The following is a 72,089-nucleotide window of genomic DNA, read 5'->3' on the forward strand; positions in this document are numbered from 1 at the left end:
GCTTGAACTCTAGGAACATAGGATCCAAGAATCCTAGGACGCGCGGTGAGATTGTGAAACCTACACATAACCTCTCCTCCCTTACCTAAAGAAAACTTTCCCCCGCTTATCACGTCAAAAAGGGACACCAAGCCCCAATTTAACATTCTTATAAACATTGACCCAGGAAGACGACAGCATGGCACCCAACAGAAGACAATCAAGGACTCCAGAACCCGCCGCACACGACGCCCTAACCCAAACGCTACAACAACTAACACAAGTCGCCCAAGCACTAAGCGACGTGGCTCTCCGCGACAACAGACCCCCACCTCCTCCATCCAACGCAAACGCAGACTTCGCCCGACAAGTCTCTAACCATCGACCACCCACGTTCTCAGGAGAAGAGGATCCCGTAATCCTGGAGGAATGGATCCGAACCCTCGACAAAATTCTCGGGTTGGTAGAATGCCCAGAAGAACGCCACGTGGAGATAGCCTCATTCTACTTCGGACACGAGGCCGATCTTTGGTGGATCCACGAGGGTCCCACTCACCAACAAGAACCGGGGTTCAACTGGGAACAACTCAAAACACGACTACGAGAGCGATTCTATCCAACACACGTAAGAGCATCCATGTACGAAGAGTTTCTCCATCTGAAACAAGGGACAGCTACCGTCATGGAATACCACAAACGATTCCTTGAACTAGCACGCTTCGCACCGGAACTAGTCCCCACCGAGGTAACTAAAATAGAGAGATTCGTGCTGGGCCTCAACTTTTAAGCCCGAAAAGCACTAGTGGCAAGCAGACCTCGGACTCTCAACGAGGCTTACTCCAGTGCCTCTAATCTCTACCGAATCCAACTACTCCAACGCGGGGTTCAGGAGCAAATACGAAAAATGAACCCCGGAGGAGGGACACCACCAGTAAAGAGGACAAGGAACGACGCCAACACAAGACCAAGTAACCTGACCAACCAAAGGTCACCTCTGCGGAACAACGACGCTAGCGCCAGAAGCTTTCCTTGCCCGAAATGCAACAAGAACCATAGAGGCAAGGACTGCATGGGCAATCCCTTGCGATGCTTCAACTGCGGAGATGAAGGACACAAGGCCTTCCTTTGCACCCAACCCCAAAGACCACGCACTACCACCATGGGACAACATGGGGGCACCGCTCATCGAGGAAACTACGACGCTCCCGGAAAAATATTCGTCATGAGCCGCACTCAAGCCGACCTCGGGAACGAGAGCAATTTCGAGGAAGGAAACCTAAGCCCAGAAGACGAGGACCACGCAAACCCCGTGGGAGAAAACCAAGAAGACGAATTCTGTCTAGGTTAGGTTGGCAATTTCTTGTAATCACCTTCGTGGTAGAACTACTTATTTAGCTTAATTACTTCGGAGATATTATAAATAAAAGATCGGTTCAAAATTCGTTCTTATTTACGGGGGGTAGAACTGGAACTATACAAACTAGCCAAGTCTCACCACTAGAAGATAAAAGAAGGAAAAAAACAAGGGCCCCATCATCACAAGGCTTAGTGTTACCAACGAGAATTGAACTCTTGACCTTCCACTTAAGTAACCAAGACTCTAACCACTAGCCCATGAGTGTTTCTTAAAACCTCAAGGGAACACTCCCTTGTTAAAGCCCCTACAAATCCCTAAAACCCATAAAATCCCCAAATCAAAAACCCTCTTCTTCTTCTTCCCCCCACTTTCTCCCCTTCCTCCTTCCGCAAACACACCACCGCCCCCTCCCTCGACGTCGGAGACCCGAGACCGCCGCCACCAGCAGCCAAGCCGCGACCGGCCACCCAGGCCGTAACCGCCTCACGCCGCCGCTGCCGTCGGAAGAAACCGCGACCCTAAGCACCGCCCGCGCCCATCTGGGCGCCGCCCACTGTCACACACCACCTGACGCCACCACAGTGCCGTCACCCCCCCTCACTGAGCCGTCACCTGGATTCTGCCCCGCCGTCACCGCCCTCGCAAACAAAGGAAACCACCGCCGGAAAATCACGCCGGAGAACCCGCCGGAAAAGCTCGCCAGAAAAACGCAACTCGCCGGAAAAAGGTCATCACCTACCCTAAAATGCCAAAGAAACCCCTCGGAACCCGTGCCCCGGAATGGAGCAACGCCGGTTACACCGTAATCGGAGGTAAAGCCCTTGAACCAGACCAATTTTCTCCGGAATTGGTCGATATGCTTAACTACCAAGGCCTCTTGGACACATACCTCACCATCAAAGGGGACACGTACCCCGAATTGGTTAAAGAGTTCTATCAACACATAGTGGCCACCAAACGGGGTGACAAGCTCGAAGTCACCACCAAGGTCCACGGCAAGGAAATTATACTCTCCGAAGGCCGCTTGGCCAAACTCTTGAAATTGACCACCACGGGTGTGTCAAACTACGACCGAAAGGGGTGGATTGATACCCCAAACACGGGGTACAAGGACTATCTCGGGTACCTACTCGGGAAAGAAGAAGGATTCACCTCGGCCACGCGACCAAACCGGAAGTGGCTATCGGCGGAGCAAAAGATATTGGTTATGATTGTAGCCGATAGCCTCCTACCCACAAACAATAAGAGCAAAGACGTAGAGGGAGTTTAGAGTGCACCTTTGCCTACCTCTTGAAGCACAAAATCAAATTCAACTTGCCGGCCCTCATGCTAAAACACATGGAGTTTTGCAAGACAAACAACCGACTTAGCCTACCCTACGGGATGATCCTAAGTTGGATCATGGAGAAAAAGGGGGTGGACCTAAGCCACACCGAGGTCAAGACCGCAAATGGCATGGTCTTTAACGCCCAGAACCTACGCCGCAATGACATCTACTACACCGAGGGAGGACATTAGCCTCCTACCCACAAACAATAAGAGCAAAGACGTAGAGGGAGTTTAGAGTGCACCTTTGCCTACCTCTTGAAGCACAAAATCAAATTCAACTTGCCGGCCCTCATGCTAAAACACATGGAGTTTTGCAAGACAAACAACCGACTTAGCCTACCCTACGGGATGATCCTAAGTTGGATCATGGAGAAAAAGGGGGTGGACCTAAGCCACACCGAGGTCAAGACCGCAAATGGCATGGTCTTTAACGCCCAGAACCTACGCCGCAATGACATCTACTACACCGAGGGAGGACATTACCTCACCCTCGAAGAATTTGCCAAAAACCCGAGGATGAACGAAGAGAATTGGTCGACCAGTTAGACATCTCCAACAAGAAGCTCAAACGGGCAATGCAAGATTGCGGAATTCTGGAGGGAAATGAGGACCAGGAGGAGGATGACGAACCCAACCCGTCGGTGCAACCACAATCAGGAGGGAACCCAAGGGAGCAAAACGAGGGCTCAATCAATGAATGCATACTCGCGCAGCTCAACCGGCAAAACCAAATCATGGAGGAAGGATTCTCATCCTTGATTCGTACGACACGCGCACTAGATCAAAGGGTGGCAGCAATCGATGCCACCTTGGGCACTCGCGGGGCGTCCAGCTCAGGAGCAGGAAACCGAGGTAGACCTAAAACCCTTCTGTCACAACACCACCAAAGATCCAGTCTACCCCAGCTAAGGCAAAACGTGGGGCCACATTCCTAACCGGGAGGCCAAGATACGGGATGCCTAGGGGTGAAAGAATGGATTAACACACCGGGCTTCGGGGACGAAGCCCCTCGTAGGGGGGGGAGAGTGTAACACCCCGTGTTACGATCCCTAAAATCAATTAAATCATTTAATCAATTACCCAAAAGAAAGAATTAAATCACAATAATTAATTAAGAAAGGCCCACCATAGTCCACGGGCCCTTATCCCTAAACCCAATCCTTAGTCCCAAAAGGAATAGAATTAGCAAGCCCATAATATTAGTTCCTAACTAGGACTCCTAAATATATAAATAGGGGACTTAAGAGGCACCTAGAACCCCCCACCACAATAAAACGCCTCACCACCCAAAGAGCTCCAAGAATTCCCTTAGAAGAAATCAAGAAAGCAAGAAAGCTTAAAGAAAGACCCTTCATAGCCAAGGAATTAATTAAGGCTAAGAGGTAACCCATGTCTCAACAAAACCTATTTTCATAGCTATGATTCCCCTCTTAGGATTTCCCCATATTATTGTGTATTGATGATTTGTGATATTATTATTGATGATTGGTGGGATGATTTCCATGGGTGATCTTGATGATGAAAGGTTCTTGATAGTTATGGTGTTCTTGACGATTATATGACGTTTTTGATAATTACATGGTGTTCTTGATGTTCTTAATGATTATATGAGGTTCTTGATAGTTATATGATATTCCTACCGAATCTTGATTTTGGAAGATGAATTGTGTTCTTGTTGATTTAAAAATAATTAGAACCCTAGGTTATATCGTGGAATTCGTATGGTATTATTCTTGGTATATTGGGTGGGATTTCGCATGATTGGGTGTTTATTATGTTTAGTAAAGCATGACAGGTTATGTACCGTTTGTTTCTTGATTTTGATCCGTTAATTGTCTACGTGTGTTATCAATTGCGTTTGAAAGTGTCTAAGCATGGTTTCGGGTTCCACAAAGGTTCCCGGGGCGTTTTTGGTGAAAAGAGTCAGTGGGGGGTAGGTGGGGGTAGGGGACCCGCCACCTACCCGCGGCCAAAAAGGGGAGCTCCGGCAGCGGGCAGCAGCCCGCCGGGCACCCGCTGCCCGGAACAGTAAATACCGGCGGGTGAACCCCCACCCACCGGCTACCCGCTGGAAATTCCCACACCTCGGGACCCCGGCTTCCCCGTTTGATGTTCCCCGGAACCCCGTGGTGTCCCAACAGACTCCGTCTATCGTGCCTATGTCTAGTTTGATGTTCGGGTACTGTTCGTAGGTCGAATGAGTCTTATATATTGCATGCTAGTTGAATTGGTATCCCGTTAACCTAGGTGAAAGAAGTATGAACCCCTTAGGACTATTCTTAAAATGTGAAGGATCACGCATAGGTTTTGTTATACGTTTTCTCCCCTTCCCAATGTGCTAATGTGGGTTGCATGTGCTTGCTATGTGTTATGTGTGCATGTTACCCCGATTTCGTTGAGATCAATCGGGCTATACGGGCAGTCGGGTGGGCTGAGAACCATACCGGCTGTTAACCAGGCTGGTAGAGACCGGTCAGGTATATAAATATTATATAGGACTAAGGTCCACTATACGGGCAGTTGAATGGGTTGAGAACCATCCCAACTGTTAACCAGGCTGGTAGAGACCGGTCAGGTATATAAATACTATATAGGACAAAGGTTCACTATACGGGCAGTTGAATAGGTTGAGAACCATCCCAACTGTTAACCAGGCTGGTAAAGACCGGTCAGGTATATAAATATTATATAGAGCTGCTGCTCATCGGTCGGTTGCGATCGACCCCTCCGTAGTGTGAGACAGGGCAGGGTGCTGCGGGGCCGTGTCAGAGCTATATGCGCTGACCCTCTTGTATGGGCATGCGATTGGTCCTGTGGCGCCAACAAAGTGTGCTATATGATGAGATAAGAAGGATTGATGTGGTGACTGTTATAGGGCTCTTGCTAGAAACGCTTAATTGTGATTATTAACTATGCTTATCTTATCTGTCTTGCCTGTTGTAAACTGTATATGCTTGGTATAACTGCTGTCTGTGCTTAGCCCTATCTGTTGAGTCTATCCCTGTTTTAAAAGTTAGAGTTCGTAGGATATACCTCCATGTTCAAAATGGTTTTCGTATATATATATATATATATATATATATATATATATATATATATATATATATATATATATATATATATATATATATATATATATATATATATATGTATTGTACTTCAACGCGTTGGAGTGGGTTACCAGCATCTCTCACTGAACAGATATATTTGGCTTTCAGGCACAGAAGAGTAAGTCACTGGAGCGCGCTAGAACTTGGAGCGTAGAAGTAGATAGTTTCCCTTTCGGCCTGCGTACCACGTTTATGCATTTACATTATTGAGGATATTAGTTAGTTAGCCTGTGCACCTGAGTTCTCTAGCTTAGGTGTGGCATAGCACCCCGTACTCTTGTATTATACTTTGGGATTTAATGAGATTTCACCTTTACCTTATAAGTTTTAAATATCTTGAAAATCTGGGGTGTTACACATATTGTAGAATATTTTTGCATCTCAAGTATATCATGTTTTAAAAAGTGCATAAGTAGCCAACGTGAGCCCAAGTATTACTTTCAAAATCCATAAGCATGTGATATATCATTACTTGATGCATTTGAGAAGTTGTTGAGTTGTGGCATGCATGAGATTGATGCATGAGAGATATATTTATGTATTATATATATCAGTGAGGTTTTGGAGGACCCCGTTTGGACTATGTCCTCTTGGATGATTTTATGGATATTGCGGTCCCAGTATATGTAACGCGGTGTATTCCCACGTTACGAGGTTGGAAACTGCCCGCCAGGCTTGGAATCCTGGTCAGGGGGTGTGCATGCTAATAGTTCGATACCTGATTCCACAGAGTTTGAGCATTGAACCAAGAGAGTGGTTCGGTGGACGAGCAGAGTTGTAACGCCCCCTAAATTCCATGTTATTTAAAGCCTTAACACATGCAGATATCTAAACCAAAACATCAAACACAGCGGAAGACTGAAAGAGGAAATATATAGACTGGAAGTAAAGGGGTGCTATGCCACGCTCACCCAGGGGTGAACGCACAGGCTAACATCTGCATTATTCAACATCTAAAAACCAACATAACAAAGTACTAAGTCTAAATTGGCTCACAGGCCACAAAACATAAGGGAGGAGCTACACTAGCTGGGACTAAACCGCGCACTCATCTAAGCATCACCTGAAAGAAACATATAAAACATGGGACGACGCCCGGTCAGCCATTGCAATCTTAGCCCGCGTGCACCTTCCCACATCTACGACACGGAAATAACTTAGCTTGATTCCCTTGCTCCATCCGGTTGGGTACTTGAGTCGAAGATGACACATTCTTAGCTTGAAAACTCGGTCGTGACTTCTTGAAGGTGGAAGAGCCTCCACTCTCGGTCCTCTTCCTCGCTTGCTCATAAGATCCTCGCTGAAGCTGTTGAACACGGTACAGATCCGCGGCTCTCAGATAAGCATCCTTAAGAGAACTCGACCTGCTCACAGTCAAAGCTTTTCGTGCCTCATAATTCAAGTCGGTAATGAATTTTTCGACCTTAGCGAGCTCCGTAGGCACGAGCATCCGAGCAAAGCGCGCCAACTCCAAAAACTTCTTGTGGTACTCGACCACAGACAGAGATCCTTGCTGCAGGTGGAGGAACTCCTCGTACATGGCGGCTCGCACGTGTGCCGGGTAAAACCTCTCGCGCATCCTATCCTTAAGCGCAAACCAACCGAACTCAGGTTCCTCAAGGAAGGTCGGACCCTCATGAATCCACCACAGATCAGCTTCATGACAGAAGTAGAACGTTGCCAGTTCTACCCTTCTCTCCTCGGGACAACCCACAACCGTGAAGATCTTGTCGAACACTCTCATCCATTCTTCCAAAACCACCAGGTCTTCCCGCGAAGGTCGGCGGCCTGTGACCCGACACCAAACAACCCATAACCTTGTGCCCAGCAGGTTGAGGAGGTGGCACGGGGTGGTTGTTGTTCAGCAAAGCCTCGCTAAGCGTCTGCATCGCTGTGTCAACTGTTGCAGGTTCTGAGCAAGCTGCTCGTTCGTCGAGGTCTCCGGGGTACGCGCTTGTGGATGAGGAGGCATCGCAAACTTCTACAACAACAACACGGTTACCAAAAAGACAACAAGCAAGCAAATAACTGAAAGCAACACTCAGCTCACTGCGCGACCTAGAGTCCTAAGCCTAACACTTAGATTCTTAAGGTCACTTTAAGGTCTCAAACCACACTTAGCCACTTAGAAAGTCTAGACTTAACCCTCCTAGGCTCAAACCTAGGCTCTGATACCAACTGTAACACCCCCTAAATTCCATGCTATTTAAAGCCTTAAAACATGCAGATATCTAAACCAAAACATTAAACACAGCGGAAGACTGAAAGAGGAAATATATAGACTGGAAGTAAAGGGGTTCTATGCCACGCTCACCCAGGGGTGAATGCACAGGCTAACATATGCATTGTTCAACATCTAAAAACCAACATAACAAAGTACTAAGTCTAAATTGGCTCACAGGCCACAAAACATAAGGGAGGAGCTACACTAGCTGGCACTAAACCGCGCACTCGTCTAAGCATCACCTGAAAGAAACATATAAAACATGGGACGACGCCGGGTCAGCGAATAATGCTGGTAACCCACCAATACATGTGAAATATCATACATAGATAAGATATAAGTTGTAAAGTCATTTTCGGAACGGAATACATATATATATATATAAGTTCAAAACCGAGAGTAATAGTCAACACAAGACTCAAACACTCTCAACAAGAACACGGGAACACATCCCAAGACTACAAGGAACAACAACGACTCACAAGAAGTCTCAAGGTATAATCAATAGATTAACACCCGACATGCATAACTCAAAGGAACAAGGACACACCAAATGGCAACACATGCCTTTGTGACTACACACGTCACAAGAAGAGAACTCACAACAACGGCTACACAAGCCCTCGTGACATCACCCATCACGAGTTGATATGCCTTCCTTATGCCCGGTTCCAACCTTATGGCTACCCCCAACCTTATAGCTAGTTCCAACCTTTACCTCCAGGACCCCTGTACAACCAAGTCCAACCTTTTCCATCCGAGGACTGTCGTCCCCATCCGCCGACAAACCGCCAACAAAACCACCGATTTCATAGTACACGAGGGTATCAATCACACACACGGCAACACATGCCTCCCAAGAAATACGTGAACCTGACACACAGGTCACAACTCCATAATCACGTCATGGCCACCACGAGGACCACTGCAATACCTTGGTGACTAGTGTCCCATACCACTAATCGTGCAATCCAGGTAAAGCCACACACACATCACACCTTAACAGGAATCAATCAACGGATCACAACGAAGATATGAAACCATACTCAATCAAGGAATGGGTCACAGCCCAACAACAACAACGATGAATAACACAAGTTATCATCAACCAATAAGAAGGTACAAACAACACACACGCTAGTATTTACACACCGAACTAGCATGCTTATCAAACGGGTAAACCAAACGTAGTTTCGAAGAACACACAAGACGCATCACGGTTCAACGAAACACAATGTTGAACACTTAGCACGATTCAAGACACCAAAACATACATGGATACCTACCACATAGTTCTAGACATAGGAAACATCAAGAAGACGCTCAAATAGTTCCACAAAAGAATATCGGAAAGTCAAAAGACCAAATACCGAGTCAAAAGAATCACGGGGAACAAATCCCCAACCAACCACACATCGTACCCCACGGGTAGGCCCCTACCCACGGTTCCGCCCGCGGGTACATACCCACAAGGCTCTTGTACCCCGCGGGTGGGCGACGGGTGGACGCCTACCCGCCGTTCTGCCCGCGGGTACGTATACCTGCACAAAATAATCCCTTCGGGGATTTTCAACTCCAAGCTCAAATTCAAGTCCAAAACATGCCAAATCTCACCAAATAGAACAAAATCACTTGAATCAAAGGAATAGCCAAGCAATGGCATACATGAACCCTAATAACAAGCTCTAGATATGCATCTTCACAAGACAATGCATCAACACTCACATTTCATAGCAAAATCACATGTAGAATCCAAGAAATCATCATATAGGAAAGCAAAATAGATTTTGTAGAGCATGGGTTACCTCTTGAAGACAAAAATCTTCTCTTAACACCTCACCAAGCTCCTAACAACAAGAACACACCAAAAGATCATAAAGATTCTATCTTTAATAAAAAAAAAAAAAAAAAAAAAAAAAAAAAAAAAAAAAAAAAAAAAACACCTTAGAAAGCACTAAAAACACAAGATGAACATGGATCTTACCCTCCTATATGCCCAAATGTATGAAAGGTAGAATCTTGGAGACAACTCTTGAAGTTTTGACAAAGCTTCAACTTGGCTTGGAAGAAAAGCTATCTACCTTTTTAGAGAGAAGGTAGAGCTAGAATTTTGGAAAGTGTAAGGAGAGAAATGAGGGTGTTCTACTAGGTTAGCTTACAATACTAATACAAGGTGAAAAGTCAAGAATACCCTTACTAACATGAAGAGGTGTAAGGGAACAAGGGAACTCCTTACAAAGCTTAAGGTACAACCTTGACTTTGGGGTTGACTAGTCAATTACTAGTCCCCGACTATTGAATTTTCAGGATTTTAGGAATTAAATTACCAATTGAAATAGGATTAATTATTTAATTAATCACTTAATCGAATTTGGATTTCGGGGTGTCACAAGAGTATTAGGTCGGCTAAACGCCGTGCCCGGATAGGTTCATTCACACTATGGTGAAGCTCCTACCTCGTCCATTTAAAGAGAAAGAGTGAGTCATTGCGACTCTAAGAAAGAAAGAAGTGAGTCATTGCGACTCTAAGAAAAGCAAGAAAGAAAGCAAGTCATTTATGACTCAATGAGACCTCCACAGAAAGTATTCAATTTTACAAACGAGTGTATCAGTATACTTATAGTATTGCACGAGATTGCATTTGAGTATAATTATAGTTTTGCACGAGATTGCATTTGAGTATAGTATTGCACGAGATTGCATTTGAGTAGAGTATTGCATGAGATTGCATAATGAGAATGATGAATCAAGATTGTATATCTAGCATGATTGTTTTAGTTACACTTTGAAGTATTGTATAACCTGATTGCATGATGAAAACTTGAAAGCATGAGGACAACTTTCGTTTGGTTTATTAGTATGAAATTACTTGTAAGCATGAGTTCATTTTGTTAATGTTGTTGTGATGTTTATGTGTTGGAATATCTATGTCGTTGAGTCATTTGTATTAAAGCATGCTTGTTAATATTATAGGTTGTAAGCATATATAATGTCTGAAATGTATCTAAATTGCTTTTGTGATGAGATTGTTGATTATGAATGTGATCAAATGATTTTTCCAAAGTATATTGTATAGTAGTTTACAGGGTTGAGTGTGATTATACTTAGCTTCGTGCTAATGGGGGTGATGGAATTAATTAAATCGGGGGTCCGACTTAATTAACCCGAATAAGAATACGAATAATGGATAAGTAATACAGACGATATAGCAAAGGCCGTTGGCTAGCTCCGTGACCTAGTCTGGTGCACAGACATTGTGCACTAGAGGGATTTCTTCTCCACCTACAACAATTTTGAGCAATCCAACACTCCAAATCCTCAACAACACAATCATAGATCAACAATAGATCACTACTAGCTCAACAACATCAACAATCTAGCATTTCTAAGCATTTTCACTAACATTTTGACTTCACAGAGTCATAAAGAAAGAGGTGGGAGTCCATGGGTTATACCTTTATTGTCTCTTCTTCTTGTTGGGATTCCTCCTTCTTCCCAAGTCAGCCATTACCCTCTTCACCATCGATACACCTCAAACAAGCCACACAACAACCTTAAGGACTAGATTCTCAGAGATGAAGGCTAGGAGAGGAAGTTAAAAGAGAGGAAGATGAATGGATGAGATTGGCCTAGAAAACTTACTGTGTTTTCTTTGGTTTTCTTGCAGAGCTCTTGGTGGGGAAGACAAGGATGGAATCAAGAGGCAATGTCTGATAACTATTCATTTTATAGTGGCTCTAAACCATAGGAGAATCAACAATGATTGGTGGAGGGAAAACTGGTAATTTGGTGGGAGTTCTAAAAATATCAGACAAGGGTGGAGTCTAAGGGTTCACCAAGCTTCATGGACCAAAGTCTAGAATTATGATTTCAAATAGTTTGGGGGTCAAAATACATTTTTCCAAAAATACTTTCTAGACCACCACTTAGTTTAGGTTTATCATATTTCTCCCGGTTTCACTCAGATTGACTTTTGGATAAAAAACGTGGTACGCAATGTACCCGAGAATTCAGGATTTTAGAATTAAAATAAGTCCTGGTGTTGAATTCATTTAAAATATAACTCAAAATAATTTATTCAAACACCGTTTTTATCACAAAAATTTTGGTAGAATGAAAAATAGCTATTTTGGAATTTCTTAAAACTGAATTTTTAAAATTAAATTTTGGGTTGTCACAGATAAGCACTACTGTTATGTACATAGCCAATAAAGATACAGTCCACCGTCTTATGACCTATCTTTACTTTCTTAGGTGTTGGCATCAAAACTTTAGCAAGACACCCACACACTTTAGGTACTGGTAGGAAGTTTTCCTACCGTTTCACAGCTCATAAGGAGTCTTATCGAGCTTCTTACGGGGTACCTTATTTAAAAGGTAATTACTTGTCAAAATCACCTCACCCCACATACCTTGAGGTAGGCTCGAACTTATAAGCATCGCATTCATCATATCTTTCAATGTACGATTCTTTCGTTCGGCAACACCGTTCGATTGAAGTGCGTAAGGTGTCGTACGCTCGTGTATGATACCTACACTAACACATAAGTCATCAATCAGTGCTTTGTACTCACCACCTCTATCGCTTCTAACCTTCTTAATCCTCCGATTAAGTTGGTTTTCAACTTCATTCTTATAAAGAACGAATTTATCAACGGCTTCATATTTTCTCTTAAGCAAATACACATAGCAGTATCGAGTGTTATCGTCGATAAACGTGATAAAATACTTATTACCACCTCTCGTTTGTATCGATCTAAAATCGCACAAATCACTATGGATTTATTCTAGTGGTTCACTCTGCCTTTCAACCGATTTGAAAGGTGTTCTCGTTAGTTTTGCCTCAGCACAAATTTCACACTTGTTATTTGTGTTAATTTGAAAGTTAGGAATATGGTGCATGCTAATTAATCTACGTATAGAATTAAAATTAACATGACCTAGTCTACCATGCCACAAATTGGAAGACTCAAGCAAGTAAATATAATTAACTTTGCTTTTATTGATAACAGGAATTACACTGAGCTTAAAAAGCCCATCAGTTACATATCATTTACCAACAAACATTTCTAACTTAGACAAAACAACCTTGTCTGACTCGAACACCATGCAGAACCCATGCTTGTTCACCAGCGAGCCAGACACAAGATTCTTCCTCAGCAGAGAACATACAACACATTGTTCAACGTCAGTTCCTTCCCGAAAGTCATCTTCAGAACCACTTTGCCCGAGCCTTCCATAACAGACTGAGCAGAGTTTCCCATCCACACCTTTTCACTCTCAACGGTCTCAAAGGTGTTGAACATCTCTCAGTTGTAACATAAATGCCTGGTTGCACTGGTATCGATGAACCACTCGCATGGGTTAGAACCCACGAGGTTCACCTCAGTCACTATAGCCGAAAGGCTAATCTCGACCTCCTTCTGACTGCTTTCTCCAACAATACAAACAACACACAACCTAAGAAAAGATCTCAGAGATTGAAATCTAGGGTGGAAATCTTAAGGAAAAAGAGATGAAGGGATGAGATGAAACCTTACTGCCTTTGCTTTCTTTCTTTTACCGAGCTCAGAAAAATGGAGAGGCAAAAGAAGAGGATCAGGAGAAGCAAGATGAGATGGTTCTATTTATATGGGTGCAAAACCCTAGGTAGATCACCAATGATTGGTTGATGACAAAATAGTAATTTGGTTGAGTTCTACAAAATATCAGGCAAGCTTGTGGTCTATCTTACAACATGGACCATAGTCTAGGAATGAGATTTTAAATAGTTTGGGGTCAAAATACATTTTTCCAAAAATACTTTCTAGACAACCATTTAGTTTAGGTTTCTCAGATTTCTCCCGATTTCACTCAGACTGACTTTCGGATCAAAAACTAGGTACGCAATGTACCCGAAGATTTAAGTTTTTTAGATTTAAAATAAGTCCCGATGTTGAATTTATTTAAAAGTGGTTCAAAATAATTTATTCAAACACCGATTTTATCGCAAAAAAATTTGGAGTTGCTCTACTATTGAGGTTGCTCTAACGGTGTTGCTTTTACAATTGTCGTTGAATATTATGCCCACTAAATTTCCGATCCATTGGAAACTAGTGGCAGTTGCAAACCACCACTAAATATTACGATGGTTAACAAACCACCACTAAATAGTAGAGTGGTAGCAGTTGTGATTTAGCAACATTTTTTGTAGCCATTTTTTAAAATCACTGCGGAACGACACTGGTATAGACAACATTTTTATAAACATCTAGCAGTTGTCTAAAACCATTCTCAATGTACTCAAAAAACTTCTCTTTGCATCATATAAAGAACAATTCAATTCATTGATATCTAGAAGCATTTTTGCAAACAAACATATAGGAGGTCATTAAAACTTGTATCACTCCAACTATATTTTCCTTTCAAGCTATATTTTTTCACCTTGTAAATGTACTACATCTAGAATATAAAGGTTTCTCTATCTCTCCAATTAATTTATTGAATTTGTTGAGATCCTTAGCGTATTTATTATATATATGTAATATGTACCATATCTATAGGCTCTTCATCAAAAAAATAATAATAATAATAATAATAATAATAATAATTGCTCTCCTTGCCTAACTTGATCATTATCATCCATTTGAGTTACGTGGACTTCTCCGCATGCCATATCCATGAGACATATGTACAATCTATACCATTATTACAATACAAGTGCGCCATTATGGTATCAAAATATTGCTTTCTTAGATTACCACATATTATACACGGACATGATATTGATTAGGATCCACAACATTTTGTATTGCAAATTGCAAGAAACATTTACTCCAACCTCATATTCATAAGATAATATATCTCTTGACATCCCTTCTTTGTCCATTTTTATACTGATTAACATTCACCAAATATTTTCTATACCAAGAAAATCATCAATCAATATCCACTATTACAAAGTTTGTGTACTTGTGCAACTATTAACATTCATAAGCCAATAACTTAGCCAAGTCAGATCATTCAATCTTGTTAATGCATTTCAAATTACTAATTAAGTACATTGCATATATACACAATTTTAATGGTACTCATAATTATATTAATTAAGTCCTCATGTAGTCATGTCATCAAATATTAATGAACATCATGAACACATAGCTACCTAGATAACCTACATCCATGAACATATAATCCATATTAAGATAGATAAAGAACCACAAAATGGTATTGGAGTTGGATCAACCAATAATCATCAGAAATAGAAACAGAGTTTTAACACATCTTCCTGGTAGATTGATATTTAGTAGGGATTAATCAAATTATGAATTTAGGGATTAATGAAATTATAAATTTAGGGATTAATGGAATTAGGAATTGATGGATTTAATTAATTTGGGTGGTCTGAATTATTAAACCCGATAAATGAAGGAAATAATAATTGTATAATAAAACGGTTAACATAACAAGAAAACGATTGATACAGGTCTCGGAGACCAAATATTGTATTGATTCGTAGTTGCAAAGCTATTACAAAGGAAGTGTAATGCTATTGCAAGAATTGTTTAGACAAGAGAATGTGTAGATGTCTTAATGAGACAAAATCAACACTTTTATACCCAAAAGAATCCCGTAACCGTCCCCCGCCCCCCCAAAAGAGGAGGGACTATTACAACCGCCCTTGACCGCGTCCAGGTTTGGCCAAGCCCCAGGCCAAGACGGCAATTTATATCGTGCACCAGGGCGCGCATTGCATTGTGCGCCCTGATGCAAAACGACGTCGTTTTACATAACTATATAAAAAAATACACATAATTGTATAAACAAATACACATAATTGTATAAACAAACACACATAACTGTATAAAAAATACACATAATTGTATAAACAAATACACATAATCACGTCAATTCCCTTTCGCGCCTCCCAAAACGACGTCGTTTTGGGAGGCGCGGGGCGCAGAGTGCTGTGCGCGCCGTGGTGCAGGGTATAACGATTGGGCCAAGACCACTGACAGGGCTTGGCCGGGGCTTGGGTCGAGGCCCCATGGGCTAGGCCATAGCCCAAGCGACCCGGGTCAAGCACGGGGCTCGACCTCGAGGCCTCGGGTCTTCCGCACTCCACATCTCCGGGTCGGTTTCTCCATTTTTAATATGTCCATAAGGAATTTAGGGTTATGGTTTAAGATTTTGAATAATAAAAGAAGGAATAAGGGTCATATAGGCCATAGAACTACACACAATAATGCAATTAGGCCACCGAACCTTAAAAAAACAACAATTGAGTCCCTAAACTAACCAATTTCTTGCAATTAGTCCAATTTACAGGGCTTTCATGTTACTAACAGGTCACTACATATTTAAAATATTTTTTAAAAATAATTATTTTAAAAAAAAATCGTCTCTACCGGAGACGAATAAACTTTCTTCATCTCCGGCCATGAAGACGAAGAGACCTTCGTCTTCGGCCAGAGACGAAAAGGTTTCAATTCTTCGTCTCTGGGCGAAGATGAAGAAACTTTCTTTGTCTCCGGGGAGACGGTTTTTTTTTTTTTTTTAAAGGAGTGGGTGCCAAATTTTAATCCTAAGATGGTCAGAACTGAGAAATTGCTAGCGTGGGTTCGCCTTCTGTCATTACCAATTGAGTACTTGGTAAGTTTGCACGCATCTGTGTTGAGATTGATATTACTAAACCGCTGTTGTCCAAATTTAAATCTGGAAGATATGGTTTGTCCGGTGGAGTACCAAGGTTTGCACTTGGTGTGCTTTAAATGTGATGTTTATGGCCACAAAAAAAGAACAATGTGGACAAGAAAGCAAGATGCATGCAGCAACAGAGACCAGTAAAGATGGTGATGCTATATGATCTTTGAAACTGAAGGGGAACATACGCACGAACCAGCTAGCTCTCATCAAGAAGGATAACCCCCCGACGAATCCAACAAAGATAAATACGGATGTTAGATGATAGTTAAGCGAAAGGCAATCGTTATGTCATGGAACCGTGTTCATCATTCATGGTGAACACGGTTCTAACGGTGTTAGTACACGGTTATCTTTTTTTTTTTTTCTTTTTCTTTTTTTTTTTTTTAATTAATTGTGTGACTTTTCTTCTTCATTTTCACATTTTGCGGTTTCACTTTAATTTGAGGTGACCAATGATTTCGGACATTCATAAATTATGAATTCATGCCTGCACATTCACTTTGGAACCATGTCTACACATTCCCGTCCGAAATCACGGACATTCATAAATTATGAATCCATGCCTGCACATTCACTTTGGAACCATGCCTACACATTTACTTTGGAACCATGAGATTATGAATTTTCTGTTATAAGATTATGAATTTTCAGTTATGAGATTATGAATTTTCTGTTATGAGATTATGAACTTTCTGTTATGAGATTATGAATTTTCTGTTATGAAATTATGAATTTTCTGTTATGAGATTATGAATCTACATTACATTGATAACCTCATAACAGAAAATTCATAATCTCATAACAGAAAATTCATAATTTAATAAATATTTTACTTTTATGAGATTATGAATTTTCATTACATTCATAATCTCATAACAGAAAATTAATAATTTGATCAAACGGGTGCCGTTAACTCCACATCCGCGATTTTTTTTTTTTTGCATAAAAATAACGGTCGTTTGGACTTGTATTCACCATTCACGGTGAACACGTTTCCAGGCATAATTTGCGAGCGACAGGAGCGTAGACCCCCAAGGAAACCAGAAGTGAAAAGTAATCAAGAAAGACGGCCTCCAACCGATAAAATACACGGGTTGGCAAATCATACCATTTACAATAATCAACTGTTTAACTCTCGCTTTGGGCGATATGGATGAAGATATGCACGAGGGGGAGGCAGCCTATCCTGCTAGCTAGGTCCCAGAGGCAACAAGAAATGGCACCACTCATGGTGTCACCAAAGACACATCCTATCAAAGATGAGCCACCAGCAAACTGCTTAACCTAAGGAACTCCAGATTCCATGGATGCCACAACCTTCAAGCTTGAGAGGCAGAGGTAGCAGAAGTAGCACCCCAAAGAGGGCAGCGCAGCTGCTGAGTTCGACCATCAGGTGGTTCGGGGCTCTGCTAGGTGGGGCAATACATATAAATATAAGAAAATTTGTACTTATCTATGTATGTGTGCCTTAACAAAGGAGGGAAAAAGTAATATGCTAAAAAAAGATAAAACACCGAAATGAGCAAACTTGACAAATTACACAATGTTGTGTGAATCATAACAAAAAATACATTTTTAATATACTAAAAGTACATTATTCGTTTACTAAATGTACGTTATATAAAATAATATATTTTCAGTACTCAAATAATGTACATTTTTAATATACAAAAAGTATATTATTTGTGTACTGAATGTACATACAGTTGTGTGGACCATGATTGAGCAAACTAGCAAGACAACAACAACGTTAGAGAGCAACAAAAAGCAAAATAAAACATCTATTAGACATCCATGAAATGCAAAACACATGCATGAAAGGTGGGATCACAAGAACTGAAAAAGGTCAAGATTAATTCTTTATACAACATTTAGTCACCTTTGGATGGCAAACAACCTTAGAAGTTTCTATAAAAGAAAAAAGAAACAAAGTCTTTGAAAACATTAGGTAACAATCCTTAAAATAACCATTGTACGTCATCATAAACACGTAAACAAAATTTGCATGATATGATTTAATAACAAATTAAAACTTTTATGTTTTACAATTCATGAGACATAACAACAAAAACATACTTGAGAGAGTTAATTAAATTAGTAAGCCCAACAAACAACATTAGATGATTAGAGGGGCATGCACCGCGCTTCAAAACGACGTCGTTTTGTTTAATAAAAAGAAACGGCACCCGTTTTGTACCGTTCCGCAAAAAGTAACTCTACTATTCAGTTTCATTTTGTATATACTGCAGTTTCAGTTCAACACAACTACATTTTCATTCCACATTTATACACTCAAATCAATAATCTTGATGAAATTCATAAGAGTGAATTATCGAGTAATAATAATAACTTATATTTAATATTTAATGTAAAAAATCTCCTCCGAAATGAATTTAATCCAATCAAATTCAAATAATTCAAAAGTTGAGTCCAGCTAAAACTAAGCTAGACCTAACAAGTAGATTATCACATTATGGCCGATATAATTAGGCTTGTGTAATAATGGCATTGCCCTATCATCTCAAGCAATCATTATACCGTGGAGGCGTGGACTATGGTCCACCACTAACATCAAGTTCATTTTTAGTATATTGAAAATTTTCATTTTTAATACATTAAATGTTCATTTTAAGTATATTACCTAAAAGTAAACTTTCAGTATATTAAAATAAAATAAATTTTTAATATAATAAAAATAAACATTTATCAGTGATCCACATTACAATGTAAAACATGGTGCATTGTATAATTTGCCTACCGCAAGAAAATTAAAATATCATGATTATAAGATTGGGGACCACAATCCTAACCAAAAAAAAAAAAAAAAAAAAAAAATCAGAACCTGTCAAAATTTCAGATAAAGAGCATTGGATGCATAATCCAAAAACTTTCAACCACGGCCAACCAAATTAAAACTACTCCTGCCTCAGTTTATCCATACACACATCTTAAAAGTATTGAAAAAAATGAATCTTGCACAGATGTTTAAACTGCATGCATATTTATCACTAATTTTATCGTGTTTGAATGAAAGAAAAATTAAAGTAAATGGAGTTGAAAATCATGGTATGTGTAGTATAAAACAAATCAACCAGCCTTTATCTTCTTTAATTTCTCTACCTTTTGAATTGGTTTCATGGCCACCATCTACAATTCTCCCTTCCCTCACTGCACCATCATATCTGCTCCATCATCTACCACAAGAAGACCAGTGAATAAAACTGATATCTCATTGCTGCCAGTTTCTCATTTTACAAGAAGAGATTTCCCAAGGACAAGAGTGGCTGTTTCATTCCCTGCTGGTAATTTAACTAATGCAGATTACTTGGAAACAGAATTCAGTGGGCATGAACATGGAGTCACCTTCACTCAGATAAGCGACAGCTGTGTGGTGCGGATGGCGTTAGAGAGTGGAAGTGTGGCCAATATTCTGCTCCCAAGTGGTTTGATCACTTCATACAAAGCTGAAATGTGGCATGGGGGTGTTTTGGAGATTTTGCATACCTCTGTGTCACAAGGGGAGGAGGAAGATGGCAGTGCTGTGATTCAAGGAGGAGTATCCGTAGCCGTTGATTGCAGCAATGATCAAGGGCTCTCATGGTCTCCAAAAACTTGGGCTTTTCACCAACTTAAAGGAAGTCCTAAAGAAGACTTCATTCAGGTCCAATATAATATAATTTCTTTGCAAATTTTGTAGTATTCACTGTCTTTGAAGTAAATGGCACACCATTTTTAAGCTTCGGGATCCTTAAAGAGTGTTTAAAAAGTTGCAGGTAGAGCTGATCAGCAAGAACACAGAGGCAAATGTTGAAATCAAGCATATTGTTACTCTGAAACAATATTGTCTAAAGTCGGAGATACACATTTTCAATCACAACACTTCACCTCTCAGAATGTCGGGATCAGTTCTTGGCCACCTGACAGTAAGTACACCAGAAGCAACCTATGCTGTGGGACTGGAACACTCTGATTTCATCAATCGACCTCCATTCTCAACTGGGACTGGAATCATTCCACCGGGTTTTGGAAAAAGAAAGAATCAGACTTCCAGCAACTTCTGGGATCCTGCAGGAATTTTTTCTAGATCACATACAAGAAATGCAGAGGAAAAAGCTGAGGGAGAATCAGAAGATGAGATAGAGGGTGAAGAAACAGATAACTACAAGTGCTTGACAGATGAAATGAGCAAAATTTACAGACATGCTCCTAGAAACATTACAATCATTGATAGGGTATGTTATCCTGATTTATTAGTAAAAATAGTAACATGCATTTCCCCAAGTATATGTTATTCCTTAAACTGATAAACACAGTCTCAAATTATTATTATTATTTTTTTTTTTTTGTTCAGGGTAGGAGAAACTCAGTGATAGTGGGAAGGGAGGGGTTCAAAGAAGTATACATACTCAGTCCAGGTTCAAAACATGAATCGTACGGGAAATATGCTTACATTTGCATAGGACAAGCTGCTGTGCTGGAACCAATCATCGTGGAATCTCAAGGTGAATGGAGAGGAGTGCATCGTTTACACAATCCAAATACCTGATGTCCTGATCCACCCACCATTTCTTTACGCTGTATATGTTCTCAGAATAACACGTGAAATCCACTAGTCTGGTTCTAAATTTAGATCCAAGCTGTTCACTTTCAATAGATAAAACCTTTCATTCTTATTGTTCACCTTCAAACCTGATGCTTGACAGGGAATAGCAGAAGTTGTTTGCATTTGCAGTAAAGTTTACTAATAGCATATTTAAAAGCAAACACATATCTGGTTGAAATATATGAATCTCCAAACACATCGTGTATCATCAAAAGATTTGTTTACTCAAGCAGGCTGTCAATATACAGAAAGAAAGCAGTCTACTTTACAATTGTTAAATCTAAAGACTGACTGCATCTCTTGGGGATTTATATAAACTATGAGACGACGTGAAAACTAATTAAGCTCCTTTCCCAAACTCTATCTTGCAGTCCCCAGCTAAAGTGTTTATAGCACAAATTGCTCCCTTCCAAAATTTGTTTTCCATTTCTTCACCTGCCATTATACAATATGCAGCTATTGTTTGAGAGCAGCTCAGGCATAAATACACAAGAGTTCCATAATTAAAATAATCCTTTCCCAACTGTGCTCCAGTCCAAAAACATTAGAGCACCATGCACAAGAACAGCAGCATGTCTGATCAGTGTGGTAACTGTCTGCAGGTTGGACAGTACCACTTGCCTTTAAATCTAGTCTCAGGCGTGAGCCCAACACATGCATAATGGAACCATTCACCTCCTTGGCACTGCCAATCAAAAACTAAGGTTAGGTCTCATGACACAAGATCATATACACCAGTATTAATTACATATCACTAGTAACATGTACAAGTCTGAACCATAAAGCGTTCTAACTGAAAACAGAATTATTTACTCATGCTAAATATAATATCTACAATCTGTAACATTCTAGGCATATTCTTTCTGTGTATCATACTAACAAAATCGATCGTGTTAATCTTCTGGAAACTATAGAGGTACTTTATCTCATGAAAACCCCCAACCATACATTCAAATTGTTAAGCTTCTGTGGAGGCAAGAAAGAAACTGTAGTAAAGCATAGTTGTATTAACAAACAGATAATAAGTAACAGAGATTAAAAGAAAGCCACCCAGGGTGGGTCTTGTTCCTGATCAGGTATAAAAGAACATCTGCAGATTACATACATACCATGCATATTCTGTTCAGTCAAGAGATATGACCAATAGCATTACAGTATCAATCAAAAGCATTGGAAAGAACAAAAGTTTAAGGAGTACAAAGCATTAGCCTTTTTCATGTATACCAATAGAACTCCATAACAAACAATGATGTGAGTCAATTTCTAACCAAGTAAAAGAATAATAAAGCAAATAAACACTGCAAAACAAGGCTTACATTTTCATTGTCACAAGCAATCATATCGCCAAAGGATACCTGAAAGATCCACCATGTATCAAAACTTATTTTCTTCTTTCAATATTAGATATATAAACTATTCCGAGATTTGAAGTGTGGCATAAGTGTAAAGAAAATAAGTAACAATTTTGTAATTAGTGATCAGAAATCAAACCTGATGACAGACACAGTAAGTGGGTTCATTTGGATCAATGGGTTGATCAATATCAACTGGAGAAGAGAAATCCTTTTTGAGGCCTCCTGGAGGTGGCATAAGCTCAAAGTCTCTGTCACGCTCGCGGTCCCAATCCCTGTCCCTATATTCAAGCCTCTTTGATTGAGGTGTTCCATATATAGGTTTGCGCTTTTCAGTTTTGAGGACCAAAGGTAATGGAGGAAGGACCGCAGGTTCATCAGCTGGTAATTTTCCCTCTGCAATATCATAGCACAGAAAGAATGATGACAAGTGAGGTTTCACTTTAAGAGGTTAATATGACATGGAATATTTCAAACTGTATATCTATGATGATTAAGCAAACTATCCATTACTGTTCTATTCCATAAAGCAAGGCTTAGCAATCGACGAATTTTTTTATTTTCGTTTTGGTGGTATCCAGAATAGGCATTTCATTGAACACACATATACTTTCTCTCATGTCATTAGTTTTCAAGAAATAGAGCTCATTTTGCAGTAAGACACTACAAGCATGTGGCCCACCTTGCTTCAGATCTTCTACGAAGTTGTTAAGATCTTCATCTAGGCGTTTTATGTGGCTATCTATCTGAAAAAAAAGTTTCCAAGAAATAGAAATATTGAGTCTAACAGTCAGAAATTAAATATGACAGTAAAAGACCTGATAAATTGAACTGCTGCATTGACATTTATCAGAGAAAACACATATTTTTACAACCTTTATGCAATTTCTGCTAAAAGATGATGTGACAACAAAATAATAAAAGACGCTTCAGCCAAAGGCCTTGTGGTCGAGCAGCATAGCTGTGGCCCCTCAAATGAGAGGTCTCAGGTTCGAACCCCAGTGTGAGGGCTTTGACTCTTTGTGCTTCAGTAGGTTGAGAAAGTATGTATGAACAGATACTACATCGTAATAGAGTCAATAGGATTCAAAAAATAAAATAAAAATAAAAGACGCTTCAAAAACTGTATATCTATGATGATTAAGCAAACTATCCATTATCTGTAAGGAAATGACATTTTGAAAATAAACATGAACCCATAATTCCAAGAAGAAAGCTAATTGTGCAGTTTAGAGAAACCAGCTGCAATGGAGAAATTACTATGGCAACAATCAAGTTTCAGATTCATGTTTTTTAAATTTCACTGAAGCAATTTTGCTTACTTCTTCCAGGCTACTTTGTTAATGGTAGTTTATAAGGGTTTCTACTGGAGGGCACTATTGTGGCAAGGCAGCAACTTGACCATGGTTTCAGTTGTCATAACAAAAAACAAAATGTGAGAAAGAAAAAAGCCAACTACATAGTTTGTCTCAGAAGCGTACATAAACAAAACAATGCCCTCTAAGTCAAAGTTTAAGAGCTTCTTTCTCTTTTATTCTGTTTACTAACAATAACAGATAACTAATGTTCCCCTATGCCCTCCAAGCATATAGAGATTAGAATATGAAACCCCCATAAAGAAAGACAACAATGGCCCACATACAAAGTTACTTCAACCAATAAAATAAATAGCAATGCATGCTTAAGAATTCAGAAATAGAACAACAAAGTTCTTACAAGGTCATGAGCTTGTCTTGCAAGCAAAACTTTCTCTGTGCAGAGGCTTAGTGCATTGTTCTGATTTGCCTCAATCTCCTTCCTCAACTTCTCAAAGGCTTCATCGTCCTCATAATTACTTTTCCTCGACCCATGAGTCTGAGAAGCTAATCCAACACAATAATTCGTCTGCTGCCTACTGTGGTTTATCATGGCTTCATTTCCATTTCATGTAAGCAGTTATACACTCATTAGAGTTAACTAATATAAAGCGTAACATTATCCTAAAATCCAACTTAAACTCAACAGTGTCAGTCAAGCTCAGTATGCAAGAAAAATAAAGAATTCACAAAAAAATGAAACGCAGATATATGTATAGGCATAGAGAAAGAGAAAGGAGAAACCTTGGGACCGCTCATCGAGTTCTCTAATAGTGTTGAGAAGTCTCTGAAGCTCAGCGGGCAATGTGTTTGAATCTAATTGCACAAATTGAGAAAGTCAATACCACATATAATCGAAAAAATAAATAAAATCAATAAATTTTTTAATCCCCGGAGGATAGCTAAAAATTGTGCTTACACTCCAAATAATCGTCGACAAAAACGCCAGTTCTAGCAATCGCCATGATTTTTCGTCGGATGATTCGAATTGATTGATCGTTGTTTCTCTAGGGTTTCCTCGACAAAACGGGAGGGAAAGAGAAGTTTGGGAATATACAGCGATACGACGACGTATGATGAAATGGTTCTTTGTATTCTCGTTATCAGTTTCTCGCTTCACAATTCCCTCGTAGAAGTTTAGAACGTGAGATCAACTTCAATTTTAAAATGAAATTAAAAATAACAAACAAAAAGTTACTATTATTAATTAACTAGTATTTAAACCCGTGCGATGCACGAAAAAATAATATAATGAGAACATACCCATAGACTATAATAAAATGATAATAATGTTTATCAAATTCATTTATAAATTACTAAATACTTCTTCATATATAATAGAGTTAATTACCAAAATGGTCCCTTAACTATAGCGAATTACCAATTTGGTCCTTGACTATTTTTTTTAACCAATTAAGTCCCTCAACTTTAAAAATTTTAACCAATTTGGTCCTCCGTTAGTTTGACCGTTAGTCAACCGTTAACTTGGGATCAAATTGGTAATTTTGTTATAGTCAATGGACCATTTTGGTAATTAACTTTAGGGGTGGGCAATTCGGTTTAGTTTTCTCGAATCGAACCGTACCGAACCGAACCGAAGTAATATACCGAACAACCAAACGATATTGGATTCTTGTATACCGAACGGTTCGATAAAAAACCCGATCCGATCCGATCCGAATTGTTCGGTAAAAAATTGAACTTAATCAAATACCGTTTTAATTTTTTTTAAAAAAATATAATAATAATAATAATAATAATAATAATAATAATAATAATAATAATAATAATAATAATAATAATAAATTAATTAATTAATAAATAAATAAATAAATAATCCAAGTCACTTGCTGCTTGCTCTGCCGTTCAGCTCATATTCTCACGGGTATCTCTCGTAAATGTTTTATTTGATTTCTTTATGGTTTGTTATAAAAAGTTCTATATTATGTGTTATGATGTTTACATAGTCGATATCCAAAGTCTAATATATAAAAAAAATAGCAATTCAAAGTTCAAACGGTATTCGGTTCGGTTCAGTTTTTACCGAACAACTCAGTTCGGTTCGAGTTTTTACCGAACCGTTCGGTATATAAGAATCTATTACCGTTCGGTTGTTCGGTATATTACCGAATCTAACTAGTTTGGTACGGTTCGGTTCGAGAAAATTGAACCGAATTGCCGACCCTTAAAGTTAATTACCAAAATGGTCTCTTGACTATAGCGAATTACCAATTTGGTCCCAAGTTAACTGTTGACTAACGGTCAAACAAACAATGACCAAATTGGTTAAGATTTTTAAAGTTGAGGGAAAGAATTGGTCAAAAAAAATAGTCAAGGACCAAATTGGTAATTTCGCTATAGTCAACAGACCATTTCGGTAATTAACTCTATATAATATTTGTAGTTGAGGAACCAGACTCGGCATCTTCTTCGCATATAAGTATTTCGAGACCATATGGACTACTAACTTTATAAACAACAGCATACAGTTGTCCATGGCAAATTATATCGTGCACCGCGCGTCAAAACGACGTCGTTTTATTTAATGAAAAGAAACGCCATCTGTTTCGCGTTGTTCTGCGCTATTCCGCAAAAAGTAACTCTGTTATTCAGTTTCATTTTGTATACACTGTAATTTCATTTCGATATAACTACAGTCTCATTTCAATATAACTACAGTTTCATTCGATATTATAACACCCAAATATGTGAAAATGTTATTTAATTTTATTTTATATACACCATAGTTTCATTAAAACACAACTACATGATCATTTCGATATAACTACAGCTTCATTACACAATATACACTCAAAAATGTGAAATGTTATTCAGTTTCATTTCAACACACCTACAGTTTCATTTCAATTCAATTGCAGTTTAAATTTATAATATAAAAATAATATGTGAGGCAGTGTCAGTTTAGATACACTATAGTTTCATTTCAACACAACTGCAGTTTCACTTCAATTGAATTGTAGTTTAAGTTGATAATATATAAAATAATACGTGAGACAGTATCGGTTTAGATACACTGTAGTGTCAGTTGATAATTAATATACCAAATATGTGTGCTCCGTTAATTGTAACGGCGCCGTTTTGACCGCGGTCCACGATATAACGACTGGTTGTCCATGAACAAAAACTGATTTCTTTAGAAGCAAGCCAACATTTTATAGTGTTTGACTTTGACTTTTATTAATTGTCATTGCATAATATAACATCAAAGGGAATTGTGTTCTTGTGAATTTCAATGACAATCTTGGATCTAAAGGAATCATTGACAGCCCAGCAATCAAAACCTTTGTTCTAGCATTATGTCCAGCTAAAATTGTAGCTTCAACAACATGCTCTCCCAACTTAGAAATAATCAATCGAGTTCCATTTATAAATTATTAAATACTTCCTTGTATACAACATTTGTAGTTGACGAATCAAACTATGAATCTTCTTTGCATACAAGTACTTTCAGACCTCATGGAATATTTACTCTATAAAAAGTAACACATAGTTGCCCATGTACAAAACCATTTTTTTTTTAAAGGAAGCCAACATTTGATAGTGTTTGATTTTTTTATTTTTTATTTGGAAAGGATAGTGTTTGACTTTTATTAATTGTCATTGCAAAAGATAACATTAATGGGAACTGTCTTATTGTGATTTAAATGGCAATCTTGGATCTAAAGGCGTCAATGACAATTTAGGAATCAAAATCTTTGTTCCAGCATTATGTCCAGCTAAAATTGTAGTTTCAACAACATGATGCAAGGTATTGTACTATAAACAACATTATCTACACCAGGACTATGTGGTCTATGGTACCCGGGTTGGACTTCCATTTGGAAGGTTGTAAGTTCGAGTCTCAGTGGAGGCGTTATTAGCTCTTTGTGTTTCAGTAGGTTGTTAAAGTATATGCACAGATACTACAATGTAATAGAGTTAGTAGCATTCAAAAACAACATTATCTAGAAAAAATATATATATAAAAACTCAAATAAATGAATATTGATTAGTAATAATAAATTCTACACAATCAAAAATAGAATATACTTACCCTTTCTCAAAATACAAAGTGGCTTACTAAATGAAACCTTAAAAACTCCTACCGATATTTACTTTTTAATTTGTGATGCTTGATCATTTCTTTTTTTTTTTTTAATGAGAAATTCCATTGCATAAAACTTTATCAATATTTTCTATATTAAAAAAAAGGTTAGCCAAAAAATAAAGATTAAATAATCATAAACATAGATTAAATAAAAATAATATTTTGTAACTTTTAAGTCTTTATGTTTTTATTCTGAATTATAATTTATTACTTAATATCCATGTATTTATTTGAACACATCTTAAAATATTCTAACTAAATATTCATTACTTCAATGAATACAAAAAAAAAAAAAAAAAAAAAAAAAAAAAAAAAAAAAAAGCAACACAATTATTTAAATAATTATTAAAAATTACACAACAAATGTAATATCAATAAAATTAGATAAAATATAAATATTAGGACTATGTGGTCTAATGGTACCCGGGTTGGATTTCCATTTGGAAGGTTGTGAGTTCAAGCCTCAGTGGAGGTGTTATTGGCATTCAATGTATATGAACATCTACAACATTGTAATAGAGCTAGTAGCAGTCACAAAAAAGATAAAATATAAATTTTTCAAAGAATAAAATAAAAGTAAAAAATTAACATTAATTTCTTAAACTAATTTTATAACACATATTTAAATGGTACTGACTCTACTTTCTCAACCTAATGAAACACATAGAGAGGCTCCCAGATGGGAGAGGTCACTACATGCCATTTGACCACAATGTGCTTGGCGCAAGTGTTCTCATATGATCCTAAATATATATATATATATATATATATATATATATATATATATATATATATATATATATATGTGTGTGTGTGTGTGTGTGTGTGTGTGTGTGTGTGTGTGTGTGTGTGTGTGTGTGTGTGTGTGTGTGTGTGTGTGTGTGTGTTAAAGTTTCAGAACGGGTGAATGCTTCCCGTGCGGGTGATTAATGTGCGCGAGTTTTGTACTTAATGTGTGTGAGTCTTGTGCTTAATGTGCGTGAATTTTGTACTTAATGTGCGTGGGTGTGTAATGTTTAATGTGCATGAGTTTTGTACTTAATGTGCGTGAGTGTTGTGCGTAATGTGTGTGATGTTTGTGCTTAATGTGCGTGAGTGTGTACTTAATGTGAGTTGTTGTTGAAACTTTAAAGTACATGAGTTTTATGCTTAATGTGCGTGAGTTCTTAATATGCGTGAGTCGTGTGCTTAAGGTGCGTGAGTTTTGTACTTAATGTACGTGAGTGTGTACTTAATGTGAGTTGTTTTTAAAACTTAAGGTGCATGCATGTGTTCTTGTGATTAACATGCGTGACGCTTGTGCTTAATATTCGTTAGACTTGTACTTAACATGTGTGAGACTTGTGTTTAACATGCATGAGGTTTGTGTGCTTAATGTGCGTGTGTTGTGTACTTTAAGTGCGTCAGATTAATGCTTAACGTGCGTCCACCCGCACAACCGCACAGGAAGCCTCAAATGCACCTGACCCCTTCCATATATATATATATATATATATATATATATATATATATATATATATATATATATATATATATATATATATATATATATATATATATATATATATATAGTTAATACCCAAAATGGTCCTCTGACTATTAGCTAATACTTAATTTTGTCCCAAAGTATTAAAAGTACCCGATTTAGTCCTCTTACTTTTAAAACGGTACCCAATGTGATCTTTCGTTACAATTGCCATCTATTAACCGTTATGTTGAAGGGCATATTTATCTTTTAATAAATCAACCACGTTTCCTCTTCCTAAAATGAAGCTGCATAGACCTTTAAAACCCTTATCCTCCACATCGCACAGACTAAGCCCTATCCTCCCCATCGCATAGACTAAACCCTTATCCCCCCATAGAGCCGTGAATTGATTTGCAGAAGACGGAGCAATTTGTTGCTGAAATGTCTCTGCCAAGGAGGAAGCAAAACACAGAGATTTCTTCATCATCTTCTGGGTCAGTGAAGCAAAGAATATATTTTGGAGAAGTGATTCCAATTCTCCATTGTAATTGCGGTAATGAGTTAACCCTTCAAACCTCCTGGTCGAAGATTTTGGAACTGTGTTTGTATCAATGTAAGCACATTAGCATTATTTTTGAAATTTTTGACGTTTGGAAGGAGATTTGGTTCACAAACCCTGTGTTGGTTCAGCAGATTTGGAAGCAAATTTTTGTCATGTTCATTTTTTTTTTGTTTTTTGTTTTTGTTTTGTTTTGTTGTTGTTGTTTTTATTTATTTACTAATTAATGTAGAGCTGTTGACAAATTTGTATTTTCATACATTAATACAGGGCATGCACTCATGTGGTTTTTTTGATTGGTTTGATCCTGCAATGTGTTCACGGTTAAAGAAGATCATTCCCGGATTGTTGAAGAGGGTGAACCGAGATGAGGAAGAAATTAAGAGGCTCAAAGCATTATTACAAAGTGTAAATGGTCCAAAGAAACATTGCAAATGCAAATGGCTCAAAACATTGTTCTTAGGAGCAATAGGAGTAGTAATAGGAGTTGTAATGATTTATGGCTTGGCAAAGAAATGTGAAAAACCTAGTGATCTTTATAGGTTGCCATGAACTTATGTAATTACTCCATATTTTGTATTTTCATTGCTCACTATATAATTTAACTTCTATTCCATATTTCGTATTTAAATTGGTCATAATAAAGAGATTGAATAAATTGGGCAAAAAAGAGATTCCATTCATTGGTGTTTTCTAACACTGGCAACAAAAAACCATGGCAACAAAAAATAATTTCATGCTAAAGTTGCCAACCAGTTTGATGTTTTCTAACACTGGCAACAAAAAACCATGGCAACAGTTTGTTTTTTTTTTTCCTCTCTACTACTGTCAACAAAAAACAAAACCTTCTAAAAGTAACCACGGCAACATTCTAAAACAAATCAGTATAACAAAAACAATCCAGATCCAGATTACATTCAATTTCAATAGGTTCACTGAAATTCCCTTTAAATTTGCTCTTGAACCCCATGGTAGACCTTGTTTTTTATTTTCTTGTAGGTGCTTGCTTTGTCTTCACCTATTTTGTCTTCACTTGTTTTCTCAACCCAAGAGTCTTCTGTTTTTTGGCAGTCGGGAGAGGAGGTTGTTAAATTGGCAGTTCTTGATTATTCACCACCTCATGTCCTTCTTCAACATGTAATAAGCACATTAAATGTATGTAAAACACTACTACCTGCAAAGTGTAAAACAAGTTGTCACAAGAATGTAGGTAAAACACCACTACCTCATATCCTACTTCATGTTCATCATCTTCTGGGAAAAATGACATATGTAGGCTAGGCACCACCTCATGTCATCCTTCAACCTGTTACAAACACATTAACCTATAACATGCTCAAATTTTAAAACAAACTGTCACAATAACCCAAGCTACAAGTACCTCATGTGCTGGATTTTCAGGAAGATATTCTGGAATCTCTGATGCAGTTTCTGGATTAGGCTGGGATGGTGCTTCCATTGCAGGCTGTGATGATGGGGTTGGCTAAAAGAAAAAATTTAAGCAATTAGATAGGTATAGAAAAAATTTCAGCAATAAATTAGATGGCTAAAATGATTACCCGATTGCCATTCAGAGGACATTTTCTGCTGTTATGGCCTTTTTGTTTACACTTGGTGCAATGCAAAGTCACATGTGTCCTTGATAAATGAACCCCATCTGTTGTAAGCTGATTTGCACCTTTTGGTTTTTGTTTAATCTCATCTGCTCCCTTTTTCCTTAGTTTTTTAGGCCTTCCAGCTCTTGCAGTGTAGATAGGTGGTAGTGGTGCCACTAATTGTGTTTCAGGCCATCCATTGGGACCAGCCATTGGATGTATGCATCTTCCATAAACTGCCAAGTATGTTTCCTTCTTGTAACATACATTAACATAGTCAATAGGGCTTTGTTTTTTCATCCATATGGCAGCAATAGCATGTTTGCAAGGAATTCCAGTGAGATCCCACTTCCTGCAAGAACACATTCTTCTTTCCAAATTTACTTTCTCATGTTCATCTGTATACATCCCCTTCACTTCAAGTAACATTAAGTCACACTGAATAGGCATATATCCCCCAACACCTTTCTCAATTTCAACTAATTTTCTAAATATATTTGGGCAAATTGGCCCTTTCCACTTCAATGCTTCTTCCCTTTTCTCAAATAACCTTGTCATTAATAATTCCCTCAAGCTTTCAAGACAGTTTAGTAAAGGATTTTCCCTTGCATCTAGTATCATTGCATTAAAGCATTCAGATACATTATTCACCAACATATCACACAAAGCATGCTCATTGAAATGTGATCTTGACCATTCAGGGTGTTTGTCTGTTAGCCATTCAAATGCAGCAATATCCATTCTTTCCAGATTTCTCATAGCTGTAGTATACTGGTTTATTGTTGTAGCCCTAGCAGCAGTCCACATTGTATCTTTAATAGCTTTCCCATTAAAACCAGCAGCATTCATATTTGCACACAAATGTCTGACACAAAATCTATGGCTGGAATTTGGGAAAACTTCATGAAATGCAGGAACTAATCCTTTTTGTTTGTCAGAAACAAAGGTCAGGTAATGCTCACCAACTTTAGTAATCTCCAAGTCATTTTTTAGTAATCGCAAAAACCAAATCCAAGAGTCTTTATTCTCTCCCTCAACAATTGCATAAGCAATTGGAAAAATACCATCATTAGGATCTAATGTTGTTGCAGTGAGCAACTGTCCCCCATACTTGGACTTAAGATGGCAGCCATCAACTCCTATAATCTTCCTACAATGCTTAAATCCCTGTTTGCATGCATCCCAACATATATACGACCTAATAAACCTCTCTTTTCCTTCATCTTCAACCAGATTACTCGATTTGACTATAGAAGTTGTGTTTGGGTTAGTTCTTTGTATCTCAAGGTAGTAGCCCCAAAACTTGTTGAAATAATCTTCAAGGTCTCCTTTAATTGCATCCCTAGCAAGCTTCATGGCCTTTATTCCTTGCCTCTTGGTTACAGTGAAATGCTCATCACTAGCCACTTTGGCCCTAAACTCCTTGGTTGTCCATGTAGAATGGCCTTTTATTTCATTCTTCCACCTTTTGGCCAACGTAGTTGCCTTTACCATTTTGTTTTGTTTCACCCAAGGACACTCAACATGGGAATTATTAAAGGTTGTAATCCTCCAAGTATTAGAATGAGGGTCTAACCTAAGAGTGATTGTCCAAGGACATCCATTTTGTTTGCAATTGACTACACACCTAACATTATCATTTTTGCAGAATTTTAAATCCTTCCCAGCCTTAAAAGCATAATTTAGTATGGCCTGTTTAAAATCAGCTTTAGAAGCAAATTGTAAACCAATACTAAATTCAGGGTATTCCATGTCAGTACTAGCCCTAAACTGTGGCAATTTCTCTACTACCCCTTCTTCATCACTACCATATGGTGTCCCTTCATCAGAAAATTGAACCTCTTTGTCAATATTTGGCCTTGCAACTTGTTTTTCTTCCACACCTTTACAACTTGCAAATAAACCATCAAACTCCACAGTTGGATCAACTGATTTGGCAAATTCAATGTCATCAAGCATATCTCTATTGCACCCATCATCACCTTCTTCATTGTAATCAATATTACAATCATACAACACATCCTCACTAACCTCATCTTCATTTACTGCATCCAATTCACCCAAACCAACCCATAACTCAACTTCTCTTGCCTTACCTTCAAAATCTATTAAATCCCAAGCCTCTACATATGAAATCAGCTTAGTCAATTTATCTCCATCCAATGCATATATATTGCAATCCTCAATGTTGTACCCTAAGTCATTAAGTAGATCCTTAACAACCATAAAACCCCATTCATCTACTTCAACATTGTCAAAGTAATCTGTGTACCCTCCCACATAGGTAGTAGGCTCACAATGGCTTAACTTTCCCCATGTCTAATCTTAACTGCAAATACTTCATCTGATTGTCCTGATTTCAGTAGTTAAACAAAAAAATAAATAAATAAACAGAGAAGCATAGGTTATACAGCAGCAGTAGTTAAATGCACATCAAAGCTGGAAGTATGTACATCAAAGCTGTACCTAATAAAACATAAATAAAGTAGTACATATTCATCAATCAAGATTAGTGGATGATACATAAATATAGTCTGAAATATTCACAGTGGATTGTTGGATGATATAAGTTTTTATTTTCCTATTGAGAAAACAGTGTAGATATCTTGCTTGCCTTTAGGAATTATGGTGAACAGGCAGGCAGCAGGTGCCATGAGCCAACCCACCAATGAGGATTACTGAACTAATGGTAAAGTAATGTAACAACTCAATTAAATATGTGGTCCCCAACAAGAATTAAATATACAGGCTCCCTAATAAAGACAACAAAATGCACATGGCAGTGTTCATATAGCAGCAGTTCGAGGATGCATTAAACAAAGAATCCACACAACATACACTAAAGCAATGAATAAAGGAATAAAGCTGGAAATTATATAGCAGCAATTCGAGGCACATGGTCCCTACCATTAACACATTACTCAATTCAACTACAAACACTTACAGGAAATCACATACAATGGACCCTACACTGCCATTCGAGTACTATACATACCAAAAATGTCAAATTTAAACTGACTTTGGGCCAAAAAAAAAAGTGAAACATTCAAAAAGCAAGGTCATGAATCACATACCGTAAATGGGGATTTCACTAATTCCAAGCCTTCTACTATACCCCATTCTTGAAGCAAAATCAGCAAACCCTAGCTAATCTTCTTCCCACTTCGAGTTGAATTCCAGTTTAAGCTTCGATTTCAACCATTTTCATACTTGAGTTGAATTCCAGTTTAAGCGAGAGAGATGGTTAGCCCTTTTGGAGTCGTGAAAGAGATGTTCAGTTTGTGTGCCCTTTTGGAGTCGCAACAGAGATTCAATTTGTGTGCCCTTTTGGAGTCGCGACAAAGACCAACAGAAGCAACGGGTTTGACCTCAGCTCATAATGACGTTTATGCCCTCAATATAACGGTGGCTAAACGGGAATTCTAACGTAGAACCAAATTGAGTGCAATTTTAAAAGTAAGAGGACTAAATCGGGTAATTTTAATACTTCGGGACAAAATTAAGTATTAACTAATAGTCAGAGGACCATTTTAGGTATTAACTATATATATATATATATATATATATATATATATATATATATGTATGTATTTCTTTTAACTAAACCAGCCAAGTAGCCCAATAAAATCAGTATCACACATATACAACCCAAAACACTAAGCCCAAATATACAGTCCATACCCGACCCAAACACTACCCATATAAAAACCAAACCCACACGTCTAACTCAAATTCGGCAAATTATGTGGGCCATAATAAAAAGTACATTTTTAATATACTAAATGTACATTATTTTTGTACTGAATGTACATTATACAATATAATGTACACTCAGAACAAAAATAATGTACATCACCTGAATACAATGTACATTATTTTTATACTGAATGTACATTATTTTACCGTAGACAAAATATGGTCCACACAACTTGTGTAGACCATGGTCCACACAATAATGATTGCTCAAATTCCCCTCCCCCATTTCCATGGAAAATTATGTCGTGCAACCGTGTGCACCATGCATAGTGCACACGGAATTGGATTCATAATTTCTGTATTATAGATTTATAATTTTTATATTATAGATTTATAATTATTGAACTCTATATTCACAATTACAAAATTCTATGTTCATAATTTTCAATGTTCATATTCTCAATTGTTGAACTCTGTATTCACAAATCACTGAACTATATGTTCATAAGTTGATAACTATACATTATAGAAATTATGAATCTATTGTATAAAACTTATGAATCCAATTCCATAGACACCTTACATGATGCACACGGTTGCACAGCATAACGCTCCCATTTCCACCGTCTTCTTCGCCCCTCTGCCCAAAGCCCTCGCCCTCACTAGATATGGAAACCAAACAAATTTCTTAGCCCCCAAATCTCAATCCAAGCTACGCATGACCCAAAATACTATTAAAAAAACTGCTTTCAATTCCATCATTTCAAACTCTTAAACTCAGTACACAACTGATTCGAACCATTCTACAATAAATAGATTGACCGAGATGGTCTTCAATGGCAACGAATGAAATATCCAACAGTTTCAGGTAATTACAAAAGTTCCTAACAACTAGTTTAGACCAGTCTCATCGGATACGTCCTGTAGTACTTGTATATTCCCTATGAATACAAAATGTAGTTTCATTACAAAACAACTAAAGTATCATTCATAATTCAACTATACTATAATTTCTTTTGACAATATACACTAAATATATGAGACATATTATTCAGTTTCATTAAAACACCCCTAAAGTATCGTTCTAATTCAACTACATATTCATTTGACAATATACACTCAATATGTAAGACCTACTATTTTGTTTCATTTTATATATCCTAAGCACATTTTAAACGCAAAATCAGTTGAACATAATGATGGTCGATACTTGGCAAACTATTGGTCCTCATAGTACTGTATGAACCATAACAAAAAGTACATTTTAATATACTAAAAGTACATTATTCGTGTACTGAATGTACATTATATAAAATAATATACTTTCAGTACTCAAATAATGTATTTTTCCTTATTACAATATACATTTTTAATATATTAAAAATACATTATTTGTATACTAAATGTATATTATTTTATAGTATAGTCCACACAACGCCATGGTTCACACTGATTGGTTGATACTCCATATGGGCTTCTTAAGTACAATTTTGAATTTCTTTCAATGGCTAATGGGCTATCTATTTGGTGATCTGTTGAAAGGCAAATTATGCTATGGACTCGTGTCTACTATATGCATGGTGGACACGCTGTACATTCATAACTTTTATACTGTACATTCATAATTTCTATACTGTAGATCCATAATTTCTATACTGTAGATTTATAAAATCTATACTGTAGATTCATAATTTCTATACTGCACATTCATAATTTCTGTACTGTATGAATCTACATTATAAATTTTATGAATTTACAGTATAGAAATTATGAATTTATAGTATAAAAATTATGAATCTACAGTACATAAATTATGAATGTGCAGTATAGAAATTATGAATCTACAGTATAGAAATTATGAATGTGCAATATAAAAATTATGAATCTACAGTATAGAAATTATGAATCTACAGTGTGTTCACCATACACATGGTGGACACGAGTCCATAGCATAACGCTGACTCCCTATTGAAATGAATCATCGATCATGTTCCAAACTATTTTCTAATCTGCCACATTATATTTTAAAAAATAATTATATCATTTTATTTCTTTAATTAATTAATTAATGCATTAAGCCAAAGATGCAGTCTTTGTTATCAGAAGAGTAAATACCAGCGGAAGTCCTCTGACTTTGGTGGCACTGCCACTTTTAGTCCTCAACTTTTAAATCGACCACTTTTAGTCCTCTTACTTTTTGTTTCTAGCCATCTATGGTCCTTTCGTTAAACTTGACCCTCTAATGCCGTTTTCTAAAAAATAATTAAGTCCTTTCATAATTAATTTATTAATTATTGTGTTTAATTTTCTCATCAGAATAGTCAAACAATGGTTTCCCAGCTATGAACGTGTACAAAACCAGCTCGTGAATCAAAATGGCGTACAAAAGCTGGTACGAAGGTTGTGCCAAAACGACGTTGGAATATCTCGGTATGACTCGGCAAACATAATAATTAATAAATTAATTATGAAAGGACTGAATTATCCTTGAGAAAACGGCATTAGATGGTCAAGTTTAACGGAAGGACCATAGATGGCTAGAAACAAAAGGTAAGAGGACTAAGAGTGGTTAATTTAAAAGTTGAGGACTAAAAGTGGCAGTGCCACCAAAGTCAGAGGACCTCCGTTGGTATTTACTCTTATCAGAATATTGTACGTCATATATAATATTTGTCACAATCTTCTTTTCAATTATATTAAAGTATACCTTCTTTTCAGGTAAGCAAATGCGGCTGATGACTGATCAGCATTTTATTTTACTTGTTTTTCGAATAACCGAAACCATAAGCGCACAATCTTTGAAGAATTCAAATTTGAATTACGTGCTGTAATCTTGTCGATTTTCAATTTCTATCAGCAACGTTTTATACCTACCACTTGGTTGTTGACGTGCCTATCTAAAGTAGACCATTTATATCTTGGACCAAGATTTATATAGCATTATAGACTCTGAATTGAAATGACAAGTTACAAAATTCATATTAGTAAAGCATAGTCGGATTTTGGGTGTGCAAGATGGACAAAAGTACATGGTCTCGATTTTTAGAGGACGCAATATTTATTTTTAACCTAGTTATTTAAGAAATGAAAAAAAAAATTCTACAATTAATCTTAAAACTCATCCATTTTTTCCCAAATCAATTCTCTTTCCTAACATAAAACTCCAAAAACACTGCTTGTAAGGTATAGAATCTCATAACATAAAACACAAAAAATCACAAAACAAGACACATAACATTATTGACCCTGTATTGAAACAAGGTACATAATTTACACTCGTAAGGTACAGAACTTCATAACACAAGACACAAAAAATCATAACACAAGACACATACACATGTTATGTATTTATTTGTTTTTCAAATCTGATTTAGATACATAGTTTGTGTTCATAAACACAAATTTTCACAAAACAAGACACAAAAAATCATAACATAAAACACAATTACTAATTTGTTTTAGGTACAAAATTCACATGCTTAAGGTACAAAATTTCATAACGCAAAATACAAAAAGTTACAACACAAAACACATACACATGAATCAGGGCTCACATTGCAATGTGAACCCTAGTCCATGATATAAAGATTGACTAAAGTTGTCGTTATAAGATTTTTAAGCGTAAAAAGACAATTCAAACACATATTGGCCCTGTTTGGTAACATACTTAGCTTATCAATCAATTTTGACTTATTTAATCACTATTAGCTGTTTGACATGGTTAAACAATCAATATGAATATTTGATTAATTAGATTTTTGTAACAACTTATTGCTTCAAAATGTTAAAATTCAAAAAGCTGCTCAATGTAGTTTTTTCAATAAGATTTAAAAAAAAAAAAAAAGTCATTTTGCATGTAATTAACTATCACCTAACAACTAATTTACTAAATATTTTTCTACAATCAGCTAATACTATCAACTAGTCAAACTCATTAATCCAACCAGCTAACAGTTATTTATCAAACACCCCTATATGAATTGCCATTTATATTGTGAGTAAATCTCAACAAGAATAATTTAAACGTTTGGGATAAAAACAGTTAATTCTTGACATTTTAATATAAAGTTAAAGATCGTTACCACTTAATCACAAGGTGTCAAGCAATAAAAGAGTGTGGATGCCTAATCCTTTATATAATAAAGCTATATGGTTTGAGAAATAATTAATGTTACAATTAATGTCACAACATCCTTTATTATAAAAAAAAAAAAAAGCACAACATTTAAAAAATAAAATAGCTATATATTATATAATGATATAAAAATATACTTTTGAAAAATAAAATAGCTATATATTATATAATCATATAAAAAATGTGTTCAATTAGAGTTTAAATTTACACATACAAAATTTGAAATTTGCTTTCCAAATGTAATTATCTTAGTTATTACTTGTATTGTGAAAATTACGGAGTATAATATAGATGAAGTACAATTAAGAATAAATCAATGTAATTATGTAAATTATCTCTATATGTTTATTTGAAAATGCACATAATTAGAGATTATATTAACCATACAAAATTATAATTTTAATTTTAATTGTAATTTTGTATTCTATAAAAATAATAAATACTTGACCAATGGAAGTTCAAAAATATTATTATATTAAATAATTTAAAATATTTTAGTTTTTCTATTTTTTATTTATATGTATAATAACCTAATTTTTTCCGTGCATCGCGCGGGTGAATTACTAGTTAGATATAATATGCAATAGTGATTAAGCACAACAATGATTTAATAATAATAATAAAAAAAACAATGATAATGATTTACGTGTTAAATAAGAATGGGAGTCAAAGAAAGCTAAGAGAGTTTAATAAAAGGGAAATTCTATTTGCATGACGCTAATTGTTATTTACACAATTTTTTTTTTAGGTGTACTAACTTTTATAGGTGGTGTAAATAGAAAATACTATTTACACAACCTTCATTAAATTTAGTCAAACGTTTTTATTTAAAATATTTATTATTTATTTTTATTTAAAAAACAAAACAAAACAAAACAAACAACTCAAGGCAACCCCTCGCCTTCCCACCAGAGAAGGTGAGGGTTTTTTTTTTATTTATTTTTTATTTTTTTTAAAATGTTTGAATTAATTAAATTTTTAATTGAAAAATTATTAATATAATCTCGTAAATGACATTTAATTAGGGTGATCTAAATAGCAATATGTACACCTATAAGTTTGGTTTAGGTTACATAAGATAACCAATGTTATATTTGTTTGGTAATATAAGATTCTCATGTTTGGTTCAGGTTATGTAACTTTCTCAAGGAATGTCAGATAACCTCCGCATTAAGTTTTTAGCTATTGGAAGGGAATGCGAGATTCTCTCCAATTTCTTAGGTAATCTCACATTCCCTTGTCTTATTACTAATGTTAGACTTTGAACGTTTTAATCAATTTATCTTATTACTGTTGTCTTATTTACATATCTTAGTTTTAAACCAAACACAGTAATCTAACATTCCCAGTAATCTAACATTCCCAGCAATCTAACATTCTCTAAGGTAATCTAACATTCCGTGAACCAAACGCCCCTATTGTTATCTACACCACCTATAAAATTGTTGATTTTTTTTTTTTTATCATTTTTACAATTCCAATGTGATTTACAAAATTACACCTACTTTTCACTAAAGGGTGGTACAATTCACCTAATTTTCATCTGTTGTTTTGTTAAAGTTATTTCCTCTCGATTCATTTGCGAGTTATTTCCTCTCGTGTCTTTAGCGAGTTTTCCTCTCGTTTATTTGACGAGTTCTTCTTTCAAAAGGTGAAACAATTTATCTGATAATGGAGTATGTTTGCTTCATCCCGAACACCGAAGAAGATCTGAACCCTTGATATGCAGTTCAGATTAATAGAGATATTGTCTATGGACAGAAGAGACGCAATAGAGTCAGACTTGGGTAGCAAGATCATTAACAATATCAAAAAAGTTTCAGGTTCTCCCAACGAATTCAGCTTTAATTTTGAAAAACAATCAGAGATTCAAGTTTCGTGTAGCATTGAAAATTTGTTTCAATGTCTGATTGTAAGAATGTTTTATCATTCCATCGATCTTATTGTAAACTTTTCATCCTATGATTAATGAATTAGCTCTTTTATTTAAAAAAAAAAATAAAACAGCAACACCGTACCCTTTATGTAAAATATAATTTATATTTTTATTATGCCATATGCAGTATCATACATTACAATTGAAAAAAAAAAAAAGACTCAATAATAAAATAAAATTTAATTGTTTAAAAAGTTTTTATGGGATTAATTTAGATGGTAATTAGTACTTGGCATTGTAAATCTTCTATATTTGGTTATTTATTTATTTTGCAATTGAAACCACAGTGCTTGTCCCTAAAAGTTCCTGAATAAAAGACACGATACAGTTGGACGGCGACGCTTAATCAACGTGGGCGTAACAAATTTGAGCGAACTTCACGTGTTATATGTCGCCTCTTTCGGTCACCGACGTGTTGCTTCGGTCCACGGTTCGCGGCCCATCTCATCTCTACTGCATATATGCCGTCACGTATTTCGGATAAATCCCCGCCCACTTTTCCTTATTTGACGCGCCTGTCCCCCAGGGTGTGCAAAGTTAGAGGAAAGTATTAATGATGTTCCTATATTATAGTGTTTTGTTCAATTCAATTCTTTTATCTTAATTTTGTTTAATGTAGTCTTTTTACTTTTAAAAGTGAAACAATTAAGAACAATAGCTTATATTTATGTATTTATTTTGGATATATTAATGTAATATATTGGTGATAAAATCAATTAATTTTAAATATTTATAAAATAATATAAGAGTTGGCATGTAAGTATGCTGACGTAATAGATATAATGTCAGCGTCAGATTAACTATTGTCCTTAACTGTTTTACTTTTAAAAGTACAGGGACTAAATTGAACAAAATTAAGATAAAATAACTAAATTGAACAAAACATTATAGTATAAGGACCTCATAGATACTTTCACAGTTTCACCAAAGTTAGACGATAGATTCCCTCTTACTTTTCTCTAGGAATAGCATTTTCAATCCGATATGTGGATTTTTTTTATTTTTTTTATACATTAACATGATGTTTGGTTCATGAAACATATTTAGAATGAAATATTATTTTTTGAAATAAATTTATTATGTTGTTTAGTTCGATTTTTACAATAAACTAGTATTTTCACCCGTGCGATGCACGGAATGGAATAGTTGTAATATACTAAGAATATTTAAATCGATATATAATTATTTAAGAGTTAATTTCACCAGAGGTTGCTTATAGGATTTCTATTACCATCATTAATTATCCCTAATCTACCATAATTAAATAATTTGACCAATTATATAGAGAAATTATTAAAAAATGCACGGGAAAATTTTTTAATTAAAACATTTAAAAATTCATTAATAAAACATAAAGTTCTTATAGTTTTTTCTTAAAAACTATTTAATAATGCATTTTTTTTTTAGAAATTGGTGGGCCAAACCGCCTACGGCAGTTTGCGGTGGATATATCTCGAAAAAATACACAATTTCAAAAAAACATTTGTCCGAAACGGACAACCGAGTCAAAACTTATGCATTGCCGAACTTTTGACACTTCACAGCTTTTACCCAGAATTATTGTACGAATGGAAAGTAAAAATCAATATATTTTATTGGGAAGAGAGATTTTTTAGGAATTGGGCGGGAAGTTAAAATTTCAGGATTTTGTTTTTATATATAGTATAGATTAGATGTGCAAAGAGAATTGTATTACACTATTTTATAATTTTAGTATAGAATTATTACCCAGAATTATTGTACGAATGGAAAAGTAGAAATTAATATATTTTATTGGGAAGAGAGATTTTTTAGGAATTGGGCGGGAAGTTAAAATTTCAGGATTTTGTTTTTATATATAGTATAGATTAGATGTGCAAAGAGAATTGTATTACACTATTTTATAATTTTAGAATAGAATTTTTACCCAGAATTATTGTACGAAAGGGAAAGTAGAAATCAATATCTTTTATTGGGAAGAGAGATTTTTTAGAAATTGGTCGGAAAGTTAAAATTTCAGGATTTTGTTTTTATATATATAGTATAGATTAGATGTGCAAAGAGAATTGTATTACACTATTTTATAATTTTAGAATAGAATTTTTACTCAGAATTATTGTACGAATAGGAAAGTAGAAATCATTATATTTTATTGGGAATAGAGATTTTTTAGGAATTGGGCGGGAAGTTAAAATTTCAGGATTTTGTTTTTATATATAGTATAGATTAGACGTGCAAAGAGAATTGTATTACTCTATTTTAAAATTTTATAATAGAATTTTTACCCAGAATTAATGTACGAATGAGAAAGTGGAAATCATTATATTTTATTGGGAATAGAGATTTTTTAGGAATTGGGCGGGAAGTTCAGGATTTTGTTTTTATATATAGTATAGATTAGATTAGATGTGCAAAGAGAATTGTATTACACTATTTTATAATTTTAGAATAGAATTTTTACCCAGAATTATTGTACGAATGAGAAAGTAGAAATCAATATATTTTATTGGGAAGAGAGATTTTTTAGGAATTGGGCGGGAAGTTAAAATTTCAGGATTTTGTTTTGTATATATAGTATAGATTAGTGCAAAGAGAATTGTATTACAATATTTTAGAATTTAAGAATAGAAATTTTACCTAGAATTATTGTACGAATGGGAAAGTAGAAATCAATATATTTTATTGGGAAGAGAGATTTTTTAGAAATTGGGCGGAAAGTTAAAATTTCAGGATTTTGTTTTTATATATAGTATAGATTTAACGTGCAAAGAGAATTGTATTACACTACTTTAAAATTTTAGAATAGAATTTTTACCCAGAATTATTGTACGAATGGGAAAGTAGAAATCAATATATAATTTCAGGATTTTGTTTTTATATATAGTATAGATTAGATGTGCAAAGAGAATTGTATTACACGATTTTATAATTTTAGAATATAATTTTTACCCAGAATTATTGTACGAATGGGAAAGTATAAATCAATATATTTTATTGGGAAGAGAGATTTTTTAGGAATTGGGAGAAAAGTTAAAATTTCAGGATTTTGTTTTTATATATAGTATGGATTAGATGTGCAAAGAGAATTGTATTACACTATTTTATAATTTTAGAGTAGAATTTTTACCAAAAATTATTGTACGAATAGGAAAGTAGAAATCATTATATTTTATTGGGATTAGAGATTTTTTAGAAATTGGGCGGGAAGTTAAAATTTCAGGATTTTGTTTTTATATATAGTATAGATTAGACGTGCAAAGAGAATTGTATTACACTATTTTAAAATTTTAGAATAGAATTTTTACCCAGAATTATTGTACGAATGGGAAAGTAGAAATTAATATCTTTTATTGGAAAGAGAGATTTTTTAGGAATTGGACGGGAAGTTAAAATTTCACGATTTTATTTTTATATATAGTATAGATTAGATTAGATGTGCAAAGAGAATTGTATTACACTATTTTATAATTTTAGAATAGAATTTTTACCGAGAATTATTGTTCGAATGGGAAAGTAGAAATCAATATATTTTATTGGGAAGAGGTATTTTTTAGGAATTGGGCGGAAAGTTAAAATTTCAGGATTTTGTTTTGTATATATAGTATAAATTCGATGTGCAAAGAGAATTGTATTACACTATTTTATAAATTAAGAATAGACTTTTTTACCCAGAATTTTTATACGAATGGAAAAGTAGAAATTAATATATTTTATTGGGAAGAGAGATTTTTTAGGAATTGGGCGGGAAGTTAAAATTTCAGGATTTTGTTTTTATATATAGTATAGATTAGATGTGCAAAGAGAATTGTATTTCACTATTTTATAATTTTAGAATAGAATTTTTACCCAGAATTATTGTACGAATGGGAATGTAGAAATCAATATATTTTATTGGTAAGAGAGATTTTTTAGGAATTGGGCGGGAAGTTAAAATTTCAGGATTTTGTTTTTATATATAGTATAGATTAGATGTGCAAAGAGAATTGTATTACACTATTTTATAATTTTGGAATAGAATTTTTACCCAGAATTATTGTACGAAAGGTAAAGTAGAAATCATTATATTTTATTGGGAAGAGAGATTTTTTAGGAATTGGGCGGAAAGTTAAAATTTCAGGATTTTGTTTTTATATATAGTATAGATTAGATGTGCAAAGAGAATTGTATTACACTATTTTATAATTTTAGAATAGAATTTTTACCCAGAATTATTGTACGAATGGGAAAGTAGAAATCATTATATTTTATTGGGAATAGAGATTTTTTAGGAATTGGGCGGGAAGTTAAAATTTCAGGATTTTGTTTTTATATATAGTATAGATAGATTTGATGTGCAAAGATAATTGCACTACACTATTTTTAAATTTTAGAATAGAATTTTTACCCAGAATTATTGTACGAATGGGAAAGTAGAAATCAATATATTTTATTGGGAAGAGAGATTTTTTAGGAATTGGGCGGAAAGTTAAACTTTCAGGATTTTGTTTTTATATATAGTATAGATTAGATGTGCAAAGAGAATATAGAATTAAGTGGATGGATCATAATTTTCCTCTCTAGGGTTTCGCTAGGGTTTCTTCTTCCCTACTCGGTTTCGAGTGCTTTCCGGCGACTTTTGGCCTCTTTCTACGGGAAATCTCGGCGACGATTCCAATCTGCTTGCATGGAGCGAGGATCGGTGACGGAGGCGGTCAACATATTGGGGAGACGGTGGGCTGACGTCGTCCTTGACGACGAGGAGGATGAGGTTTTCGTACCTCCCGGAGTGGCGGATGCTGAGCAGCCGGCTGCGGCAGTTCAGGTATGGCGGCTAGTTGGCAGGTTTTTGACTACTAAGCTTATTAAGACGGAGTTCATGAGCCAAGTCATGGCTTCGGTATGGCAGCCGGTTAAGGGGGTTCAAGTTTCAGAATTGCAACCGGGGCTTTTCCTGTTTGTGTTTTTCCATGAAACAGATATTCAATTGGTTCTTGAGGGAGGGCCATGGTCCTTTGAGAATCACACGTTTGTTTGCAAACAAGTTCAGGATGGGGTTATTCCGGGCACGGTACCGCTGGATACGGTTGATATGTGGATTCAGGTACATGACTTACCACTGGGTTACACATCTGACATCATTCTGGAGCAGGTTGGAAATTTCCTTGGAACGTTTATTAAAGTTGATGATCGATTTGCGAATGCGCCATAGAAAACATTCTATCGAATTAGGGTTTCCATCTCAATTTTGAAACCGCTAAAACGACGTATGAAATTCATGAAGAGGGATAAGTCAACTTGTTGGGTTAATTTTAAGTATGAAAGACTGCATAATTTCTGTTACTTTTGTGGTATGATGGGGCATCTACATAAGTATTGTCTGAAAGCAAGGGATGCAGGGCTTCCGATTGATCAATATCCGTATGGTGAGGGCTTACGTGCGGGCTTTAAGAAGGGTCCACGAAAAGTGGGTGCGTCATGGCTGCTAGACATGAACGGCAAGCCTATGGCGGGATCCCCCTTGGATATTATGCCGACGGTGCGGGTTGAGGACCATGGTGATGCTACATCCGACCCTACACGGGTTTGTGGCGAGAGTGTTGTAGTTGAGGCTGCAACGAAGAGGAGGCGTGCGGATTTGAATGGGAATGATGAGAACAGAGTGAGGAATGGTGATGATGTTGTTATGACAGAGATCCAAAAAAACTTGTCTGCGGCGGGTACTGGTTCCCAGACCCGCCCATCATTATGAGTACCATCAGCTGGAACTGTCGTGGCTTGGGTAATCCACGAACAGTTCGTGAGTTAACGGACCTAGCGTCCCGTAAGAAGCCTGATTTTATTTTTCTTATGGAAACCATGGTGGAACGAATACATGCTGAAAGGATTCGTGTCTCCCTTGGTTTTGATGGTCTTTTTTATGTTAATCCAACTCCACAAGGCGGTGGTGGCCTAGCACTACTGTGGCGTAAGAATGATACGGCAAGTCTCTTGAGTTACTCTAAAAATTATATTGATATTGAGGTGAATATGCCCAGCTTTCCCAGATGGAGGATGACGTGTTATTATGGCTACTCCCAGCGACATAGGCGCATGGAGGCATGGGACTTGATAAAATCCTTCGCGCAGCGCTCTACTCTACCTTGGGTTATGATCGGGGATTTTAACGAGCTGTTGTTTCAGCATGAGAAGAGGGGGGGCAATCCACACCCCGATAATCTCCTACGCGGGTTTGGGGAGACTATTGATCAATGTGGTTTGACTCAGTTGCCTATGGAGGGGTACCGTTTTACTTGGGAAAAAGGGAAAGGAACATCAAATTGTATTGAGGAAATGTTGGATAAGGTACTGGTGTCTGATGATTGGCGAGAGATTGTGCCGGGGGCCAGGCTTGTTAATAATCTGATGCGGAAATCGGATCACTCCGCGTTATTTCTGAGTATTAATGACACGTTCCAGGGAGGAGGGCGAGGGAGGAGGGGCTTTCGGTTTCGGTTTGAGATGGCTTGGATTTATGATGATGGGTGCAGGAATGTTGTGGAAAAGTCATGGGAGGAGGGAAGGCGTGATGGGGTCCAGGACTGTATAGTGCATTGTGGGAACCGGTTAACCAGGTGGGGTGGTGATCGGTATCATAAGTTTGGGGAGAAAATCATGCTCCTGCGAAATCAGCAACTGCGTCTGAGGGGTCGCACTGACTCTACTTCTTTGGCTGAATTCCAAAGACTGGAAGGACTTCTGTGTAGTATGGAGGCCCAAGAGGATGTTTACTGGAAACAGAGAGCTAAGCAACACTGGCTCAAGAATGCTGACGCAAATACAAGATTTTATCACAGGTACGCCTCTCATCGTAAGAAGAAGAATACTATTTATAAGCTTATGAATGATAATGGGGATTGGTTGGAAGGAAATGCTATGAATGCAATTATTTTGGATTATTTTACCCATATATTTTCCTCTGGTGGACCTGTGGATGGTGATGTGTTATTCTCTGGGATAACCCCCCGTGTGACCCGTACTCAGAATGAATCCTTATTACGACCCTTTGAGCTAGCTGATGTTAAAGAGGCTCTGTTTGCAATGGCCCCAGACAAGGCACCTGGTCCGGATGGTATGAACCCAGGATTTTACCAGCACTTTTGGGACATAGTTGGAAGTGATATTTCGACATTTACTCTAAACTGCCTCAATAATCGTGTCTTCCCCTCTGGTCTAAACGATACGGATGTGGTACTCATTCCGAAGAAGAAAACCCCTGAAATGATAACGGATTTTCGCCCTATAGCTCTAAGCAATGTGATTTACAGAATTATGGCGAAGATGATTACGCAAAGAATGAAACCATTAATGGAGAAGATAATATCGGGCTCTCAGAGTGCATTTATTCCGGACAGGTTGATTACTGACAATATCCTTGTAGCTGCTGAGGTAGGGCATTTCTTGAACAGGAAGCAATGTGGTGCTGTAGGATGGGGAGCACTTAAATTAGATATGGCCAAAGCCTACGATCGCATGGAATGGCCCTTTCTCCGTGAAATGTTATTAGCCCTGGGTTTTGATAGCAGGTGGGTTGAATTGATTATGTTATGTGTCACTACTGTGTCATATAATCTTCTGATTAATGGCTCTCGTAGTTCTCCCATTACACCCACGCGTGGTCTCCGCCAGGGGGATCCATTGTCCCCGTATTTATTTATTATCTGTGCAGAAGGGCTGTCAGTTCTATTGCAGAGAGCGCAAGATAGTGGATTAATACATGGATGCAGGGTTGCTAGAGGGGCACCTCCGATCTCTCACTTATTTTTTGCAGATGATAGCCTACTGTTCTTCAGAGCGAATACGCAGGAAGCATCTGAAATTAGAAATTGTTTGTTACTATATGAGAGTTTCTCTGGCCAAAAGATAAATTATCATAAATCCAGCATTTGTTATAGCAGAAATACGGGGCAGAATGATAGGGATATGGTAGCACAAATACTAGGTGTTAACCAAGCTCCAAGTTTCGGGAAATACCTAGGACTACCCTCCTTTGTGGGCAGAAATAAAAAGGCGGCGTTTGCATATATAGAAGATAAAATAAGGCAGAGAATTGGGTCCTGGAATAAGAGGTTGTTAACCCAGGCTGGGAAGGAGATCTTATTAAAAAGTGTGGCCCAGGCAATGCCAACTTTTTCAATGAGTGTCTTCCTACTACCTATATCTACTTGTACAGCTATTGAGCGGGTTATGAATCGGTACTGGTGGGGGTCAGGAACCGAGCGGGGCATACACTGGAAAGCCTGGGATAGATTGTGTGTCCCCAAGAAATATGGAGGCATGGGGTTTAAAGACTTAAGGGCATTTAATTTGGCAATGTTGGAAAACAGGCGTGGAGATTGCTCACTAACCCAAACTCATTGGTAGCCAGGGTTTATAAGGCCAGGTATTACCTAAAGGATACTTTCCTAGAGGCAACTATAGGAAATAATCCAAGTTTCTGCTGGCGGAGCATTATGGCAGCTAAAGATTTAATATGTGGAGGTGTACGAAAGCGAATTGGGAACGGGGAATCTACCTTGATATGGGAACACCCTTGGTTACAGGATGAGATTGATCCTATGATTCATACGGAAATGCCACAACACCTGTCTGGAGCCAAAGTGGTAGGATTAATTGATCAGGATACAAAAACATGGGACCTGCACATACTAGCTGATATTTTCCAACCAGATGATATACCTAGAATTCAGAAAATACCGGTTGCCCCTGAGTATGAAGATATATGGTATTGGTATGATGATCCTAACGGTTATTATTCAGTCAAAAGTGGATATAGACGAATAGTTGGAAACTATGAGAACAATTCTAATGGGATTTTTAGTGAATGGCTTACCCTATGGAAACTAAAAATCCCACCCAAATGGAAGACATTCTTATGGAGGGCTATTTGTGATATCCTCCCTACTACCAATAATTTGCTTATAAAGAGAGTGGAGATTAACCCGATGTGTGCCATGTGTGGAAGAATGAATGAGGATACCATGCATGCATTAGTTTTGTGTGACTATGCACACTCCATATGGGCTAAATCCAACCTTCCAATCCCCATTATTATGACAAATGTTTTCCATGAATGGTTTAGTGCAATCTTGAATGTTCTAGACTTTGATGGAATTACTTATGCAGCTGCAATACTTTATCATTTATGGAGGGCGCGAAACGGTGCAGTGTGGGATGCCTGCCTACCAACGCCAACCAAGCTATTATTGACTGCAACGTCCACGATGAAGGCGTGGAAAATGGTTCACCACCGTGCGCCACAGCCGGAACGGGGCCAAGGAACCGCCGCTACTGCCCGTACTGCCGACCAGCCTCCGCTGCCGCCTACTGCTGGACCGACTGCCGCTCTTCCACCGCCGCTGCTGCCCGTACTGCCGGACCCGCACCATGGTGTATCACCATCACCGGTAAAATGCTACATGGACGCCAGCTACCACCACGGAACGAATGCCGCTGCTGTTGGGGCGATCCTCCTCGACGCCAACGGCCATTATTTGTCGGCTTTCACCGCCCCATTGATTGGATGCCACTCCCCGCTATCGGCTGAGGCTATTGCATGCAAAGAAGTCTTGTCATGGCTCAAGAGGCGGGATGAATTATCTATACAAGTATTCACGGATTGCCAAGTGCTACAGTCCTATCTATCGGGACCATCAATAACACCACGGTCATACCTGGGCTATGCTATCGACAACTGCAGAGCTCATATATCTACTTTTTCGTATTGCTCAATTATTTACATTCCTAGATTACAGAATTCATTAGCTCATACTCTAGCTTCTACAGCTTTCACGTTTGATACTGCTATGTACTGGGACAATGTCCCTCCAGACTCTATTTTACCACTTCTATAAATACAACCTCCAGGTTGACTTTCAAAAAAAAAGATGTGCAAAGAGAATTGTATTTCACTATTTTATAATTTTAGAATAGAATTTTTACCCAGAATTATTGTACGAATGGGAAAGTAGAAATCAATATATTTTATTGGGAAGAGAGATTTTTTAGGAATTGGACGGGAAGTTAAAATTTCAGGATTTTGTTTTTATATATAACTAGTATTTTCACCCGTGCGATGCACGTAATGGAATTGTTGTAATATATTAAGAATATTTAAATCAATATATATTTATTTAAGAGTTAATTTCACCAGAGGTCGCTTATTTCCTGACAATTCCAAATTTAATCCTAGACTATAGTTATTAATTATTATGATTTATTAATTATTACGATTTATTCTATGTTATAATTCTTACGTTAATATTCTTACTATTATTATTAACACTTAATTACTTTTAGATATTATTATTACCACTTATATTATTATTATTATTATTATTATTATTATTATTATTATATTATTATTATTATTATTATTATTATTAGTTTCTTTTCAAGTTTTGTTAGTATATAATGGCCGTGAGGCACAATAATAATTTAACCATAATTAAATATTCTTGTATTGTATTCCATGAGTCACAATAATAATATAACAATAATTAAATATTCTTCAATTCTATATTCTTCTAGGATTTCTATTACCATCATCAATTATTCCCTAATTTCCCATAATTAAATAATTTGACCAATTATAAGAGAGATTATTAAATAATACACAGGACATTTTTTTAATTAAAAATTTTAAAAATTCATTTATAAAACATAAGGTTCTCATAGTTTTTTCTTAAAAACTATTTAATAAAATATATATTTTTTTAGAAATTAGGGGGCGGGAAGTTAAAATTGCAGGATTTTGTTTTTATATATAGTATAAATGTATAGATAGATAGATTACAATAGGAATTGTATTACAGTATTTTATAATATTAGAATAGAATTTTAACCCAGAATTATTGTATGAATAGGAAAGTAGAAATCAATATATTTTATTAGGAAGAGAGATATTTTAGGAATTGGGCGGGAAGTTAAAATTTCAGAATTTTGTTTTTATAGATAGTATAGATTGTATTATACTATTTTATAATATTAGAAAAGAATTTTAACCCAGAATTATTGTACGAATGAGAAAGTAGAAATCAATATATTTTAGTAGGAAGAGAGATTTTTTAGGAATTCAGCGCGAAGTTAAAATTTCAGGATTTTGTTTTTATATAGTATTGATTGTATTACACTAATTTATAGTAATAGAATATAATTTAAACCCAGAATTATTGTACGAATGAGAAAGTAGAAATCAATATATTTTAGTAGGAAGAGAGATTTTTTAGGAATTGGGCGTGAAGTTAAAATTTCAGGATTTTGTTTTTATATATAGTATAGAGTATAGATTGTATTACACTAATTTATAGTAACAGAATATAATTTAAACCCAGAACTATTGTATTAATGCGAAAGTAGAAATCAAATATATTTTATTAGGAAGAGAGATTTTTTAGGAATTGGGCTGGAAGATAAAATTTCATGATTTTGTTTTTATATATAGTATAGATTGTATTACACTATTTTATAATATTAGAAAAGAAATTTAACCCAGAATTATTGTACGAATGGAAAGTAGAAATCAATATATTTTATTGGAAGAGAGATTTTTTAGGAATTGGGCGGAAAGTTAAAATTTCAGGATTTTGTTTTTATATATAGTATAGATTAGATGTGCAAAGAGAATTGTATTACACTATTTTATAATTTTAGAATAGAATTTTTACCCAGAATTATTGTACGAATAGGAAAGTAGAAATCATTATATTTTATTGGGAATAGAGATTTTTTAGGAATTGGGCGGGAAGTTAAAATTTCAGGATTTTGTTTTTATATATAGTATAGATATAGATTAGACGTGCAAAGAGAATTGTATTACACTATTTTAAAATTTTAGAATAGAATTTTTACCCAGAATTATTGTACAAATGGGAAAGTAGAAATCAATATATTTTATTGGAAAGTGAGATTTTTTAGGAATTGGGTGAGAAGTTAAAATTTCAGGATTTTGTTTTTATATATAGTATAGATTAGATTAGATGTGCAAAGAGAATTGTATTACACTATTTTATAATTTTAGAATTGAATTTTTATCCAGAATTATTGTACGAATGGGAAAGTAGAAATCAATATATTTTATTGGGAAGAGGAATTTTTTAGGAATTGGGCGGGAAGTTAAAATTTCAGGATTTTGTTTTGTATATATAGTATAGATTAGATGTGCAAAGAGAATTGTATTACACTATTTTAGAATTTTAGAATAGAATTTTTACCTAAATTATTGTACGAATGGGAAAGTAGAAATCAATATATTTTATTGAGAATAGAGATTTTTAAGGAATTGGGCGGGAAGTTAAAATTTCAGGATTTTGTTTTGTATATATAGTATAGATTAGATGTGCAAAGAGAATTGTATTACACTATTTTAGAATTTTAGAATAGAATTTTTACCCCGAATTATTGTACGAATGTGAAAGTAGAAATTAATATATGTTATTGGGAAGAGAGATTTTTTAGGAATTGGGCGGGAAGTTAAAATTTCAGGATTTTGTTTTTATATATAGTATAGATTAAACGTGCAAAGAGAATTGTATAACACTATTTTAAAATTTTAGAATAGAATTTTTACCCAGAATTATTGTACGAATGGGAAAGTAGAAATCATTATATTTTATTGGGAATAGATATTTTTTAGGAATTGGGCGGGAAGTTAAAATTTCAGGATTTTGTTTTTATATATATATAGATTAAACGTGCAAAGAGAATTGTATAACACTATTTTAAAATTTTAGAATAGAATTTTTACCCAGAATTATTTTACGAATGGGAAAGTAGAAATCATTATATTTTATTGGGAATAGAGATTTTTTAGGAATTGGGCGGGAAGTTAAAATTTCAGGATTTTATTTTTATATATAGTATAGATTAAACGTGCAAAGAGAATTGTATAACACTATTTTAAAATTTTAGAATAGAATTTTTACCCAGAATTATTGTACGAATGGGAAAGTAGAAATCATTATATTTTATTGGGAATAGAGATTTTTTAGAAATTGGGAGGGAAGTTAAAATTTCAGGATTTTGTTTTTATATATGGTATAGATTAGACGTGCAAAGAGAACTATATTACACTATTTTAAAATTTTAGAATAGAATTTTTACCCAGAATTATTGTACGAATGGGAAAGTAGAAATCAATATATTTTATTGGAAAGAGAGATTTTTTAGGAATTGGGCGGGAAGTTAAAATTTCATGATTTTGTTTTTATATATAGTATAGATTAGATTAGATGCGCAAAGAGAATTGTATTACACTATTTTATAATTTTAGAATAGAATTTTTACCCAGAATTATTGTACGAATGAGAAAGTAGAAATCAATATATTTTATTGGGAAGAGGGATTTTTTAGGAATTGGGCGGGAAGTTAAAATTTCAGGATTTTGTTTTGTATATATAGTATAGATTAGATGTGCAAAGAGAATTGTATTACACTATTTTAGAATTTTAGAATAGAAATTTTACCCCGAATTATTGTACGGATGGGAAAGTAGAAATCAATATATTTGATTGGGAAGAGAGATTTTTTAGAAATTGGGCGGGAAGTTAAGATTTCAGGATTTTGTTTTTATATATAGTATAGATTAGATGTGCAAAGAAAATTGTATTACACGATTTTATAATTTTAGAATATAATTTTTACCCAGAATTATTGTACGAAAGGGAAAGTATAAATCAATATATTTTATTGGGAAGAGAGATTTTTTAGGAATTGGGCGGAAAGTTAAAATTTCAGGATTTTATTTTTATATATAGTATAGATTAGATGTTGAAAGAGAATTGTATTACACTAATTTATAATTTTAGAGTAGAATTTTTACCCAGAATTATTGTACGAATACGAAAGTAGAAATCATTATATTTTATTGGGATTAGAGATTTTTTAGGAATTGGGCGGGAAGTTAAAATTTCAGGATTTTGTTTTTATATATAGTATAGATTAGACGTGCAAAGAGAATTGTCTTACACTATTTTAAAATTTTAGAATAGAATTTTTACCCAGAATTATTTTACGAATGGGAAAGTAGAAATTAATATATTTTATTGGAAAGCGAGATTTTTTAGGAATTGGGCGGGAAGTTAAAATTTCAGAATTTTGTTTTTATATATAGTATAGATTAGATTAGATGTGCAAAGAGAATTGTATTACACTATTTTATAATTTTAGAATAAAATTTTTACCCAGAATTATTGTTCGAATGGAAAAGTAGAAATCAATATATTTTATTGGGAAGAGAGTTTTTTTAGGAATTGGGCGGGAAGTTAAAATTTCAGGATTTTGTTTTGTATATATAGTATAAATTAGATGTGCAAAGAGAATTGTATTACACTATTTTATAAATTAAGAATAGACTTTTTTACCAAGAATTATTATATGAATGGGAAAGTAGAAATTAATATATTTTATTGGGAAGAGAGATTTTTTAGGAATTGGGCGGGAAGTTAAAATTTCAGGATTTTGTTTTTATATATAGTATAGATTAGATGTGCAAGGAGAATTGTATTTCACTATTTTATAATTTTAGAATAGAATTTTTACCCAGAATTATTGTACGAATGGGAAAGTAGAAATCAATATATTTGATTGGGAAGAGAGATTTTTTAGTAATTGGGCGGGAAGTTAAAATTTCAGGATTTTGTTTTTATATATAGTATAGATAATAGAATTTCATGAAATACGTTATTGCTTGAGTTTATTACCAAAATGGTCTCTCGACTATTGTGAAATTATCAATTTGGTCATCGACAATTTTTCTTACTCAATTAAGTTCTCAACTTTGAAAATGCTAACCATTTTGGTCCTCTATTAAATCAGGGGTTAAAAGTCCGTTAAATGAGAGGTATTAATGGAGTTTCGCATGAGAAAACTCATTTCCAATTAATTCAATAAAAATAAAAAATTTTATGCTTTTCCTCCAAACAAAATCTCGTGGAACTACATGCTCCAAGTAACAGACAATCAAATATGGAAAAGAAATAAAATTGGTATCGATATGAATTACAGTTCAGAAACAATAGGGAAACACAGGGCGGAGAGAAGCTTCAAAAATTAAAGGAAACTGAACAAGAGGGTATGTCCAGAAACAGAAAAATATTCTTTGGCGACCGGAAAAACGAAAAGCCTAGATCTTGATGACCAGTTAACCACAACCTCAAGCTACAGATGAAGGGCATAGGAGAAAAAAAGTGAAAAACGCCGGAAATAGAAAAAGGGATGAACGACGGAGATTATACCCAGAGAAGGGGAGCAGAGCAAAGCGGTTTTAAAGGAGAAACAAATCTTGTGAGGATTGAGAGAGCAGAGCGGTGTTATTGGTTAATTTGATTTAATCCCCCCGATTGTGCTCGGTCGTGGAGACGTCGGATCGACCAGGTTTCTTTTTCCGCAACTTTATGCTTTTTTTGGTATGTGTACTAAGTTGCTGATGGCTTATCAATTCATATTGTTTTGGAGAGAGGGAAGATCCTCATTGTTAGGATCGATACGGTTCACAACACCAAAATACAAAGACAACTTGGATTGGAAATAATGAGAATATTTCTAGTGTAAGATTTAAAATAAATCATACACATAATAAAGGCAATTTGAAGAAGGATTTTTCTGTATTGACAAAATGATATTACAATAGGAATTACAAATATAACTCTCTATTATACTCTCTATATTTTTTCTATGCTAATGGGATGATTCCTGATGGAATGGGATGAGAATGGATGAAGAGGAGTTGCCTATTTATAGCAAACCCACTCCTGTAAATTCCTTTTGTTTTTTCTTAAGAATGAGCACCTTGCTCTTTCTCAGGAATGAGCACCTTACTCTTTCTCAGAGATGAACACCTTGCTCTTTCTCAGGAATGAGCACCTTGCTCTTAGACCAAGTGTTTGCTCCTGCTCCTAACCTCATCAGAAAAAAGGGTCTGCCCATTTCCACATTTGACTTTAGTATTTACAAATCTCCCACTTAAAGTCACAATGTGGACCTTCATCCTTTTCGCCAATTCAGTGCTGCTTGCATACTTGTTAGGCCAATTGAGGATCCACACCATACGAATTTATCGTTGGTAATCGGCTTTGTTAACATATCTGCCAGGTTATCTTTAGTATGGATTTTCTGTATATCCACACTCCCTTCTTCCACCTTTTCACGAACAAAGTGAAATTGGACTCGTATGTGTTTCGTCTTGGAATGAAATTCTGGATTCTTTGTCAAGTACAAAGCGCTCTGACTGTCACAAAATAGAGTCATTTTCTCTACTTTGTGCCGGAGCTCCTCCAATAGCATTTACAACCATATAGCCTCTTTACTAGCTTGAGTAGCAGCTATAATTCTGCTTCCGCCATTGAAGTTGCCACAACCGACTGCAACTTCGAGACCCAGCTTACTGCTCCGCCAGCAAGAGTAAACACATAACCCGTGGTGGATTTACTACAATCAAGATTACCTGCATAATCTGAATCAACATAGCCTTCAATAGTGAAGTATGATCCTCCATAACACAATGCAACATCTGAGGTACCCTTGATATATCTAAGGATCCTCTTCACAACACTCTAATGCTCTCTACCAGGATTTGCCATGTATCGACTGGCCGCTCCCACTGCTTGTGCAATGTCTGGTCTAGTGCAGATTATAGCAAACATTAAACTGCCCACTGCTGATGCATACGGTACTCGAGACATCTCCATCCTCTCTGCTTCGTTGCTAGGACTCATACTTGAGGATAACTTGAAATTAATAGAAAGAGGGGTAGAAATTGGCTTACATTCTTGCATGTTGAAGCGCCGCAAGATTTTCTGCAGATAATTCTGCTGAGAGAGCAAAATCTTCCTATTATTTTTGTCTTGGTGAATTTGCATCCCTAGAATCTTGTTTGCTGGTCCTAAGTCCTTCATTTCAAATTCCCTAGCCAGTTGAGCCTTCATCTCTATGATACGATTATTGTTGGGGCCTACTACCAATATGTCGTCAACATACAACAACAAGATGATAAACTGATTATCATCAAATCTCTTGCAATATGCTCAAGGATCGGAATTAAACCTGTTGTATCCAAGGCTCAGAATGAATGAATCAAATCTCTTATACCAACATCTCGGCGCCTGTTTGAGACCGTATAGAGATTTGGTCAACCTGCAAACCAAGTTCCCTTTTTCTTCTTCAAAACCTTCTGATTGGAGCATAAAAATCTCTTCTTCAAGTTCTCCATGTAGAAACGCAGTTTTCACATCCAACTGCTCAAGATACAAGTCATACACAGCGCACTCAGGGGAAACTAGAATTTCTTCTTCCTTCCTTCCCTCAACTTGTATTGTAGTTGTCACTGGTTTCTCATTCCCAGTGCTTTCACTTTCTTGTACCTTCCCTTCTACAAATAGAACATCACTGCTGATGATAACCTTGTGGGCAGTGGGATCCCACAGGCGATACCCCTTCACTCCATCAGCATACCCCAAGAAAACACATTTTCTTGATTTTGGATCAAGTTTTGATGTTTCTTGAGTGTTGTATATCACATATGCCGGACTCCCAAATGTATGTAAGTGAGAATAACTAAATGACTTACCAGTCCACATTTTCATTGGCATTTTCAGATCAATTGCGGTTGATGGTGACCGATTGATCATATAACATGCAGTTTTGATTGCTTCAACCCAAAATGAATTTGCCAAATTTGTTGTCCTCAACATTGCCCTTGTTCTTTCCAACAAGGTTCTATTCATTCGCTCTGCCACTCCATTTTGTTGTGGAGTATACTCCACCGTGAACTGCCGTTTGATACCTTCTTGTAGACAGAATTTATCAAACTCATCACTAGTATATTCTCCTCCATTATCCGACCTCAAACACTTGATCCTTTTCTCGGATTCAAGTTCCACACGCGCTTTGAAGAATTTGAAAACTTCAAATACATCCGCCTTCCGCTTGATTGGATACACCCAACATCTCCTCGAGTAATCATCTATGAAGGATACAAAATACTTTGCACCTCCTAGGGATATAACTAGTGCTTCCCAAACATCGGTGTGGATTAGCTCCAAGATAGCCTTGCTCCTTGCTTTAGAGCTCTCGAACTTCAATCTATGCTGCTTACTTGTAACACAATGCTCACAAAAAGGTAATGAAACATTTTTTAACCCTGGAAGAAGATGTTGATCAGCAAGAATCTTTAGACCTCGTTCCGACATGTGGCCAAGTTTTTGATGTCACATCATCGTTGATTCCTCTATAAGATGTCTGATGCAACAACTGTTTCTCCTTGTAGTTGTGTTTCTCCTTTAAGCATGTATAGATTGGCTGCTATCTTTTCAGCTTTCATCACAACAAGCGCACCCTTCGTTACTTTGATGATCCCATCCTGAATGTGAATTTTACATTCACGGCTATCTAATTGTCCTAGAGACAATAGATTTTTCTTCAGGCTTTTCACGTGTCGTACCTCTTGGATAGTGCGAACCGTACCATCAAACATTTTTAGTTTGATAGTACCAACGCCAGCAATCTCTAAGGCATGGTCATCTCCAATGAACACTCATCCTCCAGAGACAGGTTCATATTCATGAAACCATTCTTTCCGTGAGGTCATATGCCATGTTGCTCCTGAGTCCATGAGCCAGACATTAACTAGTGATTTCCTGCCTTCAACAATTGTTGCTGCTTCACCAATTAAAACTTCGGCTCTATCCGATGTACTCACAACACATCCCTGAGCATTTGATGTCACAGGATTTTTGCCTTTGGCTCCATCCTTCTTGAACTGCCAACACTCACTCTTGTAGTGCCCCTTTTTGCCACAGTGAAAACACTTGACATTCTTCTTACCCCTTGACTTTGATCTACCTCAGTTGTGACTCCCACTGGAGCCAGGCTCCGTTGATCTTCATCTTGTCACTGTCAACGCCTGAGATTGTTGTGAAATTCCAACTTTGTCTTCTTTGTTTTTTGCACCGACTTTCTTCTTCAAGAACCGCAGCTGCAATATCATCGAAGACAAGTACCTCCTTATTGTTGACTAAATTGATAATGAGTTGATCATATGAATCCGGTAGACTTTGGAGTAAGACTTCAACACGTTCATTCACTTCTATTTTATAACTCAACACCGAGAGTTGTGAAAATAGAGTGTTGAGAGTGTTGATGTACTCAGTTACTGAGGATGTCTCTATCATCCTGAGAGTGTATAGCTTCCTCTTCAAGAAGATCTTGTTGTGCAGTGATTTGGCCTCATACAAATTTACGAGAGTATCCCATATCTCTTTTGTCGTACCTTTTTCCGCCACACTTGACAAAACTTCATCAGCAAGTGCTAAGTGCAGATTGGCAATAGCGTTGCTATCCATTTCTGTCTACTTGGCATCGTCAATGAAATCGTTTGGTCTTTCTTCAATTGCTGCAATGCAGTTATCTTTCCCGAGAACTGCTTTCATTCTCATTTTCCACAACGAGAAACTATTCCTGTAACACCCCGAAATTTCGAAACTTTTAAAACTTATATAATAAAGGTGAATTCTCATTAAATCCCAAAATCAAACATAAGAGTGCGGGGTGCTATGCCACATCTGAGCTGGAGAACTCAGATGCACAGGCTAAACTAACTAGATATCCTCAAAGCAATGTCAATACATAAACATGGCACGCAGGCCGAAAGGGAAACTAACTAATCTACGCTCCGGATCTCTAGCGCGCTCCGGGGTCTACTCATCTGTGCCTGAAAGCCAAATATATCTGTTCAGCGAATGATGCTGGTAACCCACTCCAACGCATTGAAATACATATAGATAGATATATATATAGATTATATGAAAATCATTTTGAAGCAGGAAGATATATACTTAGGAGACTCTAGCTTTAAAACCAGGGATAGACTCGACAGATAAGGATAAGCACATTAGGTGAGGATAAACAGTTATTTAGAGATAATATCATAAAGAGCATGTATCTAAGGTCACCGTTCACATTCAAATCATTCACATAATCATTCAATCATCATTCAAGTCACACAAGCATACTTTGGTGGCGCCACGGGACCAATCGCATGCCCCGAACATGAGGGTTAGTACATATAGTACTAGCACCGCCCCGCAGCACCCTACCTCATACCGCAGCATGAAGGGGTTGATCGCAACCAACCGTATAGACCGTCGACGAACTCGACGGCACATCACAGCCCAACACACCGCTGACGCACTCAGTCGGTGGACTGTGATCCTCTTTACAAGGGGGGACTGCGACCCTACACACCGCTTGACGAACTCAGTCGGTGGGTCGTAGCAGATCAAGCCTTACACATCGCCTGAGGAACTCATTCGGTGGGCGATGATCTTCGGAGACTACGATCCTACACACCGCTGGCCCATACACTCGGTGGATCGCAGCCAACCGTAGCCCTACACACCGCTTGATCACTCATTCGGTGGGCTACAGCCTTCCTCGGGCTAATGGCCTTACACACCGCCTGACGCGTCCAGTCGGTGGACCATAGCACACGAGGCCCATGTGGACCGCAGCCCAAGAAGTGAATCACTGACCGCAGCCAGGAAAATGAACCGCAGCTCATAAGTAACCAATTTGACCGCATCCAACTTCTGAACCGCAGCTCAGGAACTCCCAATTTGATCGCAACCAAATTGGGGAATCATGCATCACATAACATATAGTAGCACGTATTGGCACATTGGGAAGGGGGAGACGTATAAATAAACTTACGTGTGATCATTCACATACTAAGAATAGTCCTAAGGGGTTCATGCATATTCCTCCTAGGCCAACGGATTACCAATTCAACTAGCATGCAATTCCCAAGACTCTTCTATCCTACGAATGGCACCCGAAACATCAAACTAGACTCAAGCACGACAAACGGGGTCCGTTAGGACACCACGGGGAATGGGGAACATCAAACGGGGAAACCAAAGACCCGGGGTGGGTAACAAACCAGCGGGTAGCCGGTGGGTGGAGGGCCACCCGGCGGCGGTGAACTTCCGGGCAGCGGGTGCCCGGCGGGCAGACGTCTGCCCGCTGCCTGGCGGTGTCTCTTGGGTAGCGGGTAGGTGGCGGGTCCCCCTACCCCCACATACCCCCCACTGACTCTTTATCAAATAAAACGTCCCGGGATCCTTTGTGGAACCCGAAACCATGCTTAGACACTTTTAAACGCAAATAACGACACCACATAGGCAATTAACGGATAAAAAACAACAATCACATAGAACATGACCTATTATGACTCCTAAACATAATCAACACCCGAACAAGTGAATTCCCACCCAAATATTCCAAGAAAATTCAATACGAAATTCATGATTCAACCTAGGGCTTTAATCATATTTAAATCACAAAATCATGCTTTATCTTTAAAAATCAAGAACGTCAAGATTTATCAAGAACACCACATAATTATCAAGATCCTCTTATCATCATCAAGATCATCAAGATCACACATAAAATCATCACAACAATTATCAAGATCATATCACAATTATCATAGAAGATTTCACCAAGACACAAGTATAGAATAGGGAGCCAAAGAAGGAGATTATAGCAAGGAAAATAGGTTTTGTTGAGACGTGGGTTACCTCTTAGCCTTAATTAATTTCCTTGGCTATGAAGGGTCTTTCTTTAAGATTCCTTCTTTCTTGATTTCTCCTATGGGAATTCTTGGGAATTCTTGTGTGGTGAAAGTTATTGTGGTGTGAGTTCTAGGTGCCTCTTATGTCCCTATTTATATATCTAAGAGTCCTAATTAGGGTCTAAATGGTATGGGCTTGCCAATTCTATTCCTTATAGGACTAAGGGGTTGGTTTTAGGGATAATGGTCCATGGACTATGGTGGACCCCTTTTTAGCTAATTAATGGATTTTAATTCCCTTTTTAGGGTAAGTAATTAATTAATTAGTTTGGTTTAGGGGTCGTAACACGGGGTGTTACAATTCCCATTGAACTTTTCAATCTCGTACTTTGTCGTCATTGTAAGTGGTGTTCTTGATCCTGAACAATATATCTAAATAGTATCGAATAATAGAAAACTACCGGTCTTGTGAACAGTACACCAGGAAAATATTTCTGGAGAAGAGAGGTGAGTCACATATGGACTGCTTAAATACCAAGTCTTAACCAGATCTTTTCCTAGACATGTACAATCACTTTACCAGTAAGAGTTCTAACATAAACGATACAGTAAAGATATATCAATAAACCAACCTTGGGCTCTGATACCACTTGTTAGGATCGATACGGTTCACAACAGCAAAATACAAAGTCAACTTGGACTGGAAATAATGAGAATATTTCTAGTGTAAGATTTAAAATAAATCATACACACAATAAAGACAATTTGAAGAAGGATTTTTTCTGTATTGGCAAAAGGATATTACAATAGGAATTACAAATATAACTCTCTATTCTACTCTCTATATTTTTGCTATGCTAATGGGATGATTCCTGATGGAATGGGATGAGATTGGATGAAGAGGAGTTGCCTATTTATAGAAAATCCACTCCTGCAAATTCCTTTTGCTCTTTCTTAGGAATGAGCACCTTGTTCTTTATCAGAGATGAGCACCTTCCTTTTACTCAGAGATGAGCACCTTGCTCTTCTCAGGAATGAACACATTGCTCTTAGACCAAGTGTTTGCTCCTGTTCCTAACCTCATCAGAAAAAAGGGTCTGCCCATTTCCACATTTAACTTTAATATTTACACTCATTTGTAATCAGCTCAAGGTGTATGAATTCAGATGCTACGGTCTTAGCACTCTGGAGTTATTAGGATTATCAGTGATGTTTTTCTACTGCATTGGATGCATATGAACAAATGAAGATTCTCTTTTTTTAATCACATCAAGATGTATGAACTCAGATGGATGTAAAACAATACCTCATAATATTTTATATTTTTATAAATTATTTAGAATTAAAAAAAAATAAAATAATTAAATAAGGCCATGCCTCTCGGCGAAGAGCCGAAGACCCAGGGATGGCCGATCACCAGCCTTGGGCACTTCAGAAACAAAAATAAGGCCATGCCTATTTCACACATTTTAACTTCAGAAACAAAAAAAAGCTCATTGCCCATATGCATAATTAATGCTAAGCATTGTGAAGTATGGGCTATAGATGATGTTATATGGGAATCTGCATTACTCTAGTCACTATGCATGGTGCTGCAACAAGCTTTCATTAAACGTACGAAATCATTATTGTGGTGTGTTGGCATTGTCTATACAACTATATAGACTATACTATCAAATAATGTATATTTAATACACAAATAATGTATTTTTAGTATATATATATATATATATATATATATATTAAAAATGTACATTGTATTCAAAAAATACATTATTTGAATACTAAAAGTATATTATTTTATATAATGTACATCCAGTACACGAATAATATACTTTTAGTATATTAAAATATATTTTTTTATTATGATCTAAATAGCATTATATGGACCATGGTCTACAGAATAATTTCCCAGACCCACTATATATTATCGTTGAATGTTGACTAACAAGATCTCCCACCTACCTTCACTAAAAAAAAAAAAAAAAAAAAGATCTCCCACCTACCCATCATTTATTTCTGAAACTCCTTTTGCACACTATTCATATTTATTAAAAAGTATAAAAATATATATACTGATTCAGATCTATTTTATATTTTAATGTAGGACAAAATTAGTTTTAGATTTTTTTCCAACTTTATGATATACTTTGAAAATTAATTTATTATTTATAGTCATTGTTGGTTCCTTTTGGATCTAATTCTAATTTCCAGTTGCTAGCACTGTTAAGTAGAGGGGAACAGCTAAAGACTTTGTGGTCAAGCGGCATGAAGTGACTCTCCTAAATGGAAGGTTATGAGTTCTAGTCTTGGTGGATTGCGAAAGTATATATAAACAGATATTACACCAAATAGGGTCTGTATTAATTTAGAGTTATTTTTGCAGGTGAAAATATTGTTGTGGTCGGGTTTTTTACACAAATGGAGAAGAAGATTTTTCTGAAATTTCTTCTTGCAAAATCAAGTTTTTTCTGCGTTCCATTTTTGAAAAGAAATACGTGTAGCTCGCGCGTTCTGTGCACATCTACGATCAGCATGACGTGTGCAGTGGGCACGTGAATCTTTTTTTTTTTTTTTTTTTTTTTTTTTTTTTTTTTTGCTTTTGTCTGATTTTTTTCTTTCTATTTTTTTTTTCTTTTTCTTCCCTCCTCCATCTCTCTCCTACTTCGACGTGCAAAAATCAAGAAATATCCTAGACTAAAATGAGATTGCTCACAACAATGTACTTTCATTTTTTATTTTTATTTTTATTTTTTGTATTCTTGTGACATATTTGATTGATCTATAATAAAAAGTAGACAATGATTTTATTTCATTTTTCTTCTCCTATTAAAATTAGGACATGTATGAGAGATCTAGTGTCTTATTTTTTTTTTAAAAAATATTAAATAAATCATTAAACTTATTAGGTTTGTGTAATTATATTAACAAGTCAAAAAATATATATAATTACAACATCAATCAAAAATAAAAGGAATAAGGGTCAAATAGACCATACAACTGCACATGATAATGCAATTAGGCCACTGAACTCAAAAAAGCTACAATTGAGTCCTTAAACTAACCCATTTCAAGCAATTTGTCTAATTTGCAGGTTTTCCCACTTACTAACAGGTTATCCAAATTTAAAATATTTTTTAAAATTAATTTTAAAAATTAATTAATTAAAATAAACTAAACTAAAATAAATAAAAGAAAAACATCATCTGGCGAGCAGTGATGGTCTCCGTCTCTGGCCTCCATCTTCCTCGGCGTATCCGTGAACCAGCGTGAGCTGTGGGTGGCGGCAGTTGGACAACAGCAGCAAGCGGCGACCTTCATTCCCTTCCTCCGGCGATGAGCAGCGGCGGACCTGAGTTCTCCCCCTCTTGGTCGACAACAGCAGCTCCATACCTTCATTTCCATGGCAGACTGGCTTCTCGACTTCTCGGCGGCCATGATGAAGGTTAGTTCCTCCGGCGAGTTCGCCGACGGTCACCACCCTTTCTCCGGCCATGAAGAAGATGACCTCAGCAGTCCAAGGCAAGATGAGGTTTGGAGAGCAATCCAAGCCGCACAGAAGCTGCTTCCTCAAAATGATGGTGTAAAGCCAGCATGGCAGCATTAATTAGGTCATGCGAGTTTTGGAGCTCAATTCTGGTGTCTCAAAACACTGAGGATTCTTTTAAGCTTCCCCCCGCCCCCTTATGTTCATCCTCTCGTGAAGAGAAGAACGGCTAGCTCTTTGAGCCAGAGAAGCCTCGAGATCTGCACTGAAAGCCTGGGCTCTGAGACCGGCTCCGACGACTTCTCCTCCCATTCTCTCCGTCGAAATCCGGCGATGAAGAAGAGGATGGCAAAGAAGACCAACAAATAACCAAACTACTCTCATCACTTTTTCTTTATTTTTTTTAATTTAGTTTATTTTAATTAATTATTTAAAAAAAATTATTTTCAAAAAATATTTTAAATTGGGTGTCCGGTTAGAAGGAGGGAAAACCTGCAAATTGGACAAATTGCTTGAAATGGGTTAGTTTAGGGACTCAATTGTAGCTTTTTGAGTTCAGTGACCTAATTGCATTATCGTGTGCAATTGAATGGCCTATTTGACCTTTATTCCAAAATAAAATAAAATAAAAATTTGTGCGTGTGAATTTATCTTAAGATTTTTTTCCTTAAATAAAGAGGCAGCAACTATGGCTGCGCTGCCTCAATGTGATTTATTTTCGTTGTAAGAATGTTGAACATATAATATATAAACATAAATGTGCAATACGACTACCAGCTTAGACTTTTAGTTGGAACACATGCTTCAATTATGACGACAACAGGTGACTACCTCTTGCATTTCTGTGCGGTAAAAAGGAAGGGAAAGTGCGTAAAACTAGTTCGATCAGGTGGTAGGACACTTAACTTAAAGTTACCACTTTAGTGGTTGGGTAACATCTTGGAGCTAGGGTGGAAGTTTCCACTTTAGTGGTTGGGTAACATCTTGGAGCTAAGGTGCAAGTCGAAAGTGTGGATTGATTGGGAGATTGTTTGAACAACTCGCGATTTACCTCTTCCAAAAGGAAGGAGAAGCCTTCAGTTTATTTAATGAAGTAGAACTTCTTTTATAATTTTGTTATATATTTGTTTTGGGTGAGTATCTTGTGAGACCTTCTCACAAATCTTTATCTATGAGATGGGTCTGGGCAAAGATTAAAATGTAATACTTATGCTGAAAAATGTAATATAAATCATGAATAAATTGTTTATTACTAATAAGGAAAAGTATTACACTTTAAAATAAAAAAATGTAATATTTAAGGGTTGAACATTTATTTATAAAAAATGTATAATACAAATTATTAATAAAGTAATTGATTATTACTTATGAAAGAAAGTGTAATACTTATGATGGAAAATGTAATACTTTTAAATCAAAATTCAAAATGAAATATTAGGGATTAATGAGTTAATTACGAGGAAAATTGTAATACTTATAAGAGAAAATGTATACTTGTAAAAAAAAACTTGACTTTTCTCACGGATAATCTTGAGACGGTCTTATATGATATTTTCCCATTTATTTTTTAGAATATATATTTTTAACTAAGCCACTTCAAATTTATGTAGCATGTTAAATTGAAGGATTTATATTATATCAATCGTAATTGTTTTTTTTCTCTCTCTCAGCGTTTGGTAAGTTACCGGTAGTAGCACCAGTCACGGGGTTTCCTTCTATGGAACTAGAGACGGGTGAACAACCACACATCCCCTTGTCGGCGGTGGAGGTGGAGGTGACCAAGGTGACAAACTCTGGCAAGCGGATCAAGATCCTGAAGCGGTCTTTCGCGGAGACTGCGTCGGCCACCATCAACCTCGACGATGAGGCCATGTCGGAGAATGCTGACTCTGTGACTGGATGGACGGCCAGTGCTGTGACAACCCAAAATTTAATTTTATAAATTCGGTTTTAAGAAATTCGAAAATAGCCATTTTTCACTCTATAAAAATTTTTGCAATGAAATCGCTGTTTGAATAAATTATTTTGAGCCACTTTTAAATGAATTCAACACTGGGACATAATTTAAATCTAAAATCCTAAATTTTCGGGTACATTGCGTGCCAAATTTTGAACTGAAAATTCATTGTGAGTGAAATTGGGAAAAATCTGAGAAGCCTAAATCAAGTGTTTATCTAGAAGTCATTTTTGGGAAATTCATTTTCAACCCCAAACTATTTAAAATCTTGATTCTAGACCATGGTTCATGAAGCATGGTGAACCACTCTACTCCAAAAACTTTGCCTAATAGTTTTGGAACAAACATCAATTTACTCTTTTGCCATCCACCAATCGTGAGAGATCCTCCTAGGGTTTTGAACCCATATAAAAGGAATAGTAGGCTCCCATTTCTTCCTGATTCCACTCTTTGCTTCCCAAACATTTAGCTCTGCAAGAACAAGAAGAAAGCATAGTAAGTTTTCACCATCCTTTTTCATCCATTCACCTAACTTGCTTCTAGTTTCCTTCCCTTTCTAACTCCCTTCGCTGAGAACTTAGTATTAAGGTTGTTGTGTGGTTTATTTGAGATGTTTAGGAGGTGAAAGTGGGTGTAACTAGCTAAGGAAGAAGGTGGAATCCCGGCCAAAGAGGAGAAATCTACAAAGGTATAACCCCATGGACTCCTAAAAGCTTTTTAGACTCTGTGAAGTCTATTTTAGTGTTTGAAATGAGAAGAAATGCTAGAATATTGATGTGTTTGAGCGATTAAGTGATCTATTGTTGATCTATGATGTATTGTTGATGATTTGGTAGTGTTTGGTTGCCTGTTTTTGTGTAACAGATGAAGGAGAATCTCACTGGTGCACAAAACAGTGTGCACTAGATGAGACACGGGACTAGCCAACGGCCCTAGGCAGGGACCGTTGGCAAGCCCCGTGGAGGAGAGGCCTTAAGGCACGGCTCCAGGCAAGAGTCGTGGCCCTAGGCCGCCGCTTGGCGGTTTCAGGAGGAGCCCTGCCACAAGCCCCGCTAGGCAAAGTCTGTGCAGTGGTCGGGCCCTTGTGGCTCAGCTACGTGTCGTTTCGGACCAGGACTCGTGGGCCCTTGAGGCTCGGACACTCGGGATCGTCACGCACAAGTAGAATTTGATTTCATTGAATTCGGAGTAGAATTGAGTAATTGGTGATGAAATTTGTGAAGAAATATGCTACAGAAGTTGTTTGAGCATATTTACAGTGAATAGAAATGAGAAGCATCAAACTTAGTTATTTGTTTGAAGAGCATGATAATAGTTTGATTGTTAGACTAAGAAGCATGAACTCTATTTGTTAAGTTTTGCTAGAAAAGCATGCCTACAATGTCTCTTATGGCTTGTTGAGAATTTTGCTAAGAATGTTAAATGTTGAAAGTGTAAAGAGCATGTTCTTCTTAAGTTGCTAGATTACAGTAAATGAGATTATGATGAGTATTTTGAGTTCTAGTGCATGTTGAATACTTGCTAAGTATTTACAAAGAAGAGTTGCTAAGTTATGATTTATAAGCATGTTTATGCAATTGTTAAGAGTTCACAGTGAAAGAGGTTTTGAAGCATATTTTATAGTAAAGTGTATATTAGAGCATACCATGTTTTAAAGTGCATAAGGGGCCAGTGTGAGCCTAAGTATTATTTTCAAAAACTTATATCTATTTTGGAAAATCATTATCTAGTTGCATTGAGAAGTTGCATGATAAATAAATTCCAATTTGTGAGAAAAGAGAAGTTGTTGAGAAGTTATGTGCATAAGTAAAGTTGTTGCATAAGTTTGAAATGCATGAGCTATATCTATATGTATCTTGTGAGTAATCCGAGGTTTTGGAGGCCCGTTAGGACTATGCCCTTTCGGAAGAAAAGAGAAAGAAAGAAAGCAAAGAAAGAAACGGACATTACGATCCGATACAAAGTAACGAGGTCGATATTCCCGAGTTACTAGGTTGGAAACTTCCCGCCAGGCTTGGAATCCTGGTCAGGGGGTGTGTACACTAATAGTTTGATACCTGATTCCATAGAGTTTGAGAAAAGAACCAAGGGAGTGGTTCTGTGGGCGAGATGAGTATTAGGCCGGCTAGATGCCGAGCCCAGATAGGTTCATTCACATTATGGTGAAGTTCCTACCTCGCCCACGATTCTATGAGTATAAGAAAGTGAGTCATTGCGACTCTAAAGCGAGTCATTGTGACTCTAAGAAACCTCCACAGAAAAAGAATTATTTTTACAAAAGAGTGTATAGGTATATCTATCTATATTTATACTAAAGCATCATGTTCATTTTATTGCATGATCAAGTTAAGTGCACGGGATTGCATGTTGAGTATATGATAGCATGAGATTGCTTAGAGATTACATGATTGTACGAGATTGCATGTTGAGTATATGATAGCATGAGATTGCTTAGAGATTACATGATTGCACGAGATTGCATGTGTGAGTATATGATAGCATGAGATTGCTTAGAGATTACATGATTGCACGAGATTGCATGTTGAGTATATGATATCATGAGATTGCTTAGAGATTACATGATTGCACGAGATTGCATGTTGAGTATATGATATCATGAGATTGCTTAGAGACTACATGATTGCACGAGATTGCATGTTGAGTATATGATAGCATGAGATTACTTACTGAGTTATGTGATAGCATGAGATTACTTACTGTGTTATGTGTTAGCATGAGATTGCTTACTGAGATATATGATGATATGAGATTATTGATAAGATAAGTATGTGAAAGTATGAGCTTGTTGATAAGCTAAATAATTGTGAAAGCATGCCTATTGAATAATTAGGTTGCAAGTATATAGAAACCCTGATGAGAATGTTTATATGTTGCTTAAGTGATTGAGGATACTTGATATAAGTATGTGAAAATTGTTTTCCAAAAGTATATACTGTAGTACTTTACAGGGTTGAGTGGCGTTATACTTAGCTTCGTACTAACAGGTTTGTTTTCTACTTGTTGTTTGTTAACCCCTTTCAGGTGGACCCAATTCGTGAGAGAGTACGAGTTAGACTAGATTAGCATAGATAGCTAGTTGTAGTCTAAACTCTTGAATTTATGCACGGTTGTCGAAATAGGGAAATCCCTAAAGTGGGATACAAAATACGGAAAGTGTCTTTGGCGTAGGCGACATTGAGCTTTTGAGATATCGTTTTCCACAAAGACGACATTGCTTAATACGGAAAAAAAAAAGAAATACCATCTATATAGAATTATACTGATTGAAATACATATATATTGAAGTATACACAATAAAATACAAATTCAATTTTATTTTCTTTTATAGATAATGATTAATGCAATTAATACGTAATGATTTGTAACATATAATTAGATGTTGAACTAAAAAAATAAAGTAAATAAGTAGTAATGATCGTATCTACAAAAACTGTTAAAATAATTATTATTATCATATGTCTAAAGTGTAAAGTTCACATACACACTGTCATGAATGAAATATTTAACCGACCATGGATAAATTTTTTCAACATGACATGAACCAATTACCATGATTAGTACAACGTTGTCCTCC

The 72,089-nt window shown here is 36.3% G+C and overlaps 4 protein-coding genes and 2 long non-coding RNA genes across 6 annotated transcripts; 4 read left to right on the plus strand and 2 right to left on the minus strand.

Annotated features, from left to right (window-relative positions):
• The first annotated feature begins 9,776 nt into the window (after positions 1-9,776).
• On the plus strand, positions 9,777-23,673 carry LOC109156802. Its single transcript, XR_002050115.1, has 4 exons — positions 9,777-9,788; positions 15,564-15,565; positions 22,435-22,441; positions 23,564-23,673. It is a non-coding gene; the product is annotated as an uncharacterized LOC109156802 (long non-coding RNA).
• Positions 19,679-21,313, plus strand: LOC109156785 (protein NDH-DEPENDENT CYCLIC ELECTRON FLOW 5). Its single transcript, XM_019304630.1, has 3 exons — positions 19,679-20,345; positions 20,458-20,916; positions 21,036-21,313. Exons 1-3 carry the CDS (start codon positions 19,821-19,823, stop codon positions 21,228-21,230), a joined length of 1,179 nt encoding a protein of 392 aa, XP_019160175.1. The 5' UTR covers positions 19,679-19,820; the 3' UTR covers positions 21,231-21,313.
• LOC109156793 (PHD finger protein ING2) lies at positions 21,437-25,109 on the minus strand. Its single transcript, XM_019304643.1, has 7 exons — positions 24,914-25,109; positions 24,739-24,810; positions 24,356-24,549; positions 23,322-23,385; positions 22,779-23,035; positions 22,604-22,642; positions 21,437-21,972 (listed from the first exon to the last, which is right to left on the minus strand). The coding sequence occupies exons 1-7, from the start codon at positions 24,957-24,959 to the stop codon at positions 21,868-21,870; spliced, it is 777 nt and encodes a 258-aa protein (XP_019160188.1). The 5' UTR covers positions 24,960-25,109; the 3' UTR covers positions 21,437-21,867.
• Positions 25,110-30,146: 5,037 nt separating this feature from the next.
• LOC109156319 lies at positions 30,147-30,549 on the plus strand. The gene is made up of 2 exons (XR_002049999.1): positions 30,147-30,183; positions 30,400-30,549. It is a non-coding gene; the product is annotated as an uncharacterized LOC109156319 (long non-coding RNA).
• A 267-nt stretch (positions 30,550-30,816) lies between these two features.
• On the minus strand, positions 30,817-33,683 carry LOC109156168. Its single transcript, XM_019304038.1, has 3 exons — positions 31,689-33,683; positions 31,511-31,612; positions 30,817-31,303 (listed from the first exon to the last, which is right to left on the minus strand). Exons 1-3 carry the CDS (start codon positions 33,681-33,683, stop codon positions 31,217-31,219), a joined length of 2,184 nt encoding a protein of 727 aa, XP_019159583.1. The 3' UTR covers positions 30,817-31,216.
• A 16,255-nt stretch (positions 33,684-49,938) lies between these two features.
• LOC109156177 lies at positions 49,939-51,339 on the plus strand. The gene is made up of 2 exons (XM_019304050.1): positions 49,939-50,432; positions 50,568-51,339. Exons 1-2 carry the CDS (start codon positions 49,939-49,941, stop codon positions 51,337-51,339), a joined length of 1,266 nt encoding a protein of 421 aa, XP_019159595.1.
• The last annotated feature ends 20,750 nt before the right edge of the window (positions 51,340-72,089 follow it).

Source organism: Ipomoea nil, unplaced genomic scaffold (assembly GCF_001879475.1).
Source record: "Ipomoea nil cultivar Tokyo-kokei standard unplaced genomic scaffold, Asagao_1.1 scaffold0276, whole genome shotgun sequence".
NCBI lineage: Eukaryota > Viridiplantae > Streptophyta > Magnoliopsida > Solanales > Convolvulaceae > Ipomoea > Ipomoea nil.

Coding starts and splice junctions, on each gene's coding strand:
- LOC109156785 (XM_019304630.1), top strand. CDS start 19,821: ATGGCCACCATCTACAATTCTCCCTTCCCTCACTGCACCATCATATCT. Junction 20,346..20,457: donor CTAAAGAAGACTTCATTCAG/GTCCAATATAAT, acceptor AAAAAGTTGCAG/GTAGAGCTGATCAGCAAGAA. Junction 20,917..21,035: donor ACATTACAATCATTGATAGG/GTATGTTATCCT, acceptor TTTTTTGTTCAG/GGTAGGAGAAACTCAGTGAT.
- LOC109156793 (XM_019304643.1), bottom strand. CDS start 24,959: ATGGCGATTGCTAGAACTGGCGTTTTTGTCGACGATTATTTGGAGT. Junction 24,811..24,913: donor TGTCGACGATTATTTGGAGT/GTAAGCACAATT, acceptor TTGTGCAATTAG/ATTCAAACACATTGCCCGCT. Junction 22,643..22,778: donor CTTACTGTGTCTGTCATCAG/GTTTGATTTCTG, acceptor TGGATCTTTCAG/GTATCCTTTGGCGATATGAT.
- LOC109156168 (XM_019304038.1), bottom strand. CDS start 33,683: ATGCTTGATGACATTGAATTTGCCAAATCAGTTGATCCAACTGTGGAG. Junction 31,613..31,688: donor GTCCTCTGAATGGCAATCGG/GTAATCATTTTA, acceptor TTTTTCTTTTAG/CCAACCCCATCATCACAGCC. Junction 31,304..31,510: donor CTGAAAATCCAGCACATGAG/GTACTTGTAGCT, acceptor TACACTTTGCAG/GTAGTAGTGTTTTACATACA.
- LOC109156177 (XM_019304050.1), top strand. CDS start 49,939: ATGGCAGCTAAAGATTTAATATGTGGAGGTGTACGAAAGCGAATTGGG. Junction 50,433..50,567: donor AGAGTGGAGATTAACCCGAT/GTGTGCCATGTG, acceptor TGAATGGTTTAG/TGCAATCTTGAATGTTCTAG.